Source organism: Talpa occidentalis, unplaced genomic scaffold (assembly GCF_014898055.3).
Source record: "Talpa occidentalis isolate TD23 unplaced genomic scaffold, MPIMG_talOcc4v2.1 talOcc4.14, whole genome shotgun sequence".
Lineage (NCBI taxonomy): Eukaryota > Metazoa > Chordata > Mammalia > Eulipotyphla > Talpidae > Talpa > Talpa occidentalis.
In genome coordinates, this window is record NW_023601433.1 from 23419041 (window position 1) to 23490833 (window position 71793).

The 71793-nt window shown below is 44.3% G+C and overlaps 2 protein-coding genes and 1 long non-coding RNA gene across 7 annotated transcripts in view; 1 reads left to right on the forward strand and 2 right to left on the reverse strand.

Moving 5' to 3' along the window:
• The window catches only part of LOC119245163 (patched domain-containing protein 3-like), a 12484-nt gene extending 1132 nt beyond the window's left edge, over positions 1 to 11352 (reverse strand). The window contains 3 exon segments of the mRNA XM_054695463.1: positions 9282 to 9403; positions 10283 to 10359; positions 10362 to 11352. Coding sequence (XP_054551438.1) covers positions 9282 to 9403; positions 10283 to 10359; positions 10362 to 11352 — 1190 coding nt within the window.
• Positions 11353 to 21103: 9751 nt separating this feature from the next.
• LOC119244421 (uncharacterized) lies at positions 21104 to 54065 on the reverse strand. 5 transcript variants are annotated; one of them, XM_054694854.1, is made up of 5 exons: positions 53881 to 54065; positions 53114 to 53207; positions 30410 to 30827; positions 28923 to 29029; positions 21104 to 22765 (listed from the first exon to the last, which is right to left on the reverse strand). In XM_054694854.1, the coding sequence occupies exons 3-5, from the start codon at positions 30703 to 30705 to the stop codon at positions 22371 to 22373; spliced, it is 798 nt and encodes a 265-aa protein (XP_054550829.1). In that variant the 5' UTR covers positions 30706 to 30827; positions 53114 to 53207; positions 53881 to 54065; the 3' UTR covers positions 21104 to 22370. The 5 variants fall into 5 exon arrangements, with proteins under 5 accessions (XP_054550829.1, XP_054550826.1, XP_054550827.1 ...); XM_054694851.1 differs by having other exon boundaries at positions 28923 to 29083; XM_054694852.1 differs by lacking the exon at positions 53881 to 54065 and having other exon boundaries at positions 28923 to 29083; positions 53114 to 53416.
• On the forward strand, positions 54049 to 56993 carry LOC129145739 (uncharacterized). Its single transcript, XR_008551734.1, has 3 exons — positions 54049 to 54159; positions 54320 to 54508; positions 56508 to 56993. It is a non-coding gene; the product is annotated as an uncharacterized LOC129145739 (long non-coding RNA).
• The last annotated feature ends 14800 nt before the right edge of the window (positions 56994 to 71793 follow it).

Genomic DNA, 71793 nt, shown 5'->3' on the forward strand with positions numbered 1-71793 from the left:
GCAGCCTGTGAAGCAATCTGCAGAATCTGCAGCACGAGTTTGATGCCCTGGCTGTCCAGGGAGCAACCCACATGGCAAGCAGACTTCTCCTGACTCGCTCGCTGCTCCCCTCAGCAGTGTATTTCAGTCAGTGTGCCTGTGTATTTCAGTCAGTGAGAATCCTCTCACGCCCCCTCTCCTCGGGCCTCTACCCCAGCTCTTGTATGCATAAATAAATAAATGTTAAAAAAAGGAAACCCCTACAGTTGTGGGTTTGACACACAGCAATACCAGGGACTCCTGACACCTGGCAATGCACTGAATAAGGGAGTCAGCAAGTTGACAGCCAGGAACTGGAAAGCTTTGGGGTGGTAGTTCAGCATGAGCATTACTGGCTTGAGTGGAGGCTCACAGTATAGAACAGCTGGATCCTGACCTCTCAACAGGGAGAGCTGAGTCAGGTCACCTGTGTCTCCCCATAGGAAAGGCTACTACTCGAGACTGGGATATTCAGAGAAATCGCCACCCCAACATGTGGCTAAAGCCAAAACAACAAAGGAATCCTGGTAAACTAGAGCTCAGTGCCTGCTAATGACAGGCACTCACACCCCAGGATAAGGCTTTGAGTGTCAAAAGAGAAGAGAACTCCCTGCCTGTGAGCCCATGTCAGCTGCAATCTGTGCCCAGTGCTCAAGCTCAAGCTCAAGTGCTCAAGAACAGCTTAGCGTGAGCATGAAGCCATGAAGGACATTAAGGCTGAGAAGTGGGCAAAGAAGTGGGGAGCACTTCCCAGCAACACCTCTGGCATCCACAGCACCGTAGGAAGCTTGAATTCCTGGCATTCATTGGGGTGATTCTTTGGTGCCCCACTGCCCTGGCACTCACTGTACCTTCTGCCCCATCATAAGGACCAGTTCTCTCGTTACTTCAACAGGGGAAAAGACAATGATTTGAAAGTCTATCCCTACTACAACCCATCAAAATTAAAAACGAGGGGACAGACGAACAGATCACAAATGTTGGAGGGAAAAACGGAAGATGGGAGCCCCATTCCAGCAAAACTGCAGCACATGACTGACATAGATTTAGGGCAAAAGTTCTAACAAAGCCATGGAACTCCAATAACAGAGAACATGAGCCAGCACGAGAATACAAACAAAGCAATATGAGGTGGCTACAGTTAGAAATCACAGAAGTCTGAAACACTATAGCTGAATGAAAAACATTCATTGAGGGCCTCAGTAGCAGACAAACAGAAGCAATGGAAAGAATCGATGAGCTCGAGAAACACCATGTTGGTGAACACACAATAGATCAATGCAGGAAAAAAGGAATTTGAAAAAGGATATCATGTTTTCCTTTCAGGAAAACAAAGAGAAATCACATCCATCTCATATGGGTCCTAGAAGTAACAAAAATAAAGGCATAGAAAGTTCACTTAAAAAACAATATCAAAGGGACAAAATGGCAGCAGAGTAAAGATGCTGGGCTCACCCTCTCCATGTGTTCAAACTAGATTGCAACAGAACAAGGCCAATGACTCCTGAAGGAAAAACAGACAATTACAGCACAAGTAAAGTGCCCATCCAGAGGAGGGAGACCCCAGCAAGCAGTGGAACAGGCCAAGCAGGTAGCCTGCCTAAGCAGTGAGGTGAGCCCCAGTGGCCTGGCAGAACTGGCAATGTGCTTACACAGAAACATTTGGCAGACCTCAGCAAGCCTCCAGACCAGGTCCTGAAGCAGACCCACCCCCAGGCCCCCAGACATTGGTGCAGATCTGTGAGCTCAGCAGTGGCTCATGGAAGCAGCCCCATTGACAGCAGGCCTTGGCAGTTCTCAGTGAGCCAGGGCAGGACTGGAAGCAGATCAGCCACAGCAGGCATTGGTGCAGACATCAGTGATCTCTAATGGGGGGGGGGCGGGAGGCAGTCCTGGAAGTAGCCCTTGGCAGACCTCAGGGCCTGGAAGCAAATCCACCAAGGTAGGTCCCCTGCTGAAGTTAACCTATGTCAAGATGCACAGTAAGGAAACTAGAAAGAGTTCAAGGCAAAGACAGAACGAAGAAGGCAGTCAGGCAGAAAAAAAGCAGATAACCTGTAAAAGTACCCTCTTTAGGCTTACGTCTGAATTCTCTGAGGAATGTCAACAAGTGAGGAGAGACTGGAATAATGTATGCGAAACACTCAAAGATCAAAACTGCCAGCCAAGAATATATATCCTGCAAGACTCTCATTCAGATGTGAGGGAGAAAATAAAGACTTCCCAGACAAATGAAAGCAGGAGTTTGCTATCACTAGACTTCCTCCTCAAGAAATATTGAAAAGAGAACTCCTATCTGAATTTCACATGAGAAAAGTCACAAGAAACTAAACTATAGAAGAGAAAACTAAAGACAAAATTACAGTAGCTAATACCTTTATATCAATAATCACTTTAAGTTTGAATGGAATGAACTTGCCAAGCAAAAGGCACAGAAAGGATGGTTGGATCTGAAAACAAATCCAACTTCTTATTGTCTCCAGGAGACCTATGTGAGTTCAGAAGATAAACAGATTCAAAGCAAATGGCTGGGAAAAAATCCTACAAGTGAATGGGACCCTCAAAAAGGCAGAGACAGACATATTTCATCAGACAAAGAAAAACCCTTGCAGGTAAAAAGGGGAACAAGAGGCAGAATGGTCATTGCATAGTGGTTAATGGAGCAACACATCACAAAAGGATTGATATACCATCAGTATACATGCAGCAAACAAAGGTGCACCCAAATATATAAGACAACTAGGTGAGAAACCTAAAAACAGACATAGACCACAACACAATGATGGTAGAAGTCTTTGGTAGAAGACACCCCACTTACTTCAAAGACAGATCAACCAGAGGGAATATAGACAAGGAAACAATAGCCTTAAGTGAGCAATAGACCGCTTGAGCCCACCAGACATTTATGGAGAACGACACTCCCCAAAAGCTGAGCACACATTCTTCTGAAGGTCACATGGAACATTTTCCAGAGTGGATCACATGTTGGATCATAAAACAAGTGTGAATAAATTCATGAAGTTTGAAATCATTGTCAGGCACCTTTTCTGATCACAATAGTATCAAATAGAAATTAAGCACAAATGGAAGGTGGGAAAAACCCTGAGTAGGTGGTGACTATAAAGCACCACACTCATGACTATTGGGTTAATGAGGAAATCAAAGAAGAAATTAAAAAAAAAAAACCTGGAGACAATGGAAAATGAAGACACAACCTATCAGAACCTCTGGCCAGGAGCAAGAACAGTTCCAATAGGGAAGTACACGGCAACACAGGCCCACATCAAGAAATAAGAAAGAACTCAAATAAATATGCTAACATTACCTGAAAGAATTAGCAAAAAAGCTAGTTGAAGGAAGGAAATAATAAAAATCACAGTGGAAATAAATGACATAGGATTTAAAATGACAGTTTAAAAAAGTCATTGAGGACCTCCCTGATGGTGCAAGGGTAAGACACAACCTATGAAGTTATCTGCAGCCACTGGGTCACGGGTTCGATACTTGACCAGGGAGCTGCGCACATTTTGCAGCAGATATCTCCTGACTTGCCCGCTGTTCCCCTCAGCAGTGTATTTCAGTCAGTTTGCCTGTTCTGTTCCCCGCTCTGTCTCTGGTGAATCCTCTCATCCCCCCATACCTCTGGCCTGTACTCCCCACCTTGTATGCATAAATAAATAATGTTAAAAAAAAGTCTTTTAATTTAAAAAATCAATGAAATGAGTAGCTGGAACTTAGAGAAAAAATAAGATAGAAAACTTCTAGCTAGACTCAGTAAGAAAAAAAACTCTTAGTACAAGGGGGTAGAAGGAACATATCGCCACAGATTAAAGGCATCTACACCACACCCACAGGTAATATAATCAGGGAGAGAATAGGATAAGATTTCAGATACACAACAATGATGTGCACTATCACCACCCATGTTCAACGTAGTATTGGAGGTACTGGAGCTATTAGGCAAGAGAGGGATATAAAAGGAACCCAAATTGGAAACAAAGAAGTCAAACTATCACTATTCATAGATGACATGATAATACATATAGTAAAACCTAAACACTACATTTTACAAAATATTCGATCAGGGAAGTGAGAGACTGCAAAATCAACATGCAAAATTCTGTTTATTCCTATATGTAAATAATGAACGAGAAGAGAAAGCCCTCAGGAAAACAATCTCATTTACAATAACATCGAAAAGTGTTAAATACCTAGAAATAAACCTAACAAAAGAGGTGAATGATCTAAGAAGAGGTGGCACATATACACAATGGAATATTACTCAGCAATCAAAAAAGATAAACTCATGCCATTTGCAGCAACATGGATGGACCTAGAAGGAATTAGCTCAGTGAAAGGAGCCAGAAGGAAAAAGAAAAAAATATCGGATGGTTTCACTTAAAGCAGGAATATAGGGGAACCCAATAAGACATCAGTGTAAAAAAATAATAACAGCACAAAACACAACACAATAAAGACACTATTATAAATCAGAGACATCCTGCAGGGGAGGAGGAAGGAGAGGGATCAGAGGGAGGGAGGAGCACTGGGGACTGAGGTGATGGTGCACGAGTGCATTGGGGAAGGAAACTCAATGGGGACTGCACATGAGGGGCTGGGGGAAGCAAATATTGTTCAAAAATGAGCAATGATGTAAAAATTAAAAAAATAAGAAATAAAAGTAAAAAAAAATTAAGAGGTGAATGATCGATTCAATGAAAATGATAAGGTATTGCTAAATGTAATATAATAAGATGCAAGAAAATAGAAAGATATTCCCCGCTCATGGATTGGAAGAATTAATATTGTTAACATGTACACCTTCTCCAAAGTAAGACAGATAGAGATGAAATGGAATTCCTATCAAAGTTCTAATGGAATTTTTCAAAGAAATAGAGCAAATTTAATTGAAATTTATATAGAGCCAGAAAAGACCCCAAATAGTCAAGGCAATATTGACCAAAAAATGTATTGGAATTAAAACAGACACACAGACCAATGGTATAGAAATGACAGCCCAGAAATAAACCCATAATTTTATGGACAGTTAATGTACAAAACAGGAGTCAAGAGTACACAATGGAAAAACGAAGTTCTCTTCAACAAATGGTACTGCAAAACTGGGTAGCCACAAGTAGAAAAAAGAACTAGACCACTCTCTCCTACCATACACAAAAAATAGCTCAAAGTGGATTAAAGGTTTGGATGTAAGATCTGCAGTCATATAATACATAAAAGGAACATGTATGTAGTACTTTGCCTCCACAATAACTTTATTACATTTTAAAATATTGACAAACATCTGTGGTTTTATATTTTAATTTTATGTGAACAGTTTTAAAACAAATGATTGATAAAAGTTTCTCTGGACTTCTATAGGAAAAAGAAACTAAGTTTGAAGACTAGGAGAGACAACTAAGGAAATGGAGCTACTGATTCCAAAACAGAATGTGACAAAAAGACTTTTTCAGACCATATTCACATAGCAAAACTTTCTTTTTAATAAAAGTTTTCTGCACCATTGATGTGTTTCACTTTTTCTCAAACTGCTGGTGCCTTGAGTTAAATTTACTGTCCCAAATACACACACACAAACACAAACACACACACGAATTTCAGAGAAAAAGTAAATCGCTTGGTTACAATAAATTTGAATGTAATTAATATTTTCCTTTTGCAATACTTCTTGAAAACAATACTTATAAATATTTAAGATACGAACATAACAAAGATAAACTTCAAATGCAAAAAGATTAGTCAGAGCTACACAGGACATGTTTAGTCTCAAACCCTTTTACAAGTTTCTGCATTTTTATGTAAAATTTTTAGACACTGATGTAGGAAGGTAAATTGTTGGCTACAGTGACTTTACTTTGACTAGTTGTGCTGATGTTCTCTAAGCAACTGTTAATAATTGTAAGTGAAGGAAAGATATGAAAATGGACACTGTAGGAGACTGATGAATGCACTTGCAGATATTCTAGAACTCTACAAGAAACTTGATAGAAGCAGTTTATCAAAATGATTGGAGAATGATCAAACTTTAGATTTCCTATGACCAGGGATCAACAGATGTTCACTCAGTAGGTTTACAATGACGCTGCAGAATCATTGTGTCTAAAATTTTCTTCACACGATTCCAATGGTCAGTCAAATTGAGGCATCCCTGGCAGCAAAATGGCCAATTTTCTGAACATTCTAATAACTTGACAGCATCGGACTGAATTGAAAATGATTACACTTAGAAAACTGTATGTTCGGGGAGGAGGACACATCTTTCTAAAAGATAACGATGTCTATTAAACACAAGAACAATTAAAGTATATTTGAGAGGAGAAAGATTTTCCAGATTTTATCAGAAATTGATCTAATAGTTGGCAAAATAAGATTTGTCATTTCTAAAATGGCAAATATGAAATAGACTACAAACTCAATATACCACTACTTGCCATAGAATGGTGTTCAATTTGGCAATACTCTCTTGGGAAGGTCTTACTGTTGTCCAAATGATTTCATTCCAAGCCAAAAAATATGCAATGCTCAAATGTGTTGAATCCCTGAGCTAAACAAACATAAGATAGTCGTATTGATAACAGAGAGAGGGAGGGCGAATTGTCAAAAGAATCTACAAAAGCACCAGCAGGAAAATCAGTTACATATATTCAAGTCCAAGGAAGGCAAGTATTAGGACTATACTCAGCACCTGTGCCGACAGAAATTTCCTGGTCCTTTTCCTCTTTGTGTGTGCTCCAACCCAGGAAGTAGTTTTGCAATATGGAAAGGAGGAAGGCATACTAGACAAATACTATGAGAAACACTGTCCTAAATATGCTCAGAATGCTAAAGGAGAACACTGACAAGGAAAGCAATATATGAATGAAATAATAATATACATCGAAAAATTTAAAAGGAACCAAACAGAAATTCTGGAGCTGAAAAGCTAAAAAACCAACCAACAAACATATACAACACAAACAAGTGAAACATGGAGATGCTGACCAGATTTAGCATTGTGCTGGAATTGCTCGCCAGAGCCATTTGTCAAGGAATAGAATAAAAAGAATTCAAGCTGGAAAGTAAGAAATATAAGTATCCTGTTTCAGAGATTACATAATCACAGATATGAAAATTCCAAAGCATCCACAAGAAAACTACTAGTTACAAAAAATTCAACAAAGCTACAAGATACAAGAACAACTTATAAACATCAGCTCTGTTCTATTTACATGCAAAGAGCAATTGCAAAGGAAATTAAGAAAGTGATTCTATTTAAATAGTATCTAAAAGAAGAAAATACTTAAGAATACATTTGACCAAGAAGGTAATAGATGTGTATACTGAAAATTATAAAACACTGGTGAAAGAAACTAAAGAAAACCTAATTTAATAGAAAGACATCCTTAGTTGATGTAAAGGATTAATACTGTTAAAATGTCAATCACCCAGCAATCTACTGATTCAATTCAATTTCTATTGAAATTGCAATTTCCTTTTATCTTTTTCAGAAATCGAAGAGCCAACCCTCAAATTCACTTGAAATTGCAAGGAGCCCAGGATATCCAAAACAATCTTGAAAAAGAAGAAAAAATTGCAGGACTGAGATTTCCAGATTTCAAAACTTACAACAAGTTACTGTAATTAAAACAATGTGGGGACCTCCCCGGTGGCACAGAGGTTGATCACTGGCTTGCGAAGCTGCCCGCAGCTTATGCAGAGCCAGTTCGATCCCTGGCCGCTGGGTGAGGGTCGCACATGGTGCGCAGAACTCTCGTGCCACCTGCTGCTCCCCTCAGCAGTGTATTTTGTCAGTCTGCCTGTTCCGTTCCCCTATCTGGCTCTGTTGAATTCTCTCACCCTCCTGCGCTTCTGACTGTACCCAGTGCTGGTATAAATAAAATAAATAAATCTTTAAAAAAAAAAATGTGTGACTAGCATACAAATAAACATACAGACTAACAGTATAGAATTGGGAGTCCAGAAATAATCCATAAATATAGCCAGTTGATTGACAAGTGTAGTAAGTCTAACAAACTGGAAAAGTCTCTTCAATAAATGGTTCTTGGAAAACTAGATCGTCACATACACAAGGATGATGCTGGGACCTTAACTAAATACCATAAACAGAACTGAATTAGACATTGATCATTGATCTAAATAAAACAGTTAAAACCATAAAAACTTGTAGAGGGAAACACAGATTCAGTGTGCATGACCTTGGACTTGTCAATGTACACTTAGATATAATACCAAAAATACAAGTACCAAAAAAATTAGATATGTCGGATTTCATAAAAAATAAAAAAAAATGTTAATTGTTACAGACCATTGTCAAAAAAGTGAAGAGACAGTATATAAAGAGTAAGAAAATATCAGCAAGTCATATAGCTGAGAAGTGGCTTAATAACTGAAATATTGAAAGTGCTAAGGAAAAACTTGAATCAACAACAAAAGGTCAAACAACCCAATTATAAGAAGGGCAAAGGACTTGGGTAGACATTTCTCCAAAGAGGATATACAAGAGGCCAATAAACAATTGAAAAGACAATCAACATGATCAGATATTTACAGAAATGCGAATCATCACCACAATGAGATACCACTTGACACCAACTAAGACAGGTAAAATTGATAAAAGGGAAAAGAATGAGTGTTGGTTTATAGGGAGAGTGTGTAAAAACTGGAGCCCCTATCTACTGCTGGTGTGATCGAAAAGGGTGTAGACTCTGGAAAACAGTGTGATGGTTCTTCAAATAGCTGACTCTTAACATGAGCACACCATGTTCCTTGCAGTGTTACGATTGTCATGAGAAGGAAATATTCCAAGTGCCCACAAAAGACCGTGGGTAACCAAATTGTGGAGCACACATACAATGGAGCACAGAGCCATCGAGTGGAATGAAGATGTCACATGTGCACAAGGAAAAGCCCTGGAAGCATTATGATAAGTGAAATAAGTCAGTCACAAAAAAATGTATGATTCCATTGACATGAAAATCTAAGAAAGGCAAATTCATAGAAAGAATAGAGTCAAGGTTAATCAGGACTGGAGGAGAGAAGGGCAGCAGGAGCCACTGCTCACTGGTCACAGAGTTCCTCCTTTGGGTTATGAAAGATATTTGGAAACAGTCACGACAGTACGCAGCCGTGGGGATGTGATTGATGCCAGTGAACTGTACACTTAAAATGGTTAGAATGGCACGTGTTACGTTAAAAATCTTACAACAAATATTTTTAAGTTTAAAAACTAATGAAAGTTTTTTTACCTGTAGCATGATACGATTGCAAATAATATGATCAGAAGGTACGCCGTGTAAAACAAAGGGACCACTGACCTAGCAGTCGCCTCAAATTCCAGTTTCCTAGAGAGTGATGTGAAGTAGACCACCTGTCGTAAAAATACATTCAGGTAAAATAACTTTTAATTCCAATATTTGTGTATGAGTGACAAGATCTATCAAAATATTATAGCTTACTGATTAAAACATGTTACAGTTCGGTAAAAGATTAAAATAGTGTGAATTATGATTTTAGAATTAAGGTAATAAAAATGTTCCCCACCAATGCATGACATGCTTTCTAAGACTTCTTTCAAAAATCCAATATTTAATATTCCTGAGTATACAAATTATCAATTTTCTCTAATACTGTGTAATCACTGATAACTGTCAAAATTTTGGCTTTTTGTAAATGACGAGTAGGTTGCTGTCTTTTGCTATTTAATAAAAAAGTATAATTTCAGCAAGGCCTGGTATCCAAAGCCTTTTCCCAGCGGGTGTCTCTCACCAGGCCTTGCCAAAAGTGTTAGCAGATTTGTTCATCATCTAAGGTGCCTGGCAGGATGCTAGAAAATACTTGAGAAATCTGAGCTAGTCGTGTTTTTCAAAAACACCAGGGAACTTCAGCTTAAATGTTTGTTTTTCATTCCAGTGACACCAAGCAAGTTTTTGGGGACTCCAGAAACAGTGCAGACCTGAAGTGAGAGCATTCTGGCTAGAAAACCAAAAGGAACCCTGAAGATCAATGTCTGCTCTGAACACTCCCACCCCTGGGGTGTAAAATGAGTGTTTCCCACTAGAATGTGACCCAGTATCTAGGTTGGCGGCTTCCCTTGGTGTCCCTTGAAGAAAGCTGGCTTAAGCTTCAAAGAGAGTGAAGCAGACCCGGTTCCACGTCAAGGCCTCCACCAAGTAGCCATGCGTGGAAAATCCGTGGACAGTTCTTATCCCTCCCACCTTCTCCTCCCTCTAAACACAGCCCAAGGCACCTGGATGTTCTTCAAGGTCAGGCGCTTTTCAATGCCATGAATTTGGTCCAGGAACCCAAGCAGCCACTTCTGGCTGGCGCGCTGTCCTCAGAGTCCACGGTCTTCAGGTAGTACTGCAGCCGCATGGCCTTGGCTTGCAGGAGTAAATGGCTAATCCCCGAGCCGGGAATTAGGATGGTTCCTCCCAAGAGGCCGGCCAAGTAGAGGGCCGCAGCGGAGGTATTGTAAATAGGGAAGGTGATGCTTTTCAGGTCCATGTTGTTATTCTTCTGCCAGGTGAACAGGAGTGGGTTGGAGGGCATGCAGGTGCTCTGGTACCTGGCACACACCTGAGGGTAGAGGACCTGGGTTCCATCTCCCAGGGGCGCGGTCAGCATCTGCACTGCCTTGTCCAGTTGACTAATTTCTGAGAAGATGACTTGATCCAGCAGATTGGTAGTGTTGGAGACCACCAGGATGGAGGCAAAGTTGACCTCCGTGCTGGACCGCAACGGGGAGAAGAGGTGTGACTCGTTGGTGGAGAAATGTGCCTGCACGAAGCGCCGCTCGGCCTTGGCTGGGCTGCCCAAAGGGGTGTAGCGCTCCTCCAGGTTCTCTTCCGTCTCCCTGGGCAGGTACATCAAACCGGTGCCCAGGACAGCCGTCAGCACCAGGGGCGCCAGCAGGAAGAGCCAGGGGTGAGAGCCCACAGCCAGCCCCATCTTCTGGAATCCCCTGGCGAGGGGCTGCTCCAGGCAGTTGGTGTGGCAGCGGGGCCTCCCAGGGGATGGCTGCTGCCCCTGGGCTACTGGGACCGGTGAATCACCTCTCTCAGAAGGCTGACGGGGTGGGTCTGAGGAAGGCACCGAAGCCCGGCTCTCGTCGGGCTCCTGCCCCTCACTGGACTCCAGGACCTGCTCTGGCTGCCCCGCGGAGGCGGGGAGCTGCTGGGGCCCAGTCACCCCCTCAGGATCTGCTCTGCTCTCAGACTCTGGCTCGGGCCAGTCCTCCTGTTCTGGCCTCTGTGCACCTGAAGCCTCCCCTTGCTCGAACCCCCCTTGGGGTGCTACCTTGGAGGAATGGACACCCATTTCCGGAAGGACCGACCAGTTGTTCAACAGGAGAACGAGAAAGCAGTGACTGGATGTTGCACCCAGTCCCCTCCCCCCGCAGCTTCCGGGAGGAATCCACAGGGAGGCTGTGCCAATGGTCACAGCCCCTCGACATTTGACCTCCGCTGTGCATGCTGGGATGCGGCGGGGGGCTGCCAGGGGGGTACTTTGCTGGAGAGCGGGGTCTTTCCAACTGGCCTAGTTGGGGGAAGTGGTTTCCAGGCAGGACTGCGCTCCTGCCCTTAGGATCCCCCACCTGAGGGGCCTGCATTTGCTACACTGTTATCAGTCCTGGTGTTCACTCCTGTGGCCTGGCGGGGGTGTTGATATATCCGCGGAGAGAAGCAGAGGCCGGGACAGAAAGGGAGAAGGAGGCTAGAGAAGCCCAGAGTGAAGACTGTGGGGGCTTTTCATTTCATTTATTTATTTTTTTATATTTGTTTATTTTTATTCAAGGACTGGGGTACAGGCCAGATGCGCGGGAGGGTGAGAGGATTCACCAGAGACAGAGCAGGGAGTAGAACAGGCAGACTGGCTGAAATACACTGCTGAGGGGAGCAACGGGAGAGACAGGAGAAGTCTGCCTCGCCATGTGGGACCCTCGCTGGTGGCCGGGGCCGGGGACAGCTCCACAGTGTGGGGCTCAACCTGCGGCGCCACTGGGGAGGCCCCACTTTTCATTTTAAAAGTGAAGAGAAATCAAAATACTAATAAAATGCTACTCATGAAAGTTGAGGTAGTTAGATTACAATCATGAAAAGTGGATATACAGAAGAATAAAAAATATTGCAGATAAACAGGTGACCACATAGCGACAAAGAGTTTGATTTATGGGACAATCCTAAAATGTGAGGAGATTGTAGTCTCAAAATATGTTTTCAAAATTCCAGAGCAGAAGAAAATAATGAAAATTAGAATGGACGTGCATAAATTAGAGACTTGATAAATAGAGAAAATCATTGCAATCCAAATGACTAAAATCAAAAATAAAAGATTATCATGGATCATTCTGAAATTTAAAACAATTATAAGAAATTACTCTGAAAAATGACATGCCAACAAATTGTGCACAGTGGATGAAACAGACAAATTCCTTGGAATAGAAACGGTACCAAGGCCAAATGGACAGACCTCTCTCTAGGATGAGAATGACTCAGTCAAAGAAAAGCCTCTTTGAGCATGCTTTTAACTGGGCTTAGGAAAGGCGGGTGATGTACAGTTCCTATTATAAGGAAATTTGCCTGGCATTTTCCCATGGTTGCAATCTCTTTGCATTAATAGCAATTATGTTTTTAATGTAAGTAGAAAAAGTATTTTTCATAAAATCTCCAGATTATAAGACTACTCTGTCTAAGAGTTTATGGGAATATCGTTTACAATCTCTTAAATGAGAAATAGATTTTGAATATTGGTTTTCCATAAGATCATGGTTGAAAGGAGACCACAAGATGGCACCTGTTTTCTAAAATGTTCAACATCACTTGTAATCAGGGTAATGAAAATCAAAACTACCATGAGATACCATATTACACCAGTGAGAATGGCACATATTAAAAAAAACTAGCAACAACAAATGTTGGCGAGGGTGTGGAGAAAAAGGAACTCTTCTGCACTGTTGGTGGGAGTGCAAACTGGTCCAACCACTATGGAGAGCTGTGTGGAGATTTCTGGACCTACTAAACATAGAGCTTCCATATGATCCAGCATTTCCACTCCTAGGTATTTACCCAAAGGACACAGAAACATCAATTCCAAAGAACACCTGCACCCCTATGTTTTTAGCAGCACTGTTAGCAATAGCTAAGCTTTGGAAATAACCCAAATGCCCAAAAATAGGTGACCGGATCAAGAAGATGTGGTACATATACACCATGGAATATTACTCAGCATTCAAAAAAGATAAACACATGCAATTTGCAGCAACATGGATGGCGCTGGAAGGGATCATGCTCAGCAAAATAAGCCAAAAAGAAAAAGAAAAATACCGGATGGTCTCACTCATAGCAGGAATCTAGAAAACTTAAATATGGGACCAGGAAAATGAATAACTATAAGAAAGTGAAAATCAGAACCACACAAAAAACTATGAAACAGAGACACTTTTGGGGGGGTGGGGGGCGGGAGGGGAGGGATTGGCATCAGAAAGGGGGGGTTGCAATTGTATGGGGAATATAAAAATAAAATTTATTATTTAAAAAAAAATAAATGGAATGAGAAGAACAAAAAAAAAAAAAAAAAAAAGATGAGCAAGAAGATTTCGCAAAAAACCCAAAAGTGGTGAAGAGATAGGAGGAAATGATGTTGCTGAAGTAGGGCAACAAACATCACGTGGAATATCAATATCCAGGACTATTATTGACAAGCTTCCATTTTTTTTTCATTTATATTTTTATGTGAAAATTACAGTGCGTCAGTTCTCACACTTTTTGGTTCTATAACGTATTGTCTACTTTTTCGAATCATTGAAAACTCAAACATGATTACATGTCTATAGCTATCAATATTTATTATACTAGAAATAAAAAATTAGAGAAATTTTAGACATATATTAATTCACTTTAAATGACAAGTGTTGTTACTAGTTAATGTTTATGAAAATAACTATTTTAACACAAAAAGTAGTGATGAGTAACATTATTTTTTAAAAGTATGCTTTTTTTCAATCTCTTTAATGTCTGGCTTAATAGAAAAAAGCTGAATTTCCCTACCTGGTTCTGCCAGCATTCTGTTTTGCTATCACGGTTTATGCGTCCTTTGGAAAACTCCCGTTAGGTTTTGTGGTGTCACAAAACAATAAGAGTGAAAAAACCTAAATAACATCTTAAATATTTATTAAGAGTTGGATCTTCCAGAACCCCAGAAATGGTCTCCTAGGATTGGGGGACTACGCTTTTAGAATCCCTGCCCCACAGCAGGAAAGCTTGACTATACTGAGAATCTCAGAAATACATTCTTGATGCCACAGCCAGGAGCAGACTGGAATAGACCGATTGAGATTTCAAAAATGATTTTATTAGAGGTTGTCTGGGTGATATCACTTCTCAAAGTTGGGAACGAGCCTAAAATGTTCACTCAGTTCATTCATCAAACATTTAGTATAATTTTACATTATATGCCAGGTACTAGACACCAGGGCTCTTTCTGTTCTCTTTGGGGCAGATTAAACAGTGAACAAATAAACTAGTAAAATATGTATAAATATAAAGTAGAATTTATTTATCATGTATATGTAAGGATGGCAAATTCTATGCAGAAAAATAATGTGAAGAGTTATAGGGAAAACAGGAAGGCTGTGCACAGGACAAAGGAAGACCTCCTTAGGAAGGCATTATTTGAGTAAAGACCGGAAGGAAGTGAAGGAATCAATTGGATATGTGGTAAACGTGCTTTCCCAGATTAAAAAAAAAATCTTTAATTTTCCCCCTATTCCTTCTGTAATCAAATCTATTGTATCTGGCATTAGCTGCAAGTGTAAGAAGATGAAAGAACTGTTCAGTGTCTGCTAAGTACCAAGCACTTCATAAGCTTTCATATCCATATGAGATTTGGGACTTTCAATAAGATTTTCAACTTAGTGAAGGAAAGAAAGCACATGTACACGATTCCTGTAGTTGTGTAGTTTTTAAGAACAGAAATAGCTGGTTTGAAATTGCACCACCATAAGTTTTTATGCACCGGATCTATAGAGTCTACAATTCCCTTTCAAGAGGTACAGATGTAGGAAGGGAATTCTTCATTAAAGGAGGGTAAACCAGGAAATTCATACCTGGTCACACTTAAATGGTTTACTTGTGTTTACAAAGTGTGTTCATAAACGATCTCACTTACTCTTCACAGCAATCCAAGAAGCTGGTATTATTCTAAGACATATGATGGCCTCCATTGCTCAGCTGAGCTAACAGGTTCAGAAGGCTAGATAAATTAGCTGGCCATGTGTAGAGTTGGGACCTACTTTTACCGTAATTTGCCTTTCCGCACAGTGCTTCCCGACGCCGCACAGCTGTTATGAGCAGCAACTAAACCAAACAAGCGTTACACTCCCCTGGCTCAGCCCCTTCCCTTTGCCAACTGCACAACCAAGGCCGATGGAAGACAGGGCCGGAAGGAGGAAGTGCGCAGGCGGGTGAGGTCACACTTCCGCCCTCCGGATCTGCGCTTGCGCACGAGAGGACTAACCTCTCGGGGAAGCCGCCTGGAACTCTGGGGTGGCAGAGACGCAGAGCAACATCCAGGCGGAACTGGGGCATCGCCGGCTCCAGGGACCAACACACCCGGTGTGAAAAGGTGGTGGCACGCGGAGCGGTGCGCATGCGCGGGCAGTTCTCGGGGTGAAGGGTTGAGAGCCTGACCGGGCGGCCAGGTGGGCTGGAGCGGAGCAGCGTCAGGATGGACGAGGACGTGCTGCCCGCCCTGAAGGTCCTCATCATCGGCGAGAGCGGCGTCGGCAATTCCAGGTGAGGCGGCCCCGCGGTCGTGACGGGGGCGGCGGACGGGGCCACTGTGACAGCGTCTCCCCGGGAACTGTCAGCGGCGCGCCCCGAGTGGCCGCGCGGGGTCCCCGCTTGTGCGCCGCGGGCCCCTCCGCCTCGTGGCCCGGCGGCCCCGGCTCCCGCCGCCTCGCTGCCCGCCCTGCCCGCCCCGCCCCGCGCCTGCAGCCCCCGCCGGCCCGCGCCGGCCCGAGTGGTGTGTCTTGTTCCCCGCCTTGTGGTGAGAGCGCCCCGCGGCTGCCGCCGGCCACGCGAGGCCTGGGCGCTGGGGCCGCGCTGGTCCCGAGGCTCGCCTGGGCGAGGCCGCGGCCCCAGGCTCAGGCCCCTCGTGCCCCGGCGAGCTGGAGTCGGGACTTTATCACTTCGGGATTCAGGTTGGACTTTCTCTAACGACGTGACGCGCAGGGAAGTCTCGTGACGCCGCAGGTCGCCGTCCTGGCCGCGCTGCAACGCCCGCCCCGGCTGCTGCTGTCGTGTTTCATGAGTCAGCCCTGAAAGATCTCTTTGGTCTTCCAGCTGCTTGAGTCACTCCCTGTGCTCTGAGATAGTTTTGCTGAAGCTGTGAGCCACCTTGACAAACGATGGTTCCATTCTGCCGCAGCACAGAAGATAACAGAGTGTTGTGTTTTCTTTCTAGGCGCGAGGGGAGTGATAATGACAATAGTTAGACTTGAGTGTGTGGCGCAGACATGGAGCTCGCGGTGTAGGAAGAGCGTCCTGATTTCGTCCAGGTCTGTGGAGCAGTTCCCCGGGTGAATTTATCCTCACCGTATTTTCTGTTTTTGCTCCTGATACGCTTATATTTCAAATCACTTTCTTAATCACTTCCTAGTTAAGGCTTTTTAGAGACTTAAGGATTTGAAATCTTATTCTCTAATATGTTCTGAAGGTTTATATATTTTTTAAGCATGGTAATATATTTTCATATTTTTTCTCCTTTAATGTCCTCTGCACCGGAGTGAAGGATTTGTGTTCAACAAGGATTGCAGTCCTGGAACACTGGGTTAGGGAAAGGTATAGGGTGTAGGGCGGTGCAGAGGAGGGTGGGAGGGAGAGATAAAGGGCTAGATAGAATGATCACCTTTTGTTTTGATGGTTTAAAAGGTATATACTGGCATTATCTCAATAAGAACTCCATAGCCTTGTGACCTTTCTTTGTTTCTTGAGATGTGACTCTCATTTCGGTTAAGGCATATCATATTGCTAAATCTGAAGTCAAGATGAAAATCATTTCATGTGATTAAACCCAATAAATGGCAGGGCACTTTTTCTCAATGTGTTAGGTGGATCACTGCCTAGGAAGGCTCTGCGAGAGGACTTTTGAAGATGAGCTCGAAGTACAGTGTTGATTTAATTGAGGTTCTTCCACTACACCACAGTCTTTTAAGTGATTTCTTGTTCTTCATTCCTCTCCCGCAAAGGTATGTGGATCTAATCTGTTCCAAACTTTTCTTCCATACTTAGTAGTGAGTTGTCAGATGCTCACTGCAGTAGTTGAACACCTTTAATACCTCTTTCAAGAAGGATGGCATTTGTGAAAAAGTGTCTTATTTTTCTAGCAAGATAAACATTTTTTATGTTATGCTATGGAAAATAAACCTTGATACATATATTTCTGTGTAAGATGAAAACAAATAATTCCACTAAAATGGAAATAGATGATTTTAAAGTGAATTAGCATAAAAACATAGGTCATGGATATAATCTGAAAGGGTTCTAGCCAGAAGTTGGTTTCTGTTTTTGCAGAAACCCAGTGTGGCAATAAGACATCACTTGTGTTGTTGAAAAATCATTGCACAAGAGTCTTTAATTCAAATTTGAGTGTTATTATTCCAGTTAATTTCAGACTTGGAGAATCAACTACGTGTGAGATCAGGATTTTGAAATTAATGCTTCCATTTATGTGACCTTATGTGAACACTGAAGGCCTTCATTTTTCACTTTGACAAATGAGGGTAGAATAGAAATCTCTCAAACCCTATCTGATGTTAAATATGTCAAATTCTTTGTTTTTGTGGCTGGGCATAGTGAACTAAAATAGCGAAGTGTTTCAGAAAGGGTTAGAGAAACCTATTATCCAAATTGCTTTCCCTCCAATGATCTTTTTATCCCCTTTCTTTTTGGCCAGTTTCATACCGGGGATCGAACTGGTGCTGCAGAGTATGCAGGCAGCTTTGCAGCCCAGCACTTAACCGCTGTGCCACCAGAGGAGGCCCTGCTTTTAAAGTTATTTTATGTTCCAGAAGTGATATGACCTTTACTGTAACAGCACAAATAATGTAGGGAATGGATGGTATTTCTTATTCAGCAATCAGAAAAATTCGTAATATTTTGCCTCCTCTTTGACTCTCGGGCTCCTAGCTTAGGCGCTTGCTCACACAGAATTTCCATCAGAGAAGATGAATGATGCAGGTGCACTTTTACAGGGAACATTATCTGGTAGCCTGTTATTTGAATAACATTTTAAAAGACTGCATTAGAGAAGATAGAAAATGGGGAGAAGATAGAAAATGAGGGAAAGAGCCCAGGTTTGTTCATGTATTTGTATGATTTCATCAGTTGCCCATTGCAGAGAATAAAATATGTCTTAAGAAGAAATAATTCAGTAAAAAGAGAAAAAAACAGAAAATTAAACCTTGACGTATTAGTAAATTCGGGAATCTGGTTTGCAATCTCTCTCCCTCTCCACCTCTCTCCATCCTATGAGAGAGAAAGAGAGAGAATGGCTGCCACCACTACTGGTAACATCTCTTTGAAAAATGTGCATACTTACTAAGAACGTCTTGCATTCATGCAAATATCTTTTTCTTCAATAAACGACAAAAAAATCAATCTTTACATTTTCTCGTGGCCTACAATTGATTCTTGGCTCAAGATTTCATTGGCTTTATGACTTTATGGATGAATTGTGCATTAGTTTAACACCTGGATTATAGTTGTTTTTATTGTTGTTGTTGTCGTCTTGGAGAGATAAAAAAATAGAAATATATTAAATTTCTTTCCATTCATGGTCTTTTAAAATCCTTATCTTGATGATTTTACTCATCATCTCAGTGGTGATAGTTATTATTTGGATGATTTGATAGTCAACATGGGTTAACTCAACCTAAACCTTTGAGAGGATGAGAATCATTTTATTGGAACGACACAGCAACAGAGGAGGAAAAAAGTGGCATCATTCGGATTTCTTTAAGAAAATCCCTGGGTGTTGGACAAAGCTGTACAAAACATTGTCCATCAACTGCTTTCACGCCAAGCGTAGGCACACACTCCTTGACTGTATTTTGCTGTTGCTGATATAGTTGTGTGTTTCCCTGAAGTAAGCCCGCCTCCATGTGTTTTTAGTGTCTGTTAAACTGATTCTCCATAAATGCTTAGGGAACAGACTTTGAGTTTGAGGAACAATTTCCCTTTGGTTGCATTTAGTTGTGTCACATTATGGAATTCCTTTTCCTCCTCTGCCTTTCAAAAAGGTCGCTCTCCATAGAGATATTGAATGGTTCCTGCATTTGGGATTTTGCTTCAGCACAGCCAGCTTGTGCTGAAGATCTGGAGGGCGTGGCTGGAGTTCCCAGTGAATGATGGCCTTTGTTACAGTGAAATGAGATGTGGGCACTTATGAAATCCCTCTGGAATGTCAGTTCACTTTATGACTTTTCTACTTAGGAAAAGCTAAAAACCTTACGGTGAAACTTCAAATCTAAAAAACTGTTAAGATAGTTAAGTGCCATTTGAATTTTAATTCAAAATCAGTTTCTTTTAAATACACCAAAATTGATGTCAATGCTGAGTTTTTTAGAAAAGAGAATAATCATGATTGATAATGTCATAGTAGTATACTTCTTTTTACCCACTTTTTCAAATTTCAAGTCACTGCATGTTAATACACATACATACAACACACGTTTCTCAGATCCTTACACATTGCAGCCGCCTTCCCATCAGCGTGCGCACAAGCATGCAGCTCCCTGTGTGTTGCTGAGGGCTCACATGACCTTGCTGGGTGATTGACCTTCCACGGTGATTGGCAGGTTTCTCCTTGACAGATATCACTTCCTAACATGTGCATTTGAGTATCTGCCTTGAGTGTTTATTCCTCAGCCCAGGGGCAGAGACTGCTGTTCACTTTCTTCATTGTTTTATGCTAAAAGCCTGGAAGAGTGTTTGCCACAATGCAAGTGCTTTAAAACAAATTGTGAAGTAAATGAGTTGTGCACTTTTAACATTGGGAATGTAAAACCAGGACAAAGGCCTATTAGTACGGCTGTTAAAAAAGACAAGTGCACCCTCACCCCAGTCCCCTGTGCTCCTCCCTCCTTCCCTCTGCTCCCTGTCCTTCCTCCTTCCCTGCAGGATGTCTCTGATTAATAGTTGTATGTTTCTTTTTTCAGTTTTGTACTGTTGTTATTTTTTTACACTGATGTCTTATTTGGTTCCCCTATATCCCTGCTATAAGTGAAACCATCCATTATTTTACTTTTTCCTTCTGGCTTATTTCACTGAGCATAATTGGTGAAGGAAATTCTATGGGGACTACGCCTGAAAGCAGGGAACAAATATTGTTTAAAAATGAACAATGATGTCTAAATTAAAAAAAAAAAAATTCTCACCAAGAAAAAAGGGCAGAAGTGTTGCCAACCACCCATCTGTAACCCACCTCCTTCTTCTAATGGAGGGCATTCTTTGAATCTGTTCTCCCTACTGGGTTTGAAATGGCTAACAAAGGACGTGGTTTTAGTGGCTCCTCCTGGTGGGTGACATCATTGCCAATCCCTGACCTGCCTCTAGAGATGGTCTGGACAGGAAGAGTGTGTTTAGGGCATCATCCATGTAGAGTTTGGAGAAATGAGACCCTTAGCAGTCAGATGCCCTTAGAGAATATCTTGAACTTGAGAAGTCTCAAAACCTTTTCCTTTTCAAAGAAAGAATTTATCCTTTTCAATTCTATATAATAAGAGAGATCAAATTATTATTCTCTATTGGTAAAAGAATAAAGAGTAAAATAGTTTTAAACCTACAATTACCAGGAATATCACTTCCTTTTTTTACAGCATTAGGTAATACTTATTTTTATTATCTGTATCTGTTTATCTATAAATAAAATATATATCCATTATCCTTTAAGTCTCATTTAGGTATAAAATCTAACTGATAAAGAAAATCCAAACAGATCAATTACTAGCAAGGAGATTGAATCAGCAATCAAACCCCTACCAAAAAACAAAAGTCCAGCACCTGATGGTTTCATTGGTTTATTCTTTTTTTTTTTCAGATATATTTATTTATACAAGAACAGTGGTACAGACCAGATGCACAGAAAGATGAGAGGATTTACCAGAAACTGAGTGGGGAGCAGAACAGGCAGACAACCAAAACACAGTGCTGAGGGGAGCAGCTGGCGAGACGGGGAAGGTCTGCTTTGCCTTTTGGATTCTCCCTGGCCGGCTAGGATCGAACCAGTGCTGCTGAGGCTGCGGACATCTTAACACTGTGGCGCTCAACTGCCCGTGCCACCCGGAAGGACCCTAAAGTGGTTAATTCTTCAAAATTAAAAAAAAAAAATATATTGATAGCAACTTCAGTTCATCTGAATATACGATTAAGAAAGTGCATAGAAAAGTCCCAGTATGGAGATTAAGTAATAGTAATTTGAACCTTTACATAGTAATGCATATAGGAAGTACAATACACATAACATCCCACTGAGTATATATAATGTAGAAAATTCTTAATTCCAGGCAGAAAGGCTAATGATAAGAGGAAAAAAATAGAAAAAAAAATTGGAACGTTTTACCTTACACCCAATTTTTATAGTTTACAATAAAGATGACAACACTTCCTAATTGAGTAAAAATATTTTAATGTAGGACTAATTAATTTTTCTCAGGATATTTTAAAGAACAGCTTGGAATGAGATTTCCAAATCAAGGAAAACATGCCTTGTTTTCAGTTTATCAACTATCCTTAATATAGCGTTTTTACCAGACTGTGTTGGGGCAGTCAAGAATTCTATCATTGGGCACTGATTTGTTAGTGGATATTCCAACAAATCTTCAAAAAATGGTTACGAATACTGAAATAAAAACTGGGCAATGAATAGCCCCCAATACCATGACAAAAAACATAATTTTAAAACATGTCCTGAAGATGTATGTGTTAGCTACAGATAAAACACCCACTCCTATTATTGTTGACAGTGCACATTGTAACACTGGGTAATCTAGCAAAAACAATGCCTCAGTTGTTTTTTGATTTGATGAGGATTTAGAACTGGAAACAAATGCATATGAAATATGTGCACAAAAATCAAAAGAAAACCCTATACAAATCACAAGATTCATCATGGATACAGAATCAAGGTTGACATGCCAGAATCCCATGAAACCTGTTATTCCTACAATCACAGACCCAATAGAAAAAGTGACCCACAAGGATCACAATGGGTGGGGGATTAACAATAAAGAAACAACATAGCTACGTATGCAAAAATGACACTTTGAATAGTGTTTTCTAAGGTTGCAGAATATTGATCAAAATAGATAAATGCTGGCCGCAGCACCTTATCAGCGAGGAAGAATTTTGGTCCGGGTTTCCCTCTGACCTTTGCAGCCTGCGCTGACAGGCCGCTTCTCTCCTACCATCTAGGGCCATAGAGGCGCCAAAACAGGTGATGTTATAAAAGTAACAGAAGAGCAAGGTTGTTCCCGTGTAAATGCAAAAGTACTGCACGGACTTAAAGGAGGTCATCACCCCTGTAAAGAAGGCCAGGACATTTGTGGGAGTGGTGATGGTGATGGGCACCGCCACATGTGAGTAGACGTCAGACATTTGCTGTTGTACGCTGTCCATGATGTTGGTCTTCTGCCAGGCAGAAATCATGATAAACATGTCATCAATGCCAACACCTGTTAAGAAAAATCTTAATGCATATTCATATCCATTAAAGTGTAAATCACATAATTCAAAAGGTTTCCTCCTTTTTTCTCTTTTGAATGAAGCAACATTGTTTTACATCCTTGTTGAGTTTTTGACAGTCTAGGATTTCTCCCCTCAGGTGTGGCCACCTTCGCTCTCCCAGCACCAATGCACCTGTGGTCCTCCACCAGAGTCCTTGTGCTCTCTTCCCTGTCCCTCTTGCCACCCTCCGCCTCCTCCCCCTGCTTCCTGCCTGTCTCAGCTCTAGGTCAGATTTCAAGATTTGCTTTGAAAGTTTGTCTGACCCTTTGTCTAGTTTCCCTATATTCCGCATCTAAGTGAAATGATCCTTTGTCCCTTAAGGTCTTATTCTTTGTCCCTTCAGGTTTTATTTATCTCGCACAATCTGTGCTGATGTAACACTTCCCTTGGATGTCTCTGACTCCACAACAGAGCACACTCCTCCTTCTGTAATGAGCTTGTGCTTTTTTTGGATTTCTGTTATTACCACATAGCACAGTATACTCCTTCTCTCCAATTATGGTGCCTCAGTGTTGAGATCAGGAAACCTGGTGGATGTGTTAGTTCAAGCAGGATTAGCAATCTGTTTCTGATTCCACTAGATTACTTGAGAGAACATTTTCTCTCATAAGCCATTTCACAGAAATGCAGAAACACTTTCAGCCAACATTCTGTTACTGAACATATCTGACCACCAACAGCATCAGTCTATCATTGCGGTGTGACTTGAGTAGGTACAGCGTCATATACAGGCATGTGCACACTAGTTTTCCTGCTAGTCCGTTACTTGGTGGGAATATAGAGGTTTCCTATGTTTGAATTCACCAATCTCCTGTGGACCGGGGAGATGGTTTTAAATGAGTTTTCAATTCTGAATCACACAGAAATGAACATACTTAGTCTACTTTTTGGAGCATTTTTTCAATTATTAGCACAATTTCCTAGAAGTAGAATGGAGAGGTGAAAGACATGCGCCTTGAATCCTCTTTTAAGCCTTTTGATTTGATACAAATATTGGACTAAGAAAAGTATGTGCCAATTGACAATCTTCTCTGAGCAGTAGTAGACAGTGTTCATTACACACAACCACCCCAAAAGTTTCAGTCTTGCAATGCTAATTAATAAGAAAACTAGGCATCTCACTTTTAATTTGCATCCCTTGATTGATATGTCATATATTTGCCCCCCTTGCATTTCCAGTGACATGTATTTTTCATTTTTGGTTGCGTGTGTGTGTGGGTATGTGTGTGTCATAGAGAGAGAGAGAGAGAGAGAACTGCCTGCTCATGTCATTGTCTTTACTTTTGCATTTGGGGTCCTTATTTTTTCCAGTTCTGAAGACACAATTTAATGTTTGTCTTCATTTCTGACACCTTATTTTGGATCTGTAGTCATCTAAGCACAGTTATTTTACTTAATCTATCATAAACTCTTTCTGTAATCTACTTTCTCCCCAATACACTCAGAGTGGAGCCTCACATTTACTTTACTCATCTAGTATTAGAAATGGTGCATTTGCAACTTAGGCACAAATGGCACCCGCACGTACAACATGAGGCCAAAGCCACTCACCACTGCCAAGGCAACAGAAATCACTCCAATGACTGCAGTAAACATTTGGTTTCGTATACAGCTAAACCTATAAATAGGGAGGAAAAATGATGTATATTTGGCAGCAGCTGCCATACTTAAATTCCATCAATCCATGACATTCTTGATTTGGACCTGTTCTGAAATCTCTTCTGCAATCATTCTACACCTGTCTCCTGGAGACCTTTAATTCCCAAGCACTATCCCAGATCAACTATACCAATTCAAAGAGGGAAAATAAAAGTGGGCATTTTGTGCTTTAACTTAACTAACTTCTTATGCAGCTGGCCAAGCACTAATTCCCTGATGGTGTTTTAGAACGACGTACATGTACAGTTGCACAGCAGATGGTTAATTCCACTCTAGTGTTCAAGGAGTTGTGTGTGAATGGAACACAACACTAAAGGGCACACAGCTGTAGTTGAGAAAGTACCCAAATCCAATTATCTTTGCACTTATTTCCTGATTCCAACTAGCTATTAACACCAACCTAAAGGGTTCCTGTACAACAGAGATAATATGTGGTTAATAAAATGTATGAAAGCATCCTGCTAAAACATTTTCAAGATTCTCCTTTATTGATGAAGTGGGTTCTAGAAAAGTTGCTACTAATTGCAAAAAAAAAAAAATTGTATTGAAATGTACTGTTTTTGGGTCAACACAAGACTTTTCTGTTTCTCTGTTGGACCACCAGAAATGGGAATATAGAGAGAGCATTTGAAAGAATGTATGCAGTACATTGCCTCCACAATAACCACATTACGTTTGAAAATATTGACAGCCACCTGTGGTTTTATATTTTAATTTTATGTTAACTGTTTTAAAATAAATGATTGATAAAAGTCTCTCTGGACTTCTATAGGAAAAGGAAACTAAGTTTGAAGACTAGGAGAGACAACTAAGGAAATGGAGCTACTTTTTCCAAAACAATGTGACGAAAAGACTTTTTCAGACCATATTCACATAGCAAAACTTTCTTTTTATTAAAAGGTTTCTGCACCATTGATGTGTTCCACTTTTTCTCAAACTGCTGGTGCCTTGAGTTAAATTTAGGGTCCAAGCGCACACAAACGAATTTCAGAGCAAAAGTCAATCGCTTGGGTTACAATAAATTTGAACATAATGAATATTTTCATTTTGAAATACTTCTCGAAAACAATATTTATAAATGTTTACGATAAGAACATAACAAAGATGAAATTCAAATGCAAAAAGATTAGTGAGAGCTACACAGGACATATTTAGTCTCAATCCCTTTTACAAGTTTCTCATTTTTATGTAAATTTTTTAGACACTGAAGTGGGAAGGTAAATAGTCGACTACCATGACTTTACTTTGAGTAGTTGTGCCGAGGTTCTCTAAGCAACTGTTAATAATTGTAAGTGAAGGAAAGATATGAAAATGGACACTGTAGGAGACTGATGAATGCACTTGCAGATATTCTAGAACCCTACAAGGAAATTGATAGAAGCAGTTTATCAGAATGATTGGAGAATGATCAAACTTTAGATTTTCTAAGACCCCGGATGGACAGATCTTGTTTCAGTAGGTACCCAGAGCATGTGCAGTGTTGCACATCATGTGCCATCAATTAAGTTTCGCTTTACCGTTTTGCCTTCTGAGAAACCACAAGTTTTTCCTGTTAATCAAATGAGACTGGGAGGTAAGAAGGGAGGGGCTACCAGGATATACCAGGAGAACCACGAGAAGTTTGGGAGATTACTGCGAGAGGAGCAGAGAGAAGGTCAGGGAAGGAAGAAAGACAGGGAAAAGTAAGAGAAGGTAAAGGAAAAATAAAGAAGCAACTGCTAGCGTAAAGTTGTCTCAAACCCCTCATTTCAATCCGCAGCCCTTCTCTTTTTGTGCCTATGAATCCTGCGGGTCGGGACAGGTGGCGCTCAACGTGGGGCACAAAAAAGAACGAAGGAACCGCTGAAGGACCAGCTGTGGTGAGCCGGCAAGTAAGGTAAAGTAGCTGGGATCATGGGCAATTCAATATCCAAGGGGCAGTTAGTTATTTCCCTGGAAGCTCTCCTAAAAGAGTTTGGGGTTCCTCTCAGTAGAAAAATCCTTAAAGGATTTGTAGAGACCCTTACACTAGTAAGTGGTTTCTGGAGAAGGATCGGGTCGATAGTGCAAAATGGAATAAGGTAAAATGAGATATTGTCTTACATCAGCAATTATATGGTCTTGAGTCTCTTCCTGGCACTACTTTGACGGTCTGGGGAGTGTTGGGAGATGCTCTTAATGCTGGTGGCACTGCTGCCGCTCAGTTAGCCACTGAGGCCATCAGGACCACTAAACAATTGGAGGAAAAAGGTAGAAGTTCCATTGTGAGTTCTACATCGGTAAATCCCCCTTCCTCTACTCAAAAAATACCAACAGCCCCTCCCACTTCAAGAGAGAGTGTAAATCTGAGTGCGATTTTATTCGAGTTAGTCGCCAGTATATATACAGGAGCAGTGAATGGATTTAGCTTATTGCTGAGTGGTTTACATCTGGACCTAGCCTCTTTCTTTTTTTATTTATTTGTTTGTTTTTTTTTTGTTTTTTTTTGTTTTTGTTTATGCATGCACTGAGTACAGTCAGAAGCGCGGGATGGTGAGAGAATTCACCAGAGCCAGAGCAGGGAGCAGAGCAGGCAGAAGGACAGAAGTACACTGCTGAGGGGAGCAGCGGGCGGCAGGAGAGGTCTGCGCGCCATGTGGGACCCTCCTCTGGTGGCCGGGGAGCAGCAGGGGATCGAACCGGCACTGCAGAGGTCACGGGCAGCTTCTCAACCCAGCGCTCAACCACTGTGCCACCGGGGAGGCCCCTAGCCTCTTCCTTAAGTAGATAATCCATTAGTTTTTTTTTAAGCTATATGATCGCATTTTTTGTTTTACTAGCTACTTTTTCACTTAAACTATATTTTAATTATTATAGGGTTTAGTAACGTTTCATTTGAGTCAGCCTTGTATTAAGGATTTCATATGATTTTTTAATTAACAACAAATGACCTTTATAGAAGAAAGAAGGAAGTTTTAGAAAGACAATGAAGGGATAAAGTTTGTAGTTCTAGAAAGATGAGATAAGGTTTTAGCTCCTGGTGGTCGTAATCCTTTGATAGGCTTCTGTCTTATCCATGTCTTCAGGGAACTTTGATGTACTCCCCTGCCTCAGGGAATTTTTGCTGTTCTCCCCCTGCGTGCTGGTTCCTTGCCCAGCTGGACCTAGGGACCTTGGCGATAGCCATTAGCCCTAAAGGTCACTGCAGGGGGAGGTGAAGCAAAAGGAGATGGGAAACACCTGGGGAGCCACCTCCTGAGCCACCTCCTAGAACACTCAACAGGGTTGATCTTCCGTTAATGGAAAGAATGTGCTCTATGATGGAAAGAGTCCTGTTTTCCCAGGCCCCTAATTATGCTTACCCAGTCGTGGAAGGGACAGATCCTCATGTGGTGCTTACTAGAGTACATGTCTCCACAGCTTTTAAAGATTTGAAGGTGTTAAAAGAGGCAGTTACTCAGTATGGTCTCCAGAGTGCTTTTACGCATACCTTATTGGATAGCTGGTTCGGCATGAATCCGACTCCTAATGATTGGAAAGCGCTAGTCAGAGCAGTGACTTCCCCAGGGGATTATTTGGTATGGAAAGGTATATTTTTAGAGAACTGCACCCATACAGCTAAACTCAATGCTGATGCTGGATTTCCAGTTAGAAACAAGGGTATGTTAGCAGGAGAAAGGCAATATTATAGTAATGACCGACAAAAGGATTATGATCCGGCTGTATTTGCCCAAGTTGCAGCAGCTGGACGGTCAGCCTGGAAGGCAATAGGAGATAAAGGAGGAGCCGACATTCAATTAACAAAGGCCATTCAAGGGTCAACAGAACCATATGCGGAGTTCCTAGCAAGATTGATGACTGCAGCTGGCAGAATTCTAGGTAACACTGATGCCTCCCTACCAATAGTTAAACAGTTTGCATTTGAAAATGCTAATAAGTAGTGTCAGGAAGCTATAAGAACCTGGAAATCTTGGGCTAGTTTGGATGATTATGTGAGACTTTGTAAGGATATTTGTGAAGCTCAAGTTACCGGTGTGGTGATCGCTTAGGCTTTGGGTGGTCCAGTAACTGGACCACGAAACCGTGCCTGTTTTGCTTGTGGTCAGCAAGGGCATATAAAGGCCTCCTGCCCATTTTTGGGGCGGAGCGGGGGCGCTAAGGCACCAGAAATTGCTAACCCTCAAAAAAAAACCAGGCGTTTGTCCACGGTGCTGAAAGGGTAGCCACTGGGCGAATGAGTGTCTGTCTAAGACAGATTATCAGGGAAATCCACTGACCCCCTGTATGGGAGGGCAGCCGGGAAACTCGTGGGGGAGGGCACAGCCCCGGCAACCCTCTCAGCCAATTATAGGGGCCGTTCAGAGCAATCCCCAAATGAGGCAAAATTTTTCTCTAACCTCTTCTGCACCTCCCCAGGAAATGGCGGATTCGATTTGAGTGTCTCTGCATACACTGTTCTGACTGCTAGCATGGGAGTGCAATGCTTACCTACGGGCCAGTATGGTCCTCTCCCCGATGGAATTGTGGGACTAATAACGGCCGCAGCTCCAGTGCCCTCAAAGAGGCCATCCCAGGTCTCGTTGATACTGATTACACTGGAGAAATTAAGATTCCTGTGTCTGTTTCTCGTGGAGTTATCTCTATATCCCCTGGTGACAGAATAGCTCAAATTATACCATTACCAAGATTAGCCAGTGATGGAAAATCCACCATGTAATTTGCGGTGCTGAAGGTTTTGTTTCTTCAGGCAACCCTCTTGAGAATTTGGCTTTGACATTAGATAAGAGGCCTCTAATTGAATTGATAATTAATGGCAGAACATTTAAGGGCCTTTTGGATACTGGGGCAGACACTTCCATTATATCCAAGGAGCACTGGCCTTCACAGTGGCCCGTGGCTACTGCTTATACCTCCTTGCAGGGTCTGGCAATATCCCAAAATCCTTCTAGGAGTACTACTGTGCTCTGCTGGAGGGACAATGAAGGCCATACTGGGCAATTTCAACCTTATGTCCTCCCTGGAATCCCCATGAACCTCTGGGGACGAGATGTTCTGGTAGAGATGGGGGCTTCATTAGTCATGGATAGTCCAGCTGGCCAAATGATGATTAATCAGGGCGACGTGCCTGGACAAGGTTTGGGTAAACAACAGCAAGGGTCTCCCTTTTTTAATCTACAGGAAGTGATGAGGGAAGCGGGGGATAAACGAGGGCTCGGTTACCCTTTTTTTCTAGGGGCCGCTGTGATTAGGCCTCCACCCACGCCCATTCCTATCACCTGGAAATCTGACACACCTGTGTGGGTACCAAAGTGGCCCCTGCCAAAAGAGAAGTTAGGGGCCAGAAGAATGTTAGTTGAAGAACAGGCCGGACACATAGTCCCGTCTACCTCCCCCTGGAATACGTACCCATCTCTGTTATCAAAAAGAAGTCCGGAAAATGGAGACTATTACAGGACCTTAGGGCAGTGAATGCGACTATGGAGATTATGGGACCAGTGCAACCTGGCATTCCCTCTCTAGTTGCCATTCCACTAGATCATTATATCTTGATCCTTGATCTTAAGGATTGTTTTTTCACAATTCCATTACATGATCAAGATTCCAAACACTGTGCATTTTCTATCCTGGCCATTAATGTTGCTGCCCCACATGATAGATATCAATGGGTGTGCCTTCCTCAGGGAATGGCAAACAGTTCCACTATCTGCCAAATTTATGTCTCCAGAGCCATTGCTCCTGTTAGAGTCAAACATTCACAGGTGCATGTATATCATTATATGGATGATTTGTTACTGGCAGCTCCTATGATCGACCTGCTGTATGGCTGTTTCCAGGACCTGGAGAATCATTTACTGATGTCAGGTCTAAAGATTGCTCCTGAGAAGTTACAAATGGCTGAGCCTTTTCAGTATTTAGGATACCATTTGAGTAAAGGCAGTTATGCTCCAGCAGTACCAAAATTGGCAGTAGCTCACCTTTGCACCTTGCATGATTTCCAATGCCTATGTGGCGATCTAGCACGGATACGCTCTTCGCTCTCTATTACATCGGGAGAGCTGAAGCCCCTTTTTGACATGTTGAAAGGGGATGCAGACCCCGCTTCCCCTAGAGCCATTACGCAGGAGGCTCGTGAAGCGATTACTAGAGTCGAAAAGGCTCTAGCCCAGGTGACCTTAAATAGATTTTCTGTCCTTTTGATGTCTTGGTATTTTGTAGTAATCTTAGTCCCACGGCGCTTATATGGCAAGATGGTCCCGTTTATTGGATCCATCTTAACATCTGTCCAAAACGAGTCTTAGAGCCTTATTTACATTCGGTTGCCAGAATTGTACAAATGGCTCTGGACTCCAGTCTACATCTTTCAGGTACTCACCCACGAGTGGTGATTCTCCCCTATAACAAAGAACAAATTCAGTGGTTAATATGCCACGATGAAACATGGAGTATCCTTTATTTTACCACTTCAGTGCTTTTTGATTTGCATTATCCTAGCAACCCTTTATGCAAATTTTTACAAAATCATCCAGTCTGTTTCCCCAGGATCCTCGTTACTGAACCTACTGCGGAGGTTTGGACAGTGTTTACAGATGGCTCCAGTAATGGTACAGCCTCTTTTGTCTCTGAAGGTGATCGGAAGGTGGTCTCGGTGCCCAGTGGTACAGCCCAAGTCATTGAGGCGACCGCCGTCCTCTCGGCTCTCGAGACCTACTCACGAGAACCTATCAATTTGTATTCTGACAGCAAATATCTGGTACATGCTTTAAATGTTTTGGAAACTGTTGCTCATATTTCTGTTCATAGCTCCATTGCACCCCTCCTTCATCAGTTGCAAACACTGATTTGTAAGAGAATTCATCACCTTTTGTGGGTCATATCTGAGGTCATCTCCCATTGCCAGGACCTTTAGCGGCTGGCAATGACGTGGCTGATTCTCTTACTAGGGGACATCTAATTTGTCCAGCACTTCAGAGTGCTATGGAAGAGCATGCAGTCTTGCACACCAATGCCACTTAAGGGTCATTACGGGTTGACTCGTCATCAAGCTCGTGACATTGTTTGTGCCTCTCACAAGTGTGCACCTTTTGCTCTAGCTGCTATGCCGCCCCCAGCAGTTAACCCCCGGGGCATCCTCCCTAACCATATTTGGCAAACCGATGTGACTCATGTTCCCTCTTTTGGAGGACAGAGCCTGGTCCATGTCTCCATTGACACATTCTCTGGTTTTCTTTTCGCCTCCCCACATTGCAGTGAAAAGACTTCTGATGTCCGCTCACATTTGCTACAAATGTTTGCGGTAATGGGCCACCCATGTGTCATTAAGACAGATAATGGTCCTGGTTATACCAGTAAGGCTTTTGCCTCCTTTTGTGTGGTCCATCGCATTGTGCACAAAACGGGAATTCCATACAACCCGCAGGGGCAGGGTATAGTTGAACGTGCCCATGGTTCTCTGAAAACTATGCTTTTAAAACAAACAGGTGGAGAACACTCCCCCAGGGATGGTTTGACTACATCTCTCTTTACCCTTAATTTTTTGACCCTAGATACCCAGGGGCGGTCAGCTGCTGATCGGCACTGGTCGCCAGACCCTCGGCAGGTCACGGTGCTGCAAGCCAGATGGAAGGACCCGGTCAATAATGAGTGGCAACCACCCGCAGCAGTACTAATACAGCTGCCTGGCAGCATTTGTCTTTTCCCACGAGATGTGGAAGCACCCCAATCGGTTCCTGCTCTATTGGTTCGGTTTGTCAATATACCTGAACCTGCTAACCTTGATGACACGAGCATCCCAGTTGTCAGTACGATGGGCGATTGTGCATCAGATGCCTTTTTTGCTCCTCATTAATCATCATGATTCCACTTTTCCGCAAGTATTTGCCACTAATCTTACTACTGGTCTGGCTTCCAAGCCATTGGATAGTGCCCTGTTGGGCCAGGGTGAGGTGAAATTATTTAAAGGCATTTAATCTGCAAACATTAGTTCTACCATTGAACAATCCGTTAGTATCCAGAATAATAGATCAGAGAGTTTGTCTACTGTTGTTTGTCTGTGTCCTCCTTCTTTTTTGTCCTCTCCAATAATGCAGGAAATGCAACTGTGTTGAACTGTCCAGGGGAGCCCTGTGCCCTCTCTGCCTGCTGGACCCAGAGTGCGGAAAGGGTGGTGATCATTTGTCTGCTTTCTACTTTAATCATGCCCGTGGATGTTTCTGCACATCTTTCCTTTTCCTGTTCTACCTAGGAGGAGACGTGATTTTGGCATCACTGCAGCTGTTGTCGCTGTTTCAATAGCGGTGTCCATGGCTGCGGCTGCTGCCGCCATCTCTGTCACTCAAGCTGCTGCAAATGCTGACACTATAAACAATTTAGCTGCCAATGTTGCTTTTGTGTTATCAACATAGCAAGATATGAATGAACATTTACGAAATGGACTTTTGATGCTTAATCAGCAGATAGCTCTAATATGAGACAGACTTTTGTTAACTGCTCACATGCCTTATAACCTTCTGTACCATTTTGTTTTATTTGTGTAATTCCTGTTATGGTGAAAAATATGTCTATGGAAGTAAATAGGTTAAATAGTGTAATCAGAGGACCATGGAACCACCAGTTCCTGAACCTGACTGCTCAATTGGCGAGACGGCTCATAACCATTAACAACACTCAGGTTACCCCTGTTACGAGTGAGGGTCTCATTGCCTGTTTTAGAGGACTCCTCCCAGAGTTGCTGTTTGTGCATTCGGCATATGGTTTCTCCGTCGGCTACGGAAGCGAAACAAAGAACTGGTATTGCGGTCAGGCAAGTACTTGGCGTCATAGTACTTGACCAGGACTCCCCAGTGGCATCTGGATGGGTCAACTTAGCCCTAGAGAACACGAGAGCCAAAGTCGGGTAAGAGCGTAGCCCGTCCAGGCCAACCTAAGACAGCGGTCTGGACCAACATCGCCAGATTAGCAATGACGGGTAAGGCTGGTCACGGAACATGCCATCCTAAGACAGGCCAGGTGTCTCATTTAAAAGAAAAAAGGGGGAGATGTCCGGATGCACTGTTGCACAACACGTGCCATCAATTAAGTTTTGCTTTACCATTTTGCCTTCTGAGAAACCACAGGTTTTTCCTGTTAATCAAATGAGACTGGGAGGTATGATGGGAGGAGCTACCAGGATATAAGAGGAGAACCACGAGAAGGTTGGGGGGTTACTGAGCGAGGAGCAGAGAGAAGGTCAGGGAAGGTAGAAAGACAGGGAAAAGAAAGACAGGGAAAAGTAAGAGAAGGTAAAGAAAAAATAAAGAAGCAACCACTAGTGTCAAGTTGTCTCAAGCCCCTCATTTCAATCCTCAGCCCTTCTCTTTTTGTGCCTACGATTCCCAGCAGTCGGGGCAAGTAGGTTTACAATGAAGCTGCAGAATCATTGTGTCAAAAATTCCCCTCACACGATTCCTCAGTCAAATTGAGGCATCCCTGGCAGCAAAATGGCCAATTTTCTGAACATTCTAATAACTTGACAACATCGGACTGAATTGGAAATGATTACACTTCAAAAACTGTATGTTTAGGGAGGAGGCCACATCTTTCTAAAAGATATGATGTCTATTAAACACAAGAACAATTAAAGTATGTTTGAGAAGAGAAAGATTTTCCAGATTTTATCAGAAATTGATCTAATAGTTGGCATAATAAGTTTTGTCATTTTTAAAATGCCAAATGTGAAATAGTTTACAAACAAAATAGACCACTACTTGCCATAGAATGGTGTTCAATTAGGCCATACTCTCTTGGGAAGGTCTTACTATTGTCCAGATGATTTCATTCCAAGCCAAAAAATATGGAATGCTCAAAAGTGTTGAATCCCTGAGCTAAACAAACACAAGATAGTCATATTGATAACAGAGAGAGGGAGGGTGAGATGTCAAAAGAATCTACAAAAGCACTAGCAGGAAAATCAGTTACATATATTCACATCCAAGGAAGGCAAGTATTAGGACTATACTCAGCACCTATGCCGAGAAATTTGCTGCTCCTTTTCCTCTTTGTGCCTGCTCCAACCCAGGAAGTAGTCTTTCAGTATGGAAAGGAGGAAGGCATACTAGACAAATACTATGAGAAACACTGTCATAAATATGCTCAGAATGCTAAAGGAGAACATTGACAGGGAACACGATATATGAATGAAATAATAATATACATGGAAAAACTTAAGAGGAACCTAACAAATTCTGGAGCTGAAAAGCTAAAAAGCCAACCAACAAACATGCACACAACACAAAAAAGTTAAACTTAGAGATGCTGACCAGATTTAGCATTGTGCTGGAATTGCTCGCCAGAGCAATTAGACAAGGAATAGAATAAAAAGAATCAAAGCTGGAAAGGAAGAACAGTAAATATCCTGTTTCACAGATATGGAAATTCCAACACATCCACAAGAAAACTACTAGTTACAAAAAATTCAACAAAGCTGCAAGATACCAGAACAACTTATAAAAATCAGCTGTTTCTATTTATGTGCAAAAGGAATTGCAAAAGGAAATTAAGAAAGCAATTCTATTTAAATAGCATCTATAAGAAGAAAATACTTAGGAGTATATTTGACCAAGAGGTAAAAGATGTGTACACTGAAAATTATAAAACACTGGTGAAAGAAACTAAAGAAAACCTAATTTAATAGAAAGGCATCCTTAGTTGATGTGAAGGATTAATACTGTTAAAATGTCAATCACCTAGCAATCTACTGATTCAACACAATTTCTATTGAAATTGAAATTTCCTTTTTTCTTTTTCAGAAATGGAAGAGCCAACCCTCAAATTCACTTGAAATTGCAAGGAGCCCAGGATATCCAAAGCAATCTCGAAAAAGAAGAAAAAGTTGCAGGACTGAGATTTCCAGATTTCAAAACTTACAAAGAGGTACTGTAATGAAAACAATGTGGTACTAGCACGCAAATAAACATATAGACTGACAGAGTAGAATTGGGAGTCCAGAAATAATCCATAAATATAGCCAGTTGATTGACAAGTGTAGTAAGTCTAACAAAATGGAATGTTCTCTTCAATAAATGTTTTTTGGAAAACTTGGATCTTCATGTACACAAGGATGATGCTGAGACCTTACTAAATACCATAAACAGAACTGAAATAGACATTGATCAACAATCTAAATAAAAGAGTTAAAACCTTAAAACTTGTAGAGAGAAACACAGGGTCAATGTGCATGACCTTGGACTTGTCAATGGACACTTAGATATAATACCAAAAATACAAGTACCGAAAAAATTAGATATGTTGGATTTTCTCAAAAAAATATTAATCATTACAGGCCATTGTCAAGAAAGCGAAGAGACAGTCTATATAGAGGGAGAAAAAATCAGCTAGTCATATAGCTGGTAAGGGGCTTAATAACTGAAATATGCAAAGTGCTAAAGAAAAACATGAGTGAACAACAAAAGGTCAAACAACCCAATTATAAGAAGGGCAAAGGACTTGGATAGACATTTCTCCAAAGAGGATATACAAGAGGCCAATAAACCGTTGAAAAGACAATCAACGTGATCAGATATTTACAGAAATGTGAATCATCACCACAACGAGATACCACTTGACACCAAGTAAGACATGTAAAATCGATAAAAGGTAAAAGAATGAGTGTTGTTTTATAGGGAGACTGTGGGAAAACTGGAGCCCCTATCTACTGCTGGTGGGATCGAAAATGGTGTAGACTCTGGAAAACAATGTGGTGGTTCTTCAAATAGCTGACTATGGAATTCTCATGCAACCCACCAATTCCACTTGTAAATGATTCTCTTAACATGAGCACACCATGTTCCTTGCAGTGTTACGATTAAAGACCATGGGTAACCAAATTGTGGAGCACACATACAATGGAGCACAGAGCCATCGAGTGGAATGAAGCTGTCACATGTGCACAAGGAAAAACCCTGGAAGCATTATGATAAGTGAAATAAGTCAGTCACAAAAAATGTATGATTCCATTGACATAAAAATCTAAGAAAGGCAAATTCATAGAAAGAATAGAGTCAAGGTTTATCAGGACTGGAGGAGAGAAGAGCAGCAGCAGCCACTGCTCACTGGTCACAGAGTTCCTCCTTCAGGTTATGAAAGATACTGGAAACAGTCACGACAGTACACAGCCGTGGGGATGTGGTCAATGCCACAGAACTGTACACTTAAAGTGGTTAGAATGGCACGTGTTACGTTAAATATCTTACAACAAATATTTTTAAGTTTAAAAACTAATACAATTTTTTTACCTGTGGCATGATACAATTGCAGATAATATGATCAGAAGGTATGCCGTGTAAAACAAAGGGACCACTGTCCTAGCACTTGCCTCAAATTCCAGTTTCCTAGAAAGTGATGTAAAGTAGACCACCTGTCGTAAAAATACACACAGGTAAATAACTTTTAATTACAATATTTGTGTATGAGTGACAAGATGTATCAAAATATTATAGCTTATTGATTGAAACATGTTACAGTTTGGTAAAAGATTAAAATAGTGTGAATTATGATTTTAGAATAAAGGTAATAAAAAATTTTTCCCACCAATCCATGCTATGCTTTCTAAGATTTCTTTCAAAAATCCAATGTTTGGGCCTCCCTTTGGTGGTGCAACGGTTGAATGGTGGGCTGTGAAGCTGTTGGCAGCCTCTGCAGCTCTGGTTATATCCCAGGCCACCAGTGAGGGTCCCACCTGACGCAACAGACCTCTCATGCCACACCCGCTGCTCCCCTCAGCAGTATATTTTGTCAGTCTGCCTGTTCTGTTCCCTGATCTGGCTCTGGTCAATTCCCTGACCCTCCCGGCATCTGACTCTGCCCAGTGCTTGTATAAATAAATAAATATATCTTTTTTATTTTTAAAAATAAGCCAATGTTTAACATTCCTGAGTATACAAATTCTCAATTTTCTCTAACACTGTGTAATCATTAATAACTGTCAAAATTTTGGCTATTTGTAAATGACGAGTTGGTTTTTATCTTTTGCTATTTAAGTACAAAGTATAATTTCAGCAAGGCCTGGTATTCAAAGCCTTTTCCCAGCAGGTGTCTCTCACCAGGCCTGGACAAAAGTATTAGCAGGTTTGCTGATCCTCTGAGGTGCCTGGCAGAATGCTAGAAAATACTTGAGAAGTCTGAGCTAGTTGTGTTTATCAAAAACACTAGGGAACATCAGCTTAAAGGTTTGTTTTTTCTTGAAGTGCCACCAAGCAAGTTTTCGGGGGCTCCAGAAACAGCACAGAGGTGAAGTGAGAGCATTCTGACTAGAAAACCAAAAGGAACCCTGAAGATCAATGTCTGCCCTGAACACTCCCACCCCTGGGGTATAGAATGAGTGTATTTCACTAGAATGCGACCCAGTATCTAGGCTGTCGGCTTCCATTGGTTTCCCTTGAAGAAAGCTGGCTTAAGCATCAAAGAGTGGAGCAGAGCCGGTTTCAAGTCAAGGCCTCCACCAAGTAGCCAGGCGTGGACACATCCCTGGACAGGTCTTATCCCTTCCACCTTCTCCTCCCTCTAATCCCAGCCCCAGGCACCTGGATGTTCTTCAAGGCCAGGCGCTTTTCAATGGCATGAATTTGGTCCAGGAACTCAAGCAGCCACTTTTGGCTGCGCTCGCTGTCCTAGGGGGTCCGCGGACTTCAGTTAGTACTGCAGCCACACGGCCTTGGCTTGCAGGAGTAACCGGCTTGTCCCCGAGCCGGGACCTAGGATGGTTCCTCCCAAGACGCCGGCCAAGTAGAGGGCCGCAGCAGAGGTGTTGTAAATAGGGAAGGTGATGCTTTTCAGGTCCATGTTGTTATTCTTCTGCCAGATGAACAGGAGTGGGTTGGAGGGCATGCAGGTGCTCTGGTACCTGGCACACACCTGAGGGTAGAGGGCCTGGGTTCCATCTCCCAGGGGCGCGGTCCGCATCTGCACCGCCTTGTCCAGTTGACTAATTTCTTTTTTTTTTTTTAATTTTATTTATTTATTTTATAGAGGCATGTTTTTATTTATTTATTTGTTTGTTTGTTTTGTTTACACATGCACTGGGTACAGCCAGAAGCGCAGGAGGGTGAGAGAATTCAACAGAGCCAGAGCGGGGAGCAGAGCAGGCAGAAGGACCGAAGTACACTGCTGAGGGGAGCAGCGGGCGGCAGGAGAGGTCTGCGCGCCATGTGGGACCCTCCTCCGGTAGCCGGGGAGCAGCCAGAGATCGAAACAGCGCCGCAGAGACTGCGGGCAGCTTCGCAATCCAGCACTCATCCACTGTGCCACCGGGGCGGCCCAGTTGACTAATTTCTGAGAAGATGACTTGATCCAGCAGATTGGTAGTGTTGGAGACCACCAGGATGGAGGCAAAGTTGACCTCCGTGCTGGACCGCAACGGGGAGAAGAGGTGCAACTCGTTGTTGGAGAAATGTGCCTGCACGAAGCGCTGCTCGGCTTTGGCCAGGCTGCCCGAAGGGGTGTCCTGCTCCTCCAGGATCTCTTCTGTCTCGCTGGGCAGGTTAATACACCCGGTGCCCAGGACAGCCGTCAACGCCAGGGGAGCCTGCAGGAAGAGCCAGGGGTGCGAGCCCACAGCCAGCCCCATCCTCTGGAATCCCCGGGTGAGGGGCTGCTCCAGGCAGTTGATGTGGCAGCTGGGCCTCCCAGGGGGTGGCTGCTGCCCCTGGGCTTCCAGGACTGGTAAATCCCCTCTCTCAGTCGGCTGGCAGGGTGGGTCTGAGGAAGGCCCCGAAGCCCGGCTAATATCGGGCTCCTGTCCCTCACTGGACACCAGGACCTGCTCTGGCTGCCCCGCAGAGGCAGGGAGCTGCTGGGGCCCAGATGCCTCCCCAGGATCTGCTCTGCTCTCAGACTCTGACTCCGACCAGTCCTCCTGCTCTGGCCTCTGAGCCCCTGAAGCCTCCCCTTGCTCGAACCCCCCTTGGGGTGCAACCTTGGAGGAATGGACACCCATATCCGGATGGACCAACCAGTTGTTCAACAGGAGAATGAGAAAGCAGTAACTGGATATTGTGCCCAGTCCCCCCCCCACAGCGACTTCGGGAGGAATCCACATGGAGGCTGTGCCAAAGTTCACTGCTCCTGTGATCTTTGACCTCGCTGTGCATGCCAGCATGAGGTGGGGGGCGGCGAGGGGGGTAATTTGCTGGAGAGCCAGGTTTTCCAGCTGGCCTAGTGGAGGGGAAATGGTTTCCAGGCGGGTCTGTGCTCCTGCCCTTAGGATTCACTGCCTGTCAGGCCTGCATTTGCTACACTGTTATCAGTCGTGGTGTTCCCTCCTGTGTCCTGGTGGGGGTGTTGATATGTCCCCGGAGAGAAGCAGAGGCCGGGACAGAAAGGGAGAAGGAAGTCGAGAAGCCCAGAGTGAAGACCTGCTGGGGGCTTTTCATTTCATTTATTTATTTATTTAGATTTGTTTATTTTTATACAAGAACTGGGGTACAGGCCAGATTGCCGGGCGGGTGAGAGGATTCACCAGAGATAGAGCGGGGAGCGGAACAGGCAGACTGACTGAAATACACTTCTGAGGGGAGCAGTGGGCAAGACAGGAGAGGTCTGCCGCGACATGTGGGAACCTCGCTGGTGGCCTGGGCCGTAGACAGCTCCACAGTGCGGCGCTCAACCCTCTGCGCCACTGAGGAGGCCCCACTTTTCATTTTAAAAGTGAAGAGAAGGGCCTCCCCAGTGGCGCAGCGGTTGAGTGCTGGGTTGCGAAGCTGCCCGTGGCCTCCGCGCCGCCGGTTCGATCCCCGGCTGCTCTCCGGCCACCAGAGGAGGGTCCCACATGGCGCGCAGAACTCTCCTGCCGCCCGCTGCTCTCCTCAGCAGAGTACTTCGGTCCTTCTGCCTGCTCTGCTCCCCGCTCTGGCTCTGGTGAATTCTCTCACCCTCCCGTGCTGCTGACTATATCCAGTGCTTGTATAAACAGAACAAACAAACAAATAAATAAATAAATAAAAATAAAAGTGAAAAGAAATCAAAATACTAATAAAATGCTACTCATGAAAGTTGAAGTAGTTAGATTACAATCAAGAAAAGTGGATATTCAGAAGAATAAAAAATATTGCAGATAAAGAGTGACCAAATAGTGACAAATAGTTTGATTTATGGGGCTATCCTAAAATGTGAGGTGATTGTAGTCTCAAAATACATTTGCAAAATTCCAGAGCAGAAGAAAATAATGAAAAGTACAATGGACGTGCATAAATTAGAGACTTGATAAATAGAGAAAATCAGTGCAATCCAAATGACTAAAATCAGAAATGAAAAATTACCATGGATCATTCTGAAATTTAAAACAATTATAAGATATTACTCTGAAAAACAGCATGCCAACAAATTGTGCACAGTGGATGAAACACACAAAAATCTTGGAATAGCAACGGTACCAAGGCCAAATGGACAGACCTCTCTCTAGTAAGGGAATGACTATGTCAAAGAAAAGCCTCTTTGAGCATGCTTTTAACTGGGCTTTGGAAAGGCGGGTGATGTACAGTTATTATTATAAGGAAATTTGCCTGAATTTTCCCATGGTTGCAATCACTTTGAATTAATAGTAATTTTTTTTTTAATTTAAGTAGAAAAAAATTTCATAAAATCTCCACATTATAAGACTACTCTGTCCAAGAGTTTATGGGAATTTCTTTTACAGTCTCTTAAAGGAGAAATAGATTTTGTTTTTTTTTTTTTTTTTTTTTTTTTAATTTTTTTTTTTTAAGATTTATTTATTTATTTATACAAGCACTGGGTACAGTCAGAAGCGCGGGAGGGTGAGAGAATTCACCAGAGCCAGAGCGGGGAGCAGAGCAGGCAGCAGGACCGAAGGACACTGCTGAGGGGAGCAGCGGGCGGCAGGAGAGGTCTGCACGCCATGTGGGATCCTCCGCCGGTGGCCGGGGAGCAGCCGGGGATCGAACCGGCGCTGCAGAGGCTGCGGGCAGCTTCGCAACCCAGCGCTCAACCACTGCGCCACCGGGGAGGCCCGAGAAATAGATTTTGAATGTTGATTTTCCATAAAGACATTGTTGAAAGGGGGAGGGGGTGCTGGCTTGTTGCCTTCGGGGCCTGTGGACCTTTGGCTTCCCCGGGAGCAAGGCCGCCTCCATGATGGCTGCATTCACTGCATCTAGCCCATGGTCGACGTCAGGGTCATGGGATCGCCTCTGTGTGTGCTCACACGTCTATCTCCTGCCTTCGGTCTCTGCAACCACCGCGGGCATTGTCTCTGGGCCTTCAGCGCTTTGCTGGAGGCCTTCGGCCCAACCCCAGTGCCTGTGCTGCTGGCCTGTGCCGGGCTCCACCCATTCCCACAGGCCCCGGCCCCTTCTGCCTGGGCCCCTGCCTGCCAGCCCAGCTGACCACCGGGCCCACCTGAGTACACCTGGTAGTTGCGTGGGGCCCCGCCGCTTCCATGACACACGCATACACGCACTTGCCCGCCGGCACACACAAATACTCACAGGCACACACAACACAGTCCCGCACGCGCGCACACACACACACACAGGTCCAGCTTGGGGCCGTCGGCCGGTGCAGCCCAGCACCCCGGGCCTTGGAGCTGGCGGGCAGCTTGGCACCCACCCTGCCTCCATAGGCTGGCATGGCCCGCCTCGCTACTCGGCCTCTGACAGCCCAGGCGCCGGCAGGCCCACGTCCCCGACCCGGCCAGCGGCTCTGAAGGGCCCAAATGGACGCTGGCCGCCGCAGCTACAAGTGGCCCCCTCCTCGCCGGCCTGGAGTCGCCTGGCCCAGGGCACGGCCTGCCCCCAGCCAGCGGACGCCAGCCCCCATGGCCCTGCTGGGGCCGACCTGGGTACCGGGACGCCCGTGGGCACTGTGGGCGGGCGCCCAAACACCGGCGGGCTGGCGGTGCCGGTCAGGCTACAGGAGAGAAGGCTGGTTCTGGCTGTACCTCTGGGGGGCCATGGGTTTCATTTTTTTGGTTCTGGGGATGGCAGTGGGCCCTGGGTGCGCCTTTGGCTGGCCACTGAGTGGATTGTGCTGTGTATTTCTTAGGCAAGCTTTGGGGTTGGGCAACTATTTTGGAGTATCAGGAGTGGGTAGAGTGCTGTGGATTTTGGCAGAATATAGGAAGGTGATGACAACATTAGGAAAAGAACCCAACTGCTTCAAACACTGATGAATCTACCCATGTTGGGGTTTGTCTTTCATTTGGGTAGAAAGCAGAATGATTTAATTTAAACGGGTAAATTAATCCTTGGAAACCTGGGCAGGGATGAAGGGGTGGGGGCCACAAGTACATGGTACTCAGGGCCAGCCTCCTATCCCAGTGGGCACCTCCCCAGGAATGGCCAGAAGTTGATGAAACCCTATTGCAGTTGGTGCAGGCCATATACGAAATAGAAGAGACCTTAGGTAATATAGTGCCTGTGAGGCAGCAGGGGCTGTATGCGGGTGGTTCTCACAGCTCTGTGAGAGTCTAGGCGCAGAGTGATCCAGAATCCAGCAACTGCAGGATTACAGGCAAGATCTGCAACAGTGTTTGGTGATTCTTGGGTAAGAAGTTCAGAGAAACCAACCCACTGTTATGAAGATGCCAGACTCCTCAGGAGAGGAGGAGAGGGAGTCTGGCCCTTTGTCCGAGTGTCATCCAGTAGTGGCAAACCAAGCTGCCACCCCAGAGTTTCCAGACTCCTCTGGAGAGGAGGAGAAGGCTGGCTCCATGTTCCGGCTCGCCGGGTGGTGTCTCAGAAAATGAAGTGGCTGGCGATAGCTTGATGGCGCTCTCTTTACCCCTGCGCCACCCGGGAGGCCCCTCTATCATGCATTTATCAAGAAAATGGTTCCTCCTCAGGACACGGGCCACCCTACAAAAGCCACAGCAAACAGCATGGGCTCAGGGCGGCCCTCTGGAAGGGGACTCCTGAGACAGGGGCGGGGCCGGGGCTGAGGCGCCTGCTCTGTTGTGCGTGAGACTGGGCGTTCTGGGCAGACAGATGGAGGGAAGAGATCTGAGACATCTGCGTGGGACAGGGGCCCCCACGGCGCTGTCTGTTCACAGAGCTGGACGCAGCTTCCTCTGAACAGAACGTGCTGGAGTCAGCCCCCTCCGAGCGGCCTGTGGGGCCGAGCAGAGACCAGGCGCCCCCCACGCACATTGGCTCACTGTGTCTCCAGGAACTATAGACTGCCTGGGCCCTTTTTGGAGCAAACTTGGGCTCTGGGGCGCCCCTCAGTGTGCGAGGCTGGGTGTGCGTGAGTGTGTGTGTGTGTGTGTGTGTGTGTGAGGGGTGATGATGGGGGTGGGGTTGTGGGCCTGGCCATGCCACGTGAGCCCATGGGGGGCAGCCCCCGCCCCCCGCCGCACTGGGGCCAGCTCCCGCCCCTGGGTCCCTGGGGAACCGCACGAGATGTGAACCTGGCGCTCCTGGCAGAGGCCCGGGCTGGTGAGCCCAGAGTAGCGGGAGCAGGCGCCTCTCCTGGGCAGGCAACTGGGAGGCTTTTCTCGGCGCATGTCGCGCAGGAAGCGACGCAGGGTCCCAGCTCCGTCCCTGAGCGGGAGACCCTGTCCCTGGCTCTGCTGACGCTGACCCTGAGCGAGGAGCGAGCCCCCTCCACCTCGCCTCTCCCTGGGTTTGGGCTCCAGGCTCCTGAGGCCCAGATGGTGGGGCTCCAAGCTCCTGGCCGCGCTCTGACCCGTCGGGCCTAGCCTTCCTGGGGCGGTCCTGGCCCGCCCCCCGACCTAGGGCTTCCCCCGCCCCCCCTCCCGCCCCAGCCTGCCCAGCCCCACCTGGTCCTATGCCCGCCCTGCCCAGGCCTCGGCCCCTGAGGCGCAGCACCCACATCCCACGCCTGGGGGCAGGGCAAGTGGCGGAAGCGGAGTCGGGCATTGGCTTCCTGGGCAGGGCAGTGACAGGCGCCATCGTCCACCCTCCTCTGGCCTCAGCGCAGTTCTAGACGCTCGTTAGTGGGGTCGTTTCCCTGAAGACTCTTTCTGTCTGGTCGCTGTCAGGTGAGAGAAACACAGCTGAGCTTCGTTGTTGATTTTGTGTCCCGCCACCTTCCTGCTTTCATCTTCTCCAAGTTTTTTTTTTTTTTTTTTTTTGTGCAGTGACACAGAGACAAGCTTCATTCTTTTGCATGTAGCGACCCAGTTTTCCCAGCACCATTTATTGAACAAACTTTCTTTGCTCCAATGCATATTCTTTGCTCCTTTGTCAAATATTAGTTGACCATAAATCTGTATGTTTATTTCTGGATTTTCTATTCGATTCCATTGGTCTGTGTGTCTGTTCTTGTTCCAATACCATGCAGTTTTGATGATTAGGGCTATGTAGTATAGCCTGAAATCTGGGAGTGTGATGCCTCCATTCTCTTTTTTTTTTTTTTTCAGGAGAGATTTGGCTATTCTGGGTTTTTGGTGATTCCATATGAATTTCATCAATAATTGTTCTACTTCTTTGAAGAATAACATTGAAATTTTTATTGGAATAGCACAGAATCGGTATATTGCTTTTGGTAGGATGGCCATTTTAATAATGTTTATTCTTCCAATCCATGAGCAGGGGATGTCTTTCCATTTTTTTGTATCTTCTGTTTCTTTTAACAGTGTTTTATAGTTTTCTTTGTAAAGGTCCTTTACCTCTTTTGTTAGATTTATTCCCAAGTATTTGATTTCTTTTTTTGTATCGATAATAAAGGGGATGTTTTTTTTTTTTTTTTTTCATTTCTTCTTCTTCAGATTTATTGTTAGTGTATAGGAAGGCTTCTGACTTTTGCATGTTGATTTTGTATCCTGCCACTTTGCTGAACTGATTGATGAGTTTAATTAGTTTTTCTATGGAGTTTGAGGGGTTCTCTATGTATATTATCATATCATCTGCAAATAGTGATAGTTTGACTTCTTCTTTTCCTATTTGGATTCCTTGGATGTCTTTCTCTTGTCTTATTACTCTGGCTAGGACTTCCAGTATTATATTGAAAAGCAGTGGTGAGAGTGGACATCCTTGTCTTGCTCCAGAACTTAATGGAAATGCTTTCAGCTTTTCACCATTGAGAATGATACTGGCTGTTGGCTTGTCGTACATGGCCTTTATGATGTTGAGGTATGTTCCTTGTATCCTGAGAATTTCAAGGGCTTTTATCATGAATGGGTGTTGCACTTTGTCGAAAGCTTTCTCGGCATCTATTGATATTATCATATGGTTTTTATATTTCTTTTTGCTGATATGTTGGATAACATTGATTGATTTTCGGATGTTGAACCATCCTTGTGTCCCTAGAATGAATCCTACTTGGTCGTGGTGAATTATCTTATGGATACACTGTTGGATTCTGACAGCTAAAATTTTATTGAGGATTTTTGCATCAGTGTTCATTAGGGAGATTGGCCTATTGTTTTCTTTTTTTGTGTTGTCCTTTTTCGGTTTTGGTATTAGTGTAATGTTGGCTTCATAGAACGTGTTAGGTATTATACCTTCCTTCTCAATTTTTTGGAAGAGTTTGTGAAGGATAGACAACAATTTGTCTCTGAATGTTTGGTAGAATTCATTTGTAAATCCATCAGGTCCTGGGCTTTTGTTTTTGGGGAGGTTTTTGATTACCATTTCAATTCCGCTAATTGTAATTGGCCTGTTTAGGTGTTCTATTTCTTCTTTATCTAGCTTTGGGTGATTGTAGAGTTGTAGGAATTTGTCCATCTCCTCTAGATTGTTGAACTTGTTTCCATATAACTGTTCATAGTACTTATTTATTATTCTTTTGATTTCTGCTGTGTCCGTTGTGATGTCTCCTCTTTCATTTATTATTCTGTTTATTTGTGCTTTCTCCCTTTTTGCCCTTGTGAGCCTGGCTAGTTGTTTATCTATTTTATTTATTTTTACAAAGAACCAGCTCTTGGTTTCATTGATCTTTTAGATTGTTTTTTTTTAGTTTCAATTTCATTTATTTCTGCTTTGGTTTTTATTATTTATTTTCTTCTACTGTTTTTTTTTTTTTTTGTTCTTTTTCTAGATATTTCAGCTTCGAGATTATGTTGTTTCTTTGATATATTTCTTGTTTCTTGATGTGAGCATCTATTGCTATATATTTTCCCCTTATTACTGTTTTTGCTGCATCCCATACATATAGGAAATTGGTGTCCTCCTTCTCATTCAATTCAAAGAATTTTTTAATTTGTTCTTTTATCTCCTCGTTAGTCCATTGGACTTCCAGTAGTGTGGGTTTCAATCTCCATGAGGTAGGAGAGTACCTTGTCTTCTTTTTATGGTTTATTTCTAGTTTGATGCCTTCATGGTCAGAAAAGATGGTTGGTTATGATTTCAATCTTGGTGTATCTGTTGATGTTTGTCTTATGCCCCAGTATATGATCGATCCTGGAGAATGATCCGTGTGTGCTTGAGAAAAATGTATACTCAGATTTTTTTGGGTTTAGTGTTCTATATATGCCTGCTATGCCCAAGCACTCTAGATCCTTATTTAGAGCTTTAGTGTCTTTACTTATTTTTTGTCTTGTTGATCTACCCATTGTTGATAGTGGTGTGTTGAAGTCTCCCAGTACGTATGTGTTTTCTCTGATGTCTGTTTTCAGAGATGACAATAGTTGTCTGATATATTTTGGTGCTCCTTCATTTGGTGAATATATGTTAATGAGTGTTATTTCTTCTTGAAGTATTGTCCCCTTGATCATAATGTAATGACCACTGGGGTCTCTTTTTATCTTTTTAATTTTGAAATATGTTTTATCTGATATGATTATAGCTGTTCCTGCCTTATTTTTTGGTCCACTTGCTTGTATAATTGTTTTCCATCCTTTAACTTTGAGTCTATTTTTATCTTTTGCAGCTAAATGTGTTTCCTGGAGACAGCAAAAGGTTGGGTTTTGTTTCTTAATCCAGCCTATAACTCTGTGTCTTTTTATTGAAGTGTTTAGTCCATTTACATTTAGAGTTAGTATTGATATGTTAGCATCTGTCTTTGCCATTGTGTTTGTCTTTCCTTTGATTTTATTTATTTATTCTTTTAATAACTTTTTTTGGCCTTCTTTTGTTGTTATTTGTCACTCTGAGGTTCTGGCTTTAGGACTCCTTGTAGTATTTTTTTTGGAGTGGATTTTAGTCGTAATAAAATTCCAGAGTTTCTGTTTGTCTGGGAAGGTCCTTATTCTTTCTTCATAGAGGAAGGAGAGCTTTGTGGGATAGAGTATTCTTGGTTGGCATCTGTTTTCTTGGAGTCTGTTGACTATGTCCCTCCACTCTCTCCTTGCCCGTAGTGTTTCTTCGGAGAAGTCTGATGTCAGTCTGATTGGTTTCCCTTTGAATGTTATCTGTTTCTTCCATCTTGTCAGTTTCATTATTTTTTCCTTGTCTTGGATTCTTGGGAGCTTTACTATTATGTGTCTTGCTGTATTTTTCCTTTCGTCATGGAAGTTTGGTGCTCTTCTTGCTTCTTGTATAGCAATTTTCAGCTCCTTCTTCGCACATGGGAAGTTCTCTTCAATTATTACCTTGAATATTTTCTCTGTTCCTACATCTCTCTCCTCTCCTTCTGGGATTCCTATAACTCTTATATTTCCTTTCCTCATGGAGTCAGATAGTTCCCGAAGTCTTTCTTCGGTCTTTATCCTTCGTACTTCTCCTTCCTTTTCTGTTTTAGTTCTTTTTATTTCTGTGTCTTCAAGAGTACTCATTTGTTCTTCCATTTCATCTATTCTGCTTTCATTGCTTTTGCCAGAGTTCTTTAGTGTCTCCATTAATTATTTGATCTCCTGCATTTCTTTTACTTGCCTCTTTAGGGGCTCAATTTCATTCTTCAGGTCATTAATTATTTTCCCCTTATCATTGTTTTCCTTTATGACTTCTGTCAGTTTTTTTAATCACAGCAATTTTAAATTCTCTATCTGGAAGGCTCAGAAGTTCTTCCAAGTTACTGTCGTTGCAATCTGGTAGATGGTTTTCTTTTTGTGGTGTGCTTTTTTGCTGAGGAGTTGCTGGGTTGCATGTGGTTTTTCTACTCCCTACTGCCTGTTTTCTAATTTGCCGTATTCCTAGTGACACTGTGTTGCTGGTACTGGCCGTCATCTTGGGTGACCTTCCCAGCTCACCTCTGGCTCCTCTGGGGAACTTCTGCTGGGTTCACACAGTCTCCACGAAAGAAAGGTCCCTGCTGCAAATGCTGGTGCCGGGCACGCTCCCCTGCACGCCCGGTCTGCCCCAGCGGTGGGTGCCGCACCCTCTGGGCTGGAACTGCAGGCTAGAAGGTGCTCGGCATGGGCAATCCTTCCAGCTTACCTCTGGCTCCTCGGTGAGCCTTCTGCTGGGTTCACACAGTCTCCAGCAAGAAAGGTCCCTGCTGCAAAATGCCGGTACAGGGGACATGCTCCCCTGCACGCCCGGTCTTCCCCAGTGGTGGGTGCTGCTCCCCTCTGGGCTGGAACTGCAGGCTAGAAGGCGCACGGCATGGGCAAGTCTCCCAGCTTACCTCTGGCTCCTCGGTGATTTGTTTTCTATTATTATATAGAATTAAAAAGGATAAATTCTTTCTTTGAAAAGGAAAAGGTTTTGAGACTTCTAAAGTTCAAGATTTTCTCTAAGGGCATCTAACTGCTAAGGGTCTCATTCTCCAAACTCTACATGGATGATGCCCTAAACATACTCTTCCTGTCCAGACCATCTCTAGAGGCAGGTCAGGGATCAGCAATTACATCACCCACCAGGAGGAGCCCACTAAAACCACGTCCTTTGTTAGCCATTTGAAACCCAATAGGGAGAACAGATTCAAAGAATGTCTTCCGATAGAAGAAGGAGGAGGATTACAAAGGGGTGGTTGGCAACACTTCTGTCCTTTTTTCTTGGTGAGAATTTTTTTTTTTTGATTTAGACATCATTGTTCATTTTCAAACAATATTTGTTCCCTGTTTTCAGGTGTAGTCCCCATAGAATTTCCTTCACCAATTATGCTCAGTGAAATAAGCCAGAAGGAAAAAAGAAAAATATAGGATGGTTTCACTTATAGCAGGGATATAGGGGAACCAAATATGACATCAGTGTAAAAAAATAACAACAGTACAAAATGGAAAAAAGAAACATACAACTATTAATCAGAGACATCCTTCAGGGAAGGAGGAAGGAGCACAGGGGACTGGGGTGAGGGTGCACTTGTCTTTTTTAACAGCTGTACTAACAGGCCTTTGTCCTGGTTTTACATTCCCAGTTTTAAAAGTGCACAACTCGTTTACTTCACAATTTGTTTTAAAGCACTTGCATTGTGGCAAACACTTTTCCAGGCTTTTAGCATAAAACATTGAAGAAAAGGGAACAGCAGTCTCTGCCCGTTGGCTGAGAAAGAAACACTCAAGGCAGATACTCAAATGCACATGTTAGGAAGTGATATCTGTCAAGGAGAAACCTACCAATCACCGTGGAACCCAGCAAGGTCATGTGAGCCCTCTGCACCACACAGGGAGCTGCATGCTTGTGCGCATGCTAATGGGAAGGCGGGTGCAATGTGTAAGGGTCTGAGAAACATGTGTTCTATGTATGTGTGTTAACATGCAGTGACTTGCAATTTGAAAAAGTGGGTAAAACGAAGTACACTACTATGACATTATTAATCATGATTATTCTCTTTTCGAAAAACTTAGTATAAACATCAATCTTGGGGTATTTAAAAGAAACTGATTTTGAATTAAAATTCAAACGACTCTTAATTATCTTAACAGTTTTTTTTAGATTTGAAATTTCACTGTAAGGTTTTTAGCTTTTCCCAAGTAAAAAAGCCATAAAGTGAACTGACATTCTAGGGGATTTCATAAGAAAAAGCCCACATCTCATTTCACTGTAACAAAGGCCATCACTCACTGGGGACTCCAGCCACACCCTCCAGATCTTCAGCAAAGCTGGCTGTGCTGAAGCAAAATCCCAAATGCAGGAACCATTCAATTTCTCTATGGAGGCGACCCTTTTGAAAGGCAACAGAGGAAAAGGAATTCCATAATATGACACAACCAAATGCAACCAAAGGGAAATTGTTCCTCCAACTCAAAGTCTGTTCCCTAAGCATTTATGGAGAATCAGTTTATCAGACACTACAAACACATGGAGGCGGGCTTACTTCAGGGAATCGCACAACTATATCAGCAACAGCAAAATAGAGTCAAGGAGCATGTGCCTACGCTTGGCGTGAAAGCATGTGACGGACAATGTTTTGTACAGCTTTGTCCAACATCCAGGGGTTTTCTTAAAGAAATATGAATGATTCCACTTTTTTCCTCCTCTGTTGCTGTGGTGTTCCAATAAAATGATTCTCATCCTCTCAAAGGTTTAGGTTGAGTTAACCCATGTGACTATCAAATCATCCAAATAATAACTATCACTACTGAGATGATGAGTAAAATCATCAAGATAAGGATTTTAAAATACCCTGAGTGGAAAGAAAATTAATATATTTCTATTTTTTTCTCTCCAAGACAATAGCAACAACAACAACAATAAAAACAACTATAATCCAGGTGTTAAACTAATGCACAATTCATCCATAACATCCTAAAGCCAACTAAATCTTGAGCCAAGAATCAATTGTAGGCCATGAAAAGCTGTAAAGATTTATTTTTTGTCGTTTATTGAAGAAACAGATATTTGCATGAATGCAAGACGTTCTTAGTAAGTACGCACAATTTTTAAAGAGATGTTACCAGTAGCGGTGACAGTCATTCTCTCTCTTTCTCTCTCATAGGATGGAGAGAGGTGGAGAGGCAGAGAGATTGCAAACTAGATTCCCGAATTTACTAATACATCAAGGTTTTATTTTCTGTTTTTTTTTTTTTGCCTTTTTACTGAATTATTTCTTCTTAAGACATATTTTATTCTCTGAGATGGGCAACTGATGAAATCATACAAATACATGAACAAACCTGGCCCCTCTCCCTCATTTTCTATCTTCTCCCCATATTAATTGTCTCTCTAATGCAGTCTTTCAAAATGTTATTCAAATAACAGGCTACCAGATAATATTCCCTGTAAAAGTGCACCTGCATCCTTCATCTTCTCTGATAGAAATTCTGTGTGAGCAAACGCCTTAGCTAGGAGGCCAAGAGTCAAAGAGGAGGCAAAATATTACGATTTTTTCTGATTTTTGAACAAGAAATACCATCCATTTCCTACATTATTTGTGCTGTTAAAGTGAAGGTCATATCACTACTGGAAGATAAAATAACTTTAAAAGCAGGGCCTCCCCTGGTGGCACAGCGGCCTCCCCTGGTGGCAAAGCTGCCCGCAGCCTCTGCAGCACCGGTTCCATCCCAGGTATGAAACTGGCCAAAAAGAAAGGGGATAAAAAGGGCATTGGAGGGAAAGCAATTTGGATAATAAGGTTCTCTAACCCTTTCTGAAACACTTCGTTACTTTAGTTCAGTATGCCTAGCCACAGAAGCAAAAAAAATGACATACGTAACATCAGATAGGGTTTGAGAGATTTCTATTCTACCCTCATTTGTCAAAGTGAAAAATGAAGCCCTTCAGTGTTCACATAATGTCACATAAATGGAAGCATTAATTTCAAAATCCTGATCTCACATGTAGTTTATTCTCCAACAGTCTGAAATTAATTTGAAAAAATAACCCACAAATTTCAATTAAAGACACTTGTGCAATGATTTATCAACAACACAAGTGATCTCTCATTGCCACAGTGGGTTTCTGCAAAAACAGAAACCAACTACTGGCTAGAACACTTTCAGATTATATCCATGACCTATGTTTTTATACTAGCTCACTTTAAAAAACATCTATTTCCATTTTAGTGGAATTATTTATTCTCATCTTATACAGAAAGATAAGTATCAAGGTTTATTTTCCATAGCATATTATAAATAATGTTTATTTTGCTAGAAAAATAAGATTTTTTTCACAAATGCCATTCCTTCTTGAAAGAGGTATTAAAGGTGTTCAACGACTGCAGTGAGCATCTGACAACTCACTACTAAGTATGGAAGAAAAGTTTGGAACAGATTAGATCCACATACCTTTGAGGGAGGGGAAAGAAGAAAAAGAAATCACTTAAAAGACTGTGGTGTGGTGGAAGCACCTCAATCAAATCAACACTGTACTTCGAGTTCATCTTCAAAAGTCCTCTCGCAGAGCCTTCCTAGGCAGTGATCCACCCAATACATTTAGAAAAAGTGCCCTGCCATTTATTGGGTTGAATCACATGAAATGATTTCATCTTGACTTCAGATTTAGCAATAAGATATGCCTTAACCGAAATGAGAGTCACATCTCAAGAAACAAAGAAAGGTCACAAGGCAATGGAGTTCTTATTGAGATAATACCAGTATTTACCTTTTAAACCGTCAAAACGAATGGTGATCATTCTATCTAGCCCTTCTTTGTCCCTCCTACCCTCCTCTGCCCCCCCACACCCTCTACTTTCCCTAACCCAGTGTCCCATGACTGCAATCCTTGTTGAACACAAATCCTTCACTCCGGTGCAAAGGACATTAAAGAAGAAAAAATATGAAAATAGATTACCATACTTAAAAAATATATAAAACTTCAGAACATATTAGAGATTAAGATTTCAAAACCTTAAGTCTCTAAAAATCCTTAACTAGGAAGCGATTAAGAAAGTGACTTGACATATAAGCGTATCAGGAGCGAAAACAGGAAATATGGTGAGGATAAATTCACCCGGGGAACTGCTCCACAGACCTGGACGAAATCAGGATGCTCTTCCTACACCGCGAGCTCCATGTCTCCGCCACACACTCAAGTCTAACTATTGTCAGTATCACTCCCCTCGCGCCTAGAAAGAAAAAACAACACTCTGTTATCTTCTGTGCTGCGGCAGAATGGAACCATCATTTGTCAAGGTGGCTCACAGCTTCAGCAAAACTATGTCAGAGCACAGGGAGTGAGTCAAGCAGCTGGAAGACCAAAGAGATCTTTCAGGGCTGACTCATGAAACACGACAGCAGCAGCCGGGGCGGGCGTTGCAGCGCGGCCAGGACGGCGACCTGCGGCATCACGAGACTTCCCTGCGCGTCACGTCCTTAGAGAAAGTCCAACCTGAATCCCGAAGTGATAAAGTCCCGACTCCAGCTCGCCGGGGCACGAGCGGCCTGAGCCCAGGGCCGCGGCCTCGCCCAGGCGAGCCTCGGGACCAGCGCGGCCCGGGCGCCCAGGCCTCGCGCGGCGGGCGGCAGCCGCGGGGCGCTCTCGCCACGACGGGGGGAGCAAGACCCACCACTCGGGCCGGCGCAGGCCGGCGGGGGCTGCGGGCGCGGGGCGGGCAGGGCGGGCAGCGATGCCGCGGGAGCCGGGGCCGCCGGGCCGCGAGGCGGAGGGGCCCATGGCGCACAAGCGGGGACCCTGCGCGGCCACTCGGGGCGCGTTGTTGACGGTTCCCGGCTGGCCCGGGAGACGCTGCCACGGCGGCCCCGTCCGCCGCCCCCGTGACGACCGCGGGGCCGCCTCACCTGGACTTGCCGACGCCGCTCTCGCCGATGATGAGGACCTTCAGGGCGGGCAGCACGTCCTCGTCCATCCTGACGCTGCTCCACTCCAGCCCAGCTGGCCGCCCGGGTCCAGCTCTCACCCCTTCACCCCGAGAACTGCCCGCGCATGCGCACCGCTCAGCGCTGCCACCACCTTTTCACACCGGGTGTGTCGGTCCCTGGAGCCGCAACAACACAGTTCCGCCTGGAGGTTGCTTGGCGTCTGCGCCAGCCCAGAGTTCCAGGCATCTTCCACAAGCGGTTAGTTCTCTTGTGCACAACCGCAGACCTGGAGGTTGGAAGTGCGTGACCTCACCCGCCTGCGCATTTCCTCCTTCCGGCCCTGGCATCCATAGGCCTCGGTTGTGCAGTGGGCAAAGGGGCAGAGTTAGGGGAGTGTAACGTTTTTTTTTTTGTTTAGTTGCTGCTCATAACAGCTGTGCGGCGTCGGGAAGCACTGTGCGGAAAGGCAAATTACGGTAAAAGTAGGTCCCAACTCTACCACATGGCCAGCTAATTTATCTCGCCTTCTGAACCTGTTAGCTCAGCTGAGCAATGGAGGCCATCGTATGTCTTAGAATAATACCAGCTTCTTGGATTGCTATGAAGAGTAAGTGAGATCGTTTATGAACACACTTTGTAAACACAAGTAAACCATTTAAGTGTGACCAGGTATGAATTTCCTGATTTACCCTCCTTTAATGAAGAATTCCCTTCCTACATCTGTACCGCTTGAAAGGGAATTGTAGACTCTATAGATCCGGTGCATAAAAACTTAATGGTGGTGCAATTTCAAACCAGCTATTTCTGTTCATGAAAACTACACAACTAGAGGAATCGTGTACATGTGCTTGCTTTCCTTCACTAAGTTGTAAATCTTATTGAACGTCCCAAATCTCATATGGAAATGAAAGCTAATGGAATGCTTGGTACTTAGCAGACACTGAACAGTTCTTTCATCTTCTTACACTTGCAGCTAATGCCAGATATAATAGATTTGATTACATAAGGAAAAAGGGGAAAATTAAAGATTTTTTTTTAATCTGGGAAAGCTCTTTTGACATATATCCCATTGGTTCCTTCACTTCGTTTGGTCTTTACTCAATGCCTTCCTAAGGAGGCCTGCCTTTGTCCTGTGCACTGCCTTCCAGTCTTCCCTATACCTCTTCACATTTTCTGCACAGAATTTGCCATCCTTACATATACATGATAAATAAATTCTGCTTTATATTCATATATATTTTACTAGTTTATTTGTTCACTGTCTAATCTTCCCCAAAGAGAACAGAAAGAGCCCTGGTGTCTAGTTCCTGGCATATAATGTAAAATTATACTAGATGTTTGATGAGTGAACTGAATGAAAATTCTGGACGCCTTCCCAACTTTGAAAAGTGATATCTTTGAATTCTCAAGATTTTATCAGAAATCTTAGATTTTATCAGAAACTTATCTAATAGTTGACATAATAAGTTTTGTCATTTCTAAAATGCCAAATTTGAAACAGTCTACAAACTCAATATGCCACTACTTGCCATAGAATCGTGTTCAATTTGGCCATACTCTCTTGGGAAGGTCTTACTGTTGTCAAAATGATTTTATTCCAAGCCAAAAATATGGATGTTCAAATGTGTTGAATCCCTGAGCTAAACAAACACAACATAGACATACTGATAACATGACAGGGAGGGTGAGATATCAAAAGAATCTACAAAAGCACTAGCAGGAAAATCAGTTACATATATTCAAGTCCAAACAAGGCAAGTATCAGGACTATACTCAGCACCTGTGCCAACAGAAATTTCCTGCTCCTTTTCCTCTTTGTGCCTGCTCCAACCCAGGAAGTATTTTTGCAATATGGAAAGGAGGAAGGCATACTAGACAAATACTATGAGCAAAACTATCTTAAATAAGCTCAGAATGCTAAAGGAGAACACTGACAGGGAACACAATATATGAATGCTATAATAATATACATAGAAAACTTAGGAGGAACAAAACAAATTCTAGAGCTGAAAAGCTAAAAAAACAACCAACAAACACGCACACAATACAAACAAGTGAAACGTAGAGATGCTGACCAGATTTAGCATTGTGCTGGAATTGTTCCCCAGAGTAATTAGTCAAGGAAAAGAATAAAAAGAAACCAAGGAATAGAATAAAAAGAAACCAAGCTGTAAAGGAAGAAATGTAAAAGTATCCTGTTTCACAGGGTACATAATCAAAGATATGAAAATTCCAACATATCCACAAGAAAACTACTAGTTACAAAAAATTCAACAAAGCTACAAGATACAAGAACAACTTACAAAAATCAGCTGTGTTTCTATTTATGTGCAAAAAGGAATTGCAAAAGGAAATTAAGAGAGCAATTCTATTTAAATACCATGTATAAGAAGAAAATACTTAGGAGTACATTTGACCAAGAGGTAAAAGATGTGTACACTGAAAATTATAAACACTGGTGAAAGAAACTAAAGAAAACCTAATTTAATAGAAAGACATCCTTAGTTGATGTGAAGGATTAGTATTGTTAAAATATTAATCACCTAGCAATCTACTGATTCAACACAATTTCTATTGAAATTGCAATTTCCTTTTTTCTTTTTCAGAAATGGAAGAGCCAACCCTCAAATTCACTTGAAATTGCAAGGAGCTCAGGCTATCCAAAGCAATCTCGAAATAGAAGAAAAAGTTGCAAGACTGAGATTTCCAGATTTCAAAACTTACAAAGAGGTACTGTAATGAAAACAATGTGGTACTAGCATGCAAATAACATACAGACTGACAGACTAGAATTGGGAGTCCAGAAATAATCCATAAATATAGCCAGTTGATTGACAAGTGTTGTAAGTCTAGCAAACTGGAAAGTTCTCTTCAATAAATGTTTTTTTTTGAAAACTGGACCTTCACGTACACAAGGATGATGCTGGGACCTTACTAAATACCATAAACGAACTGAAACAGACATTGATCAATAATCTAAATAAAACAGTTAAAACAATAAAACTTGGAAACACAGGGTTAATGTGCATGACCTTGAACTTGTTAATGGACATTTAGATATAATACCAAAAATACAAGTACCAAAAAAAAAAAATTAGATATGTTGGATTTCATCAAAAAATAATAAAAAAAAATGTTAATCATTACAGGCCATTGTCAAGAAAGTGAAGAGACATGGCCTCCACAGTGTCGCAGAGGTTGAGTGCTGGGTTGCAAAGCTGGCCGCAGCCTCGGCAGCACCGGTTCAATCCCCAGATGCTCCCTGGCCACTGGAGCAGGGTCCCGCATGGCGCACAGACCTCTCCTGCCACCCGCTGCTCCCCTCAGCAGTGTACTTCGGTCCTTCTGCCTGCTCTACTCCCTGTTCTGGCTCTAGTGAATTCTCTTACCGTCCCGCACTTCTGACTGTACCCACTGCTTGTATAAATAAATAAATAAATAAATAAATAAATAAATAGATAGATAGATAGATAGATAAATAAATAAATAAATCAAAGAAAGTGAAACAGTCTATATCGAGGGAGAAAAAAATCAGCTAGTCATATAGCTGGTAAGGGTCTTAATAACTGAAATATGCAAAGTGCTAATGAAAAATGCGAGAGAACAGCAAAAGGTCAATCAACCCAATTATAAGAAGGGCAAAGGACTTGGATAGACATTTCTCCAAAGAGGATATACAAGAGACCGATAAACAGTTGAAAAGACAATCAACGTGATCAGATATTTACAGAAATGTGAATCATCACCACAATGAGATACCACTTGACACCAACTAAGAGAGGTAAAATCGATAAAAGGGAAAATAATTGAGTATTGGTTTATAGGGAGACTTGGAAAAACTGGAACCCCTATCTACTGCTGGTGGGATCGAAAATGGTTTAGACTCTGGAATACAATGTGATAGTTCTTCAAATAGCTGACTATGGAATTCTCATGCAACCCACCAATTCCACTTGTAAATGATTCTCTTAACATGAGCACACCAAGCTCCTTGCAATGTTACGATTGTCAATAGAAGGAAAGACTCCATGCCCACAAAAGACCGTGGGTAACCAATTTGTGGAGCACACATACAATGGAGCACAGAGCCATCGAGTGGAATGAAGCTGTCACATGTGCACAAGGAAAAACCCTGGAAACATTATGATAAGTGAAATAAGTCAGTCACAAAAAATGTATGATTCCATTGACATAAAAATCTAAGAAAGTCATATTCATAGAAAGAATAGAGTCAAGGTTTATCAGGACTGGAGGAGAGAAGAGCAGCAGCAGCCACTGCTCACTGGTCACAGAGTTCCTCCTTCAGGTTATGAAAGATACTGGAAACAGTCACGACAGTACGCAGCCGTGGGGATGTGGCGGATGCCACAGAACTGTACACTTAAAGTGGTTAGAATGGCACGTGTTATGTTAAATATCTTACAACAAATATTTTTAAGTTTAAAAAGTAAAACATTTTTTTTTTATCTGTGGCATGATACAATTGCAGATAATATGATCAGAAAGTATGCCATGTAAAAGAAAGGGACCACTGTCCTAGCACTCGCCTCAAATTCCAGTTTCCTAGAGAGTGATGTAAAGTAGACCACCTGTCGTAAAAATACACGCAGGTAAATAACTTTTCATTCCAATATTTGTGTATGAGTGACAAGATGTATCAAAATATTATAGCTTATTGATTGAAACATGTTACAGTTAGGTAAAAGATTAAAATAGTGTGAATTATGATTTTAGAATAAAGGAATAAAAAATATCCCCCACCAATCCATGCCATGCTTTCTAAGATTTCTTTCAAAAATCCAATGTTTGGGCCTCCCTTGGTGGCGCAGCGGTTGAATGGTGGGCTGTGAAGCTGTCAGCAGCCTCTGCAGCGCTGGTTAGATCCCAGGCCACCAGTGAGGTTCCCACCTGACGCAACAGACCTCTCCTGCCACACCCACTGCTCCCCTCAGCAGTGTATTTCATCATTCTGCCTGTTCTCTTACCCGCTCTGGCTCTGGTGAATTCTCTGACCCTCCCGGCATCTGACTGTGCCCAGTGCTTGTATAAATAAATAAATATATCTTTTGTTAAAAAAAAATAAGCCAGTGCTTAACATTCATGAGTATATAAATTCTCAATTTTCTCTAATATTGTGTAATCATTAATAACTGTCAAAATTTTGGCTTTTTTAAATGACGAGTAGGTTGCTATCTTTTGCTATATAAATGCAAAGTATAATTTCAGCAAGGCCTGGTATTCAAAACCTTTTCCCAGCAGGTGTTTCTCACCAGGCCTGGACACAAGTATTAGCAGGTTTGCTCTTCATCTGAGGTGCCTGGCAGGATGCTAGAAAATACTTGAGAAATCTGAGCTAGTTGTGTTTATCAAAAACACTAGGGAACATCAGCTTAGGTTTTTTTTTTTTTTTTCCAGTGACACCAAGCAAGTTTTCAGGAGCTCCAGAAACAGCAGAGACGTGTAGTGAGAGCATTCTGACTAGAAAAACGAAAGGAACCCTGAAGATCAATGTCAGCCCTGAACACACCCACCCCTGGGGTGTAGAATGAGTGTTTTCCACTAGAATGCGACCCAGTATCTAGGCTGGCGGCTTCCCTTGGTTTCCCTTGATGAAAGCTGGCTTAAGCATCAAAGAGAGTGGAGCAGACCTGGTTTTAAGTCAAGGCCTCCGCCAAGTAGCCAGGCGTGCACACATCCCTGGAAAGGTCTTATCCCTCCCACCTTCTCCTCCCTCTAAACCCAGCCCCAGGCACCTGGATGTTCTTCAAGGCCAGTCACTTTTCAATGGCGTGAATTTGGTCCAGGAACTCGAGCAGCCACTTCTGGCTGTGTGCACTGTCCTTGGGTTCTGTGGTCTTCAGGTAGTACTGCAGCCACACAGCCTTGGCTTGCAGGAGTAACTGGCTAATCCCCGAGCCGGGACCTAGGATGGTTCCTCCCAAGAGGCCGGCCCAGTAGCGGGGCGCATTGGAGGTGTTGCAAATAGGGAAGGTGATGCTTTTCAGGTCCATGTTGTTATTCTTCTGCCAGATGAACGGGAGTGGGTTGGAGGGTATGCAGGTGCTCTTGTACCTGGCACACACCTGAGGGTAGAAGACCTGGGTTCCGTCTCCCCAGGGAACTGTCAGTGTCTGCCCCGCCTCGTCCAGTTGACTCATTTCTGAGATGACTTGATCCAGCAGATTGGCAGTGTTGGAGACCACCAATATACAGGTGAAGTTGACCTCGGCGCTGGACCGAAATGGGGAGAAGAGGTGTGACTCATTGGTGAAGAAATGTGCCTGCACAAAGCGCCACTCGGCTTTGGCTGGGCTGCCCGAAGGGGTGTCCTGCTCCTCCAGGCTCTCTTCAGTCTCGCTGCGCAGGTAAATCCACCCGGTCCCCAGGAAAGCCGTCAGCACCAGGGGCGCCATCAGGAAGAGCCAAGCGTGTGAGCCCACAGCCAGCCCCATCCTCTGGAATCCCCGGGTGAGGGGCTGCTCCAGGCAGTTGGTGTGGCAGCGGGGCCTCCCAGGGGGTGGCTGCTGCACCTGGGCTTCCGGGAGCGGTGAATCCCCTCTCTCAGATGGCTGGCAGGGTGGGTCTGAGGAAGGCCCCGAAGCCCTGCTAACATTGGGCAACTGTCCCTCACTGGACACCAGGACCTACTCTAGCTGCCATGTGGAGGCAGGGAGCTGCTGGGGCCCAGATGCCACCCCATGATCTGCTCTGCTCTCAGACTCTGGCTCGGGCCAGTCCTCCTGCTCTGGCCTCTGAAGCCTCCCCTTGCTCAAACCCCCCTTGGGGTGCAACCTTGGAGGAATGGACGCCCATTTCCTGAAGGACCGACCAGTTGTTGAATAGGAGACCTGGAAAGCAATGACTGGTTGGCAAGCTCAGTGCCCCCCACCCCACCCCCAGCAGCTTCCAGGAGGAGTCCACAGGGAGGATGTGCCAATGGTCTCCGCTCCTGCAAACTTTGACCTCTGCTGTGCATGCTGGGATGTGGTGGCGGAGCGAGGGGGGTACTTTTCTGGAGATCCGGGTCTTTCCAGCTGGCCTAGTGGGGGGAAGTGGTTTCCAGGCGGGTCTACGCTCCTGCCATTAGGATTCCCCTTCCATAGAGGCCTGCATTTGCTACACTGTTATCAGTCGTGGGGTTCCCTCCTGTGGCCTGATGGGAGTGTTGATATATCCGGGGAGAGAAGCAGAGGCTGGGACAGAAAGGGAGAAGGAAGTCAGAGAAGCCCAGAGTGAAGACCTGCTGGGGGCTTTTCATTTAATTTATTTATTTTTTTAGATTTGTTTATTTTTATTCAAGAACTGGGGTAAAGGCCAGATGTGCGGCAGGTTGAGAGGATTCACTAGAGACAGAGCGGGGAGTGGAACAGGCAGATTGACTGAAATACACTGCTGAGGGGAGCAGCGGGTGAGACAGGAGACGTCTGCCGCGTCATGTGGGACCCTCGCCTGTGGCCGGGGCCGCAGAAAGCTCCACAGTGCAGCGCTCAACCTGCTGCTCCACTGGGGAGGCCCCACTTTTCATTTTAAAAGTGAAGAGAAATCGAAATACTAATGAAATGTTAGTTATGAAAATTGAATAGTTAGATTACAATCAAGAAAAGTGGATATTCAGAAGAATAAAAAATATTGCAGATAAAGAGGTGACCACATAGTGACAAAGAGTTTGATTTATGGGACAATCCTAAAATGTGAGGTGATTATAGTCTCAAAATGTTTTTAAAATTACAGAACAGAAGAAAATAATGAAAATTACAATGGATGTGCATAAATTAGAGACTTGATCAATAGAGAAAATCATTGCAATCAAATGACTAAAATAAGAAATGAAAGATTACCATGGATCATTCGGAAATTTAAACAATTGTAAGAAATTATTCTGAAAAATGACATGCCAACAAATTGTGCACAGTGGAAACAGGCAAAAATCTTGGAATAGCAATGGTACCAAGGCCAAATGGACAGACCTCTCTCTAGTAAGGGAATGACTCAGTCAAAGAAAAGCCTCTTTGAGCATGCTTTTAACTGGGCTTTGGAAAGGCGGGTGATGAACAGTTCCTATTATAAGGATATTAGCCTGGCGTTTTCCCATGGTTGCATTAATAGTAATTGTTTTTTTTTTTTTAATTTAAGTTAAAAAAGCATTTTCATAAAATCTCCAGATTATAAGACTACTCTATCCAAGAGTTTATGGGAATATCTTTTACAGTCTCTTAAAGGAGAAATAGATTTTGAATGTTGGTTTTCCATAAAGTCATGGCTGAAAGGGGGAGGGGCTGCTGGCCTGTTGCCTTCGGGGCCTGTGGACCTTTGACTTCCCCAGGAGCAAGGCCACCTCCATCCTGGCTGCATTCATGGCGTCCACACTGTGGTCGTCGTTGGGGTCATGGGCTCACCTCTGTGTGTGCTCACACCTCTATCTCCCGCCTTCAGTCTCTGCAGGGTGGCAGGGGCATCGCTGGCGTGATGGCCCTTGGCCCCTGGGCCTTCTACGCTTTGCTGGCTGCCTTCGGCCCGCCCCTGCGGAGTCTGCCACTGGCCTGGGCTGGGGCTCCACCCACTCCCAAAGGCCTTGGGAACCTCCTGCCTCGGCCCCCTGCCTGCCCGCCCAGGTGACCACCAGCCCCAACTGAGGGCTACTGGTCGTCTGCACGGAGACCTGGCACACCCAATACGCATGCATACACGTGCTTGCCCGCGGGCACACACAAATACTCACATGCACACACACAGGGCCAGCCCAGGGCAGGCAGCCAGTGCCTTCCATGCTCCAGAAGAGAAGGCTGGTTCTGGCTGTACCACTGGGGGGCCATGGGTTTCATTTTTTTGGTTCTGGGGCTGGTAGTGGGCCCTGGTTGTGCCTTTGGCTGGCCACTGTGTGGTTTGTGCTGTGTATTTCATGGGCAAGTTTTGGGGTTGGGCGACTATTTTTGGAGTATCAGGAGTGGGTAGAGTGCTGTGGATTATGGCAGAATATAGGAAGGTGATGGAAACAGCTAGGAAAACAACCCAACTGTTTCAAACACTGATGAATCTACCCATGTTGGGGTTTGCCTTTCATTTGGGTAGAAAGCAGGATGCTTGAATTTAAATGGGTAAATTAATCCTTGGAAACCTGGGCAGGGAAAAAGGGGTGGGTGGCCACAAGTTGATGGTACTCAGGACCAGTCTCGTATCCCAGCGGGCACCTCCCAGGAATGGCCAGAAGTTGATGAATCCCTATAGCAGTTGGTGCAGGCCATATACGAAATAGAAGAGACCTTAGGTAATATAGCGCCTGCGAGGCAGAAGGGGCTGTATGTGGGTGGTTCTCACAGCTCTGTAAGATTCTAGGCACAAAAAGTGATCCAGAATCCAGCAACTGCAGGACTAGAGGCAAGATCTGCAACAGTGTTTGGTGATTCTTGGGTAAGAAGTTCAGAGAAACCAACCCACCGTTATGAAGACGCCAGACTCCTTCTCAGGAGAGGAGGAGAGGGAGTCTGGCCCTTTGTCCGAGTGTCATCCAGTAGTGGCAAACCAAGCTGCCACCCCAGAGTTGCCAGACTCCTCTGGAGAGGAGGAGAAGGCTGGCTCCATGTTCGGGCTCTCCAGGTGTTGTCTCCGAAAATGAAGCAAAGGTGGCCCATGGCCCCGGGGTTCAGGCTTCTGGAACAGCACAAATGACATAATTTACTGGATACTGACCATACACCCAGGTGGAACTGGTGGACTTGGGCAACAATTCTGCCAGAAAGCAGGGCAACCGTTGGCATCATGGCTGCTACATTTGAGGGACGTGGGGGTGGAATGGATTATTTGTATGGCACAAGAGATGGAGAGACTGGCCTCAGGGAATTACACCCATCCTTGAGACAGAGGCTGCAGAACAGCCGGTGGTATGGCCAAGGCAATCATATCCTGCTGAAATGGATAATGGCTGCCATACGAACAGTATGGGCTGATGCAAGAGATGTGCCAGAGACAGTGAGCAGATGGCAGACGTATGTCGAGCTGGTACATGCACTTTGGGTATTGGGAATGTGGCAGGCCCTGTTCAATGTGAATACTCGTGGTCCCAATGGTGAGCATTTCACAGCAGGGATGAGAGATTCGGTATTAACAAGTGTCCTGTTGTCCTCATTTGGATTCCCTCATGGCAGTTCTTGCACCCTATGTGGAACGTCAAATACACAATGTCACAACAACAATAGCTAGCTTGGGTGAAGTCAAGAGCCAGCACTCTCAAACTCAGAAAGGAATATGCATAATTGTTGAACAATCAAGAGGAATGCCAAGGAGGGCAAGAAAGCTTCTTGGCATCACACAACCTGTTAAAGTTACCCGTAATCAAATGTGGACAGATTTAGTGAGAGCAGGTGTAGATAACACTAAAATACATGCAAAGCCCAGTGCATATTTGTTAGAATTATGGAAACAGCTTCAAGAAGACCAGAGGCTCACACTAGTGAGAAGGACTGCTGCTAAGGGGGAGCCTGGAATCTCCAGGCCTCAGGCACGAGCCCTCCAACTAGAAGACCACCTGCTGCCGACCCCATCCTTGGGCGATGTCCTGATCACTTTCGAATAGGTTGAGGGCCAAGGAACCTGTCCTCAGGGGATGGGCAGGGACCGGAGGCCACATGTGGAGCTTAGCATCCTCTGGTTCCCGACTAATGTGCAAAGGGTTTTAGCTCTAGTAGACACAGGAGCAGAATGTACTCTGCTCTGTGGAAATCCAGAAAAATTTCAAGGGTCTTCTTATAAACATTTGATGGCTATGGAGGCCAGAGTGTCAAGGTGACAGCAGTGAGACTATCCCTGGGGATTTGGCGATTACCCCTGAAGGAGGATAAAGTATATGGATCTCCCATCCCAGAGCACATCCTGGGAGTGGATGTACTACGTGGCTTATGGTTAGAGATCACAGTGGAGAATTTCTCCTTAGAGTGTGTGTGATAAAGGCAGTGGTGCGAGGACACGCTAAGCATCCACCCATACAACTGCAAGTCCCTAGGTGAGTGACTAATACCAATCAATCTCGGCTGCCTGGAGGCCACAAGAAAATTATGGGCACAATATCAGAATTAGAGAAAGTGGGCATTGTGCATAATGCCCACAGCCCCTACTATTTGTCGATGTCCGGCAGTCCTGTGGGACCCCACTTAGCAACCTGTCTCTTGGCAAGGCGGCCACAGTCCTGACTGCCTTCAACATCCTCGGTGGTCTGTGCATGGACGGGGACACCCAGGACTCAGATGACATCTCAGCATTTCCTCGAGGCCGAGGTCTCCAGTTTGTTTGGTTTTGTTTTTTAGGTCAAGTCGCATCCCAGCAAAGCAGTTGAGAGAGCAGAAAAGGGGTCTGGTGTGGCATCGACCCCCCATTTGTGTGCTATCTTGGTCAGTGAGGGGAGACTCTTTCCACAAGAGGGCAGCAAGTCACCGTGTCCAGCCTTTGCGAAGCAACAGCTTGGGTGTGTTTTGTCAGGGGAAGGGGCCTCGGAGGGAGGCAATTGTCATTCCTTGGGACAGAGGCAGCAGACACCGAGATGACACAGTGGGGACGAGGAGGGTCAGCATGGGGTCCATCAGAACAAGTGTGGGTTCCAGACACCCCACTGGTGATGAGGACAGCCCAGCACAGCTGCCTCAGGAACATCCTCAAATGTGTCTCAGTGCAAGTGAACACTTCAGGGAAGCTGAAACAAAGCAATCCAAGAGGTGAAAAAACCCACACATACTGTCCTGGGACAAAAAAGTAAAGCATAGACCCGTGGGCACTGATATCTCCATGGTCACATCCTGGGGTGGACGGACGGATGGCCAAACAGAGTTTGCCCTTCCCTTGTTCCCAGGAAACTTGTGTGACCACCCCCCCCAAAAAAAAAAAAAAAAAAAAAAAAAAAACAAGAACAGATTTAGAGTCAGAAAGCATGAAAAAAAGTTTCTTCGGAGGCACCTTCCTGCCCAACTGAGCCTGTGCTTCTCTCAGCCCACCTTGTGCCAAGCCGCTGAGGCGGTGCTCCTCCCTCCCAGGCCACCCACATGTGACTAGGCAGCCCTCGCTCTCCACAATCCTGCACCTTCCAGCGACAGTTCTCTCAGCGTGCTGGTGTCTGGGCCGATGTCCTGTACTCTCAACTCCCTCTTTGGAGTAAACCTGCCCTCTTGGATGGAGGGAGATTTAGAGATAGAGACAGAGTTCTATCTCTATTTAGCATCTGTTCATTTATTTATCTTTTAAGATCTGTTTATTTTTGCATACAAGAGCTGAGGTGTAGGCCAGAGGAGCTGGGGGCATGAGAGGATTCACCAGAGACAGAGTGGGGAGCAGAACAGGTGGATCTACTGAAATTGAGGGGAGCACCTGGTGAGGCAGGAGAGGTCCGCTGCACCATGTGGGTCACTCCCAGGCAGGCAGCGCAACCAAACTGGCCCCGTGCTGCAGTGGCTGGCGATAGCTTGATGGCGCTCCCTTTAACCCTGCGCCACCCGGGAGGCCCCTCTATCGTGCATTTATCAAGAAAATGGTTCCTCCTCAGGACACGGGCCACCCTACAGAAGCCACAGCAAACAGCGTGGGCTCAGGGCGGCCCTCTGGAAGGGGACTCCTGAGACAGGGGCGGGGCGGGGGCTGAGGCGCCCGCTCTGTTGTGCTGAGACTGGGCATTCTGGGCAGACAGACGGAGGGAAGAGATCTGAGACATCTGCGTGGGACAGGGGCCCCCACGGCGCTGTCTGTTCACAGAGCTGGACGCCGCTTCCTCCGAACAGAACGTGCTGGAGTCAGCCCCCTCCGAGCGGCCTGTGGGGCCGAGCAGAGACCAGGCGCCCCCCACGCACAGCGGCTCACTGTGTCTCCAGGAGCCAGAGACTGCCCGGGCCCTTTTTGGAGCAAACTTGGGCTCTGGGGCGCCCCTGCGTGTGCGAGGCGGGGTGTGCGTGAGTGTGTGTGCGCGTGTGTGTGTGAGGGGTGATGATGGGGGTGGGTTGTGGGCCTGGCCATGCCAAGTTGAGCCCATGGGGGCAGCCCCCGCCCCCCGCGGCACTGGGGCCAGCTCTGCCCCTGGGTCCCTGCGGAACCGCCCGCGCTGTGACCCCGGGGCCCGCGGCAGAGGCCCGGGCTGGAGAGCCCAGAGCGGCGCGAGCAGCGCCTCTCCCTGGGGCCGCTGACGCTGGGCGGCCCTTGGCTCCGGGCGGGCAACCGGGAGGCTTTTCTCGGTGCACGTCGGCCCGAAGGGACGCAGGGACCCGGCTCCGTCCCTGAGCGGGAGACCCTGTCCCTGGCTCTGCTGAAGCTGACCCTGAGCGCGTCCCCCCCACCTCGCCTCTCCCGGGGTGCGGGCTCCGGGCTCCTCTGGGCCCAAACCTTGTGGCTCCGAGCTTCTGGCCATGCTCCACTTGCCGGGCCCCGCCTTCATAGGGCGGCTGCCGCCCTCCCAGGCCCGCCCCGCCCCCGTCCTGGCCCTACCTGCCCCAGCCCCGCCCCGAGGCGCAGCACCCCCATCCCACGCCTGGGGGCGGGGCGAGCGGCGAAGTAGAGTCGGGCATTGGCTTCCTGGGCAGGGCAGGGACAGGTGCCATCATCCACCCTCCTCTGTCCTCAGCGCAGTTCCAGATGCTCGTTAGTGGGGTCGTTTCCCTGAAGACTCTTTCTGTCTGGTCGCTGTCAGGGGAGAGAAACACAGCTGAGCTTCGCTGTTGATTTTGTGTCCTGCCACCTTCCTGATTTCATCTTCTCCAATGTTTTTTTTTTTTTTTTTTTTTTTGTGCAGTGACACAGAGACTTGGAATGAAAGATTGCTGCTGTTTCTACCACAGCCCGGGTTGTCCGCCACACCCGAGGCAGCAGGTCTATTGGTGGAATCTCCACACACAGCCTCTTCCTGAGACCGGAACCCTCAGCAACATGGCCCTGGAGGGATGCGACCTCGGCCCTGGCGGTGACTTCCTGGGAAATGCCGGCTGCCTTTCTTCCTGCCACCCTCCTGTTGCCCAGTGAAGACAATCAGGGATTCACTCTGATATGCGCTTTGATCAGATCAGCATGCTCCAGAGAGAGCCGTGGCCACCTGCTCTCTCACAGGCATCTGATGGAGTTCAGCCTAGACGGGAGTGATCCCTGAGTGGCCTTCACGGCAGACCCTTCAGGCCTGTCTCCCTGGCAACTCCCCCTCCCCTGGCCTCTGGATTCAGCTCCCCTCACCCTCCTGGGATGGCTCAGTCTCTGACAGAAATGGCATCCTTCCATGCCTCTTCCAGGAACCTCCTGGAGTAGGAACTGAACTCAGAGCAAACAAGTTAGCGTCAGAGGAGGGGTGCCTGTGCAGATCCCTAAGCCGTGGGCAGTGCCTTTTTTCTCATCTGCAGCCTGGGCCCCTCACCTTGGCCCTCCATCATCCTTGTCAGTGTCTTCTCTGTTCTTCTGGAGAGGCCTCCTGACAAGGAATTGACTGTCCTTTCCTTCACACGCACAGAAATCTTTCATAGCAGAGCATGCTTTGTCTCTACACAGGGATTCCCAGCAGCCTTCCTCCAGCACAGATTTGAAGTCACCCGCATTGCATTGTGCTTTCTTCACACCATGCCATTGTGCATTTTCTTTTTTTTATAATAAATTTTATTTTTATATTCCCCATACAATTGCAACCCCCTTATTTTGACTCCAATCCCTCCCCTCCCGCCCCCTACCCCCATAGAGTGTCTCTGGTTGATATTTTTTTGTTGATTTTGATTTTCACTTTCTTATAGTTATTAATTTTCCTGGTCCCTTATTTAAGTTTTCTAGATTCCTTCTATGAGTGAGACCATCCGGTATTTTTCTTTTTCTTTCTGGCTTATTTCACTGAGCATGATCCCTTCCAGCGCCATCCGTGTTGCAGCAAATTACATGTGTTTATCTTTTTTGAATGCTGAGTAATATTCCATGGTATATAAGATGTGGTACATATATACCATTGTGCATTTTCACCAAACTATCCCAGGGGGATACAACCTAGGACCCAGTGAGTGGCCGTTATGGTGTCCACATGCTCATCCAACCCACGGGCCCATTTCAGCTCCCATCACCTGCCCTGCCCATGTGATCAGGTCTTAATTCCATTCAGATCCTTTTTTGTCACTGCTCCTGAGACCTTTCCTCACTTTCACAGGGATGAAGAACAAGGACGGCTCCTGCATGGGTGGCCTCCTTGGTGGCCTCTTTCAGTCAGGAGGTCTTCACGTCTAGGCCTCCTTTTCTTTCTACTTTTATTTCTGTCAGTTTTTCACTGGCTGTATTGACAGCGTACGCTGAAGACAAAGCCTGTCAGCCTCAGTGCTTTGGCCCCTGATGTTCTATCTGTTTGAAGGGCCTGTTCCCTCACTTCCTTCCCCTCCTCAGAGGGGCCTTCCCAGGACACTTTGCTCAAACACACCCCTTTCTGCACTGTCACCTCTTTTCAGCCCTCTCTCCATCACACCTTTTCATCCCTACCTGGCATGGCTGCTCCCCACACTGCACGTCCTTACCCCGCAGATCTGTGACCATGTGGGCAGGCGGTGCTCGCTCCAGGTGCCTTGGCCTTTCCTCCTTCTGGGTGGACTGGACACCTTCACCCCATCCTGACAGCCGTGAGCACAGAACATCTTGCCACCTATGTGTGTCGTCTTCATTGACTTCACAGTGTAGGGCAGTTTCCAGGGTATCCATGGGTCTCCTGGGGATCCCCAATCAGTGCAGGTTCTGACCCACTCGGCTGCTCAGGAATGCATGAAGCTGGACCTCTGTGATCCTCCTTGCCCATAAAGCAACACACCAAAGCCTGACAGTTTTCCACATCCAGCCCTCTCTCCCCCTAGTCCTCCTGAAAGTACTCCCCAACACTGCCATAGGCCGCCCACAGGGAGATACTCCTCACTTTGCCTTCCCTCTGGGGTCTCAACTTTCTCCCCAGATGAAATCACAGAGGGTGCTGCCCCACCGATCCTGCTGGACCAGGTTCATCCCCTCCCCCAATCCCTGCCCACAGGCCCGGGCTGGGACTTCTCTCCAATTCTTGGGGGGCTCCTATCGGGAGGATGGGACTCACTCATGGTGGCAACACCCACCTGACAGTCCCGCTGCATAATGGCAGTGTGGAAATTCAAAGTGAAATAGAAGTAAATAGCCTGTGTTTTCTCCAAAGATAGTGACTATCTAAAAATTCTAAGATAAGTGGGGAAGAAAGTGTTCTTACAATCTTTGGTGGAAATGTTGGTTAGGATATCAATTTTGTGTGGTCTATGTGCAAATCCATTTCAAAATTGCTCAAATGGGTTGAGCTTAAGATTAGAATATTGGTTGTCATCATTGCTACCTTGAAAGTCACCAATTGTAAAAACAATAACGGGCCCTGATGGACATTGCAACCGGTGTCTGCATTGTATTTGTGATGTTCTTTCATTGACGGCTGACATCAGTTCATTTGGAGTGAAATGTTTTCAGCTAAAGATAAAATTCCTTTTTTAAAAAAGAGGCTTTAGACATTGATGTCATTCTCAAGGTTTCTTGAAATGGCTCTGGTTATTCCCAGAGTTTTTTTTTTTTTTTTTTTTTTTTTTTTTTTTATCGTTCCTCATTTCTTAATTTAAGTGTTAGCACCCAAATAAGTTAGCATGCTTCTGATGTTGGATGGTTGGCAAACCTGCCCAAAAGTAAGACCAATGCTGAACTTCCACAAAATTGTAAACATATATTTTGCCACCGCCATCTCTCATGTTGACTGTGGAATTTCTGCTAACATAATCAGGATTGGAGTTCTAGGATGAGACAAAAAATGAAAGCTTGCTGTTGGGCAAGACATTGAGGGTGGATATTGTTGCAGGTGGCCTTGATGTCCCAGCCAGATAAGACACTGGCAAGCAGCAAGATAAAGGCCTCACACCGTGGGACCCAAGCTAAAGAGCCTCACACCATGGGGCTGAAGATTTAACATCCCTTTGTTTTTTTTTTTTGTTCTTGGTCATAAAAAGAGAAAAATTCTCAGAAAGTACATTAGGCAATAAATTATATGTATCAGTATACTGCAAGCAAATGGCACAGAAAATTATCTGTTTAGAAATTATTTATTAAACAATTTGGCCCACTTGACAGTGGAAGACAATTTATTGTCCTTGACACCACAAGATGGTCATGTGGAACTCTTGATGGTGCAACAGGACAGTCGTAGACACTGGGCTTGAACTGACACAGATACAATAAAGACTTTACATGTTGTTTCAAATTTGTTCTGTACAGAGGAATCCAGCTGCAATGGGTTCCTACTGTCAGAAAGCTGCTGAAAACAGTTAATCCTGTCATGACTCCCAAGAGACCATTTAGGGAGGCATCTGGTTTGACACAAACTGAAAGCTTCCTGGAGACCACCTGTCTGTAGATTGCAGATGAGAAGAGTAACATAAAAGGATCTCTTTCAGCTAAATACTGAACTTTCAGAGTTAGTGCTATTTTTTTTTTCAGTGTGATTTAATATTGTCCTCCAAAAGTACTCATGGGAAGCATTTGGAGCACAAGTGGTTGTCCTTCATAACAAGAGAATGTAAAAACTCAGAAGTGAGATATCTGTGTGTTTTAATCACTCTTGAGAAAAATTTCATAAAAAGTAACTCTTTTAACTAAATATTGAACTTACAGAGTTAGAACAGGTTTTCTTTGAATAACACCTCTTGACCCAACAGCACACTTGGAGGTATTTGCAAAAAAAGGTTCTTTTTTCTCACAACAAGAAAATATGAAAACACACAAGCAAGACATCTGTGTATTTACCTACTTTCCTGGGAAAAGTAACAAACAAGTAATTCTTTCAATGAAATATCGAACTTTCAGAGTTAGACAGGTTTTCTTTGGAACAAACACCTCCTGTGCTCAAAAGCACTTTAGGAGTAATTTTGA

Bases quoted from the DNA above. Each gene is read 5' to 3' on its own strand.
- LOC119244421 (XM_054694851.1), bottom strand. From the start codon at position 30,705: ATGGATCCAATAAACGGGACCATCTTGCCATATAAGCGCCGTGGGACT. The intron at 29,084-30,409 runs GTGAGCTACTGC...TTCTGTCACCAG, and splicing joins AAATCATGCAAGGTGCAAAG to GGGATATAGAGATAACTCCA. The intron at 22,766-28,922 runs GTAAGCATTGCA...TTTTCTTAACAG, and splicing joins AGGACCATACTGGCCCGTAG to GTGTTGGCATTGATGACATG.